The 63716-nt window shown below is 33.8% G+C and overlaps 2 protein-coding genes across 2 annotated transcripts; both read left to right on the top strand.

The window, feature by feature from the left end:
- The first annotated feature begins 3115 nt into the window (after window positions 1-3115).
- Window positions 3116-17782, top strand: LOC119606551. The gene is given in 9 exon segments (XM_037960096.1): window positions 3116-3366; window positions 3369-3446; window positions 10131-10354; window positions 10413-10606; window positions 10739-11206; window positions 11285-11404; window positions 11490-11600; window positions 16156-16386; window positions 16729-17782. Coding segments are annotated over 9 exon segments (2400 nt in total). The 5' UTR covers window positions 3116-3149; the 3' UTR covers window positions 17486-17782.
- Window positions 17783-29031: 11249 nt separating this feature from the next.
- Window positions 29032-38763, top strand: LOC119606549 (F-box/LRR-repeat protein 14). The gene has a single exon (XM_037960093.1). It carries the CDS (start codon window positions 29505-29507, stop codon window positions 31086-31088), a length of 1584 nt encoding a protein of 527 aa, XP_037816021.1. The 5' UTR covers window positions 29032-29504; the 3' UTR covers window positions 31089-38763.
- The last annotated feature ends 24953 nt before the right edge of the window (window positions 38764-63716 follow it).

Raw genomic sequence — 63716 nt, 5'->3', positions numbered from 1 at the left:
AGATTGATAGTCCGACGTTCAGAAACTCAGTTTCTCGGACGTATTTCCTAAGAATTTTTCACTCTATATTCGTAAGATATTGTGTCTAAATCCGAAGCCTGGCAATGACGAAGAAAGTGCTCCATAGTTTCACTGTCCTCTTCACATGATCTACATTCGTCTGAATCTGCAATTCCAATTTTCTATTTATAATCATGTGGATCCATCATACTAATGTAGGACTTGCTTGATCGGTGAGTAGACCCACCGTATCATTATTTCAAGTTACCTTATAGGATTCTTATAGGATTCTTAGCTTATAGTTGATCGAGTTACAGAGCGCCCGGCATGAAACTGGTCTAAGGATTAGTATGTACCTAATTGATGGTGCCTTCAATGTCAATGCATACCTCCAGTACATATAGTTTGCTATCGAAGGATTTTCCTATATAGTGGACAACTATATTTAATACGGTTTGTTTCGATCTAGGACTTTGTCTGGTATTCTGCTTTTAATCTTCCTTCTATCTATCCTTTATAAGATTTTATGTAGGAAGGACGTGAGTATTATCAGTCGATAATACTTTGGTATTTCATAACTAGGCTTTCCAAATTTAGGAATGAATAATACCCTTACATCCTGCCATTTTATTGGGAATATAGTGAATATCTTTGACAAATAAGTCGAAACTAGTTCCGCTAGTTCTTTAAAAATCCGTTCTTTAAAATAACATCCGATTCTGCAGTGTTATTTGGTGCAAAAACTTCTTAGCCATGCCAGTTGTATCTATGTTAGCCTCTACTTATCTCATTATCGGTTTCTTTATGGTGCTTAGTATACCTGGTGAGAAATGAGAGTGCATTAGAGTTACACTCTAGTAACTCTTCCCAATATGTCGGAATCTGCACTGGTTAGCCATGTTTTCTCCTGATCATCTTCGCCCCGTAAATAATCATATATTTGTATTAAAGGAATCCTTACGCTTGTCCAAGGCGATGTTTAAGCTACCCCCCAAGCTACATGGTGGGCTTGTATCACACCTAATTATGTTTTCCATAATTTTTTTTTGCGGCTCTTCAACCAATTTCATTATAACCGACATTGTGTCGGAGAGAAAGGCGCAAGGTGCAAGGTTTGCAACGCTCTGTTTCAGAACCAAGTTTCTGGATTAAGGCTATATACATCTTGTCTATTTGTCCTTAGAAGCGAGTACGATTGTTAACCAGTGCTCTACCTTCTTGTGCTGTTTTATTGGTATTTTGCAAGTCGAATTCCGGCATCGTATACTGCATAGCAGAGAACGTTCCTGTGTTTTCTCTTGGCAGTTTTGGCGTTAGATTGCTGCTCTTTTTCTTTTCACTATCTAACTTCTTCTTCCAAGTTTTTATGGGCATTTTTTTTGAGACACCCTTACCCTTGAGTGTAGGACACTGATAAGGATCGAACCAAATCGAGTTGTATCTCGGACATATAGTTTATCTGTGTGGTTGGTTATATATCCAGGGGTATAGAGATACTTCTAGTCCTTCGGAACTATAAACTGGTAAATTCATTTAACTTGTGGTCTGACCAGAGATCTTAACATATCTGGTTTCAACTGGTATCGGTGATGTTTAACATGATGCACTGACAGCTAAGCTACCTTACTAACGATAGGATTATTAGCAGTTCTCCAGGTATCAGAGCTGTTCTTAAGCTGTGCAACAGACGCTTGGCGTTGTCTTACTCGCCGCAGATTTCTATAAAAAGAGCATTATTGATTGATAGATTAAGGGGTCACCAATCACTACGATGCAATTTAAGATCTTTTGTGCAGCCCTTTTGCTTCACCATTGGAGATTTAGTTCACGTATGAATCTTAAGGTTCTAGACGGTGAGAGATTGAATATTTCATTAGGCGAAAGAAAAGCGCCTCCTAGAATACTCACTCTGAGAGGCCATAATGGCTGACAGTCGCTGACAGTACATGTTCTGCGGTTTCATCATGCATTTCGCAGAATCTGTATAGCCTCGTCACATTGTTACCAAGAATGTGCTGGTGGTATCTTAGGTCACTCTTAGTGAGTGATAGAAACTTTTGTGATTTACCTTTTGTTAGCATTATGAAGCTTTTTGCCTGTCTGAGTCCTGATATTGACTCTCAGTGGCGGAGAAATTGAAAACGAATCGTATTTTTCCCTAATGTATCTTTTAGGGAAACTAAAGAATGGTTCTGATCCAATAAATGTCTGTCAGTCATTGGTCCCTTTGCGGTATAAGAACCTCAAAGTCTCTGTGTACTGTCAGTACTATTGAACTACAGTCAGGAATCCATATATATGTTTAAGTCATAAATGTATTTATAATACTCATGTGTCCCACCAAGTTACCCGCTTTTAAACTGATTATTCTGGTAGGTGAAGTGCAGATTTGCGCGCCTTATCCTTTATGAGGATGTATAATGGTGGGATGTGCAGAATAGCACAAGAGCATGTATGGGACAACTTCTCATGGCCCCTGTTATGGAGACACAAATGAGACAATAGATTTTGTCCAACGAAGCTCTTATCATCATAGCCTGATCTAATGTTATTTTTTAATGACAGTTAAATTCAAAATCTTTATTTTAAAAAATTTTCAATTGCAGCCACTCTAATAATAAGATAAATAACCAATTTATTCAATTTCAAGATACATTCAATATGTACGTACGTGTGCAAGTTTGCTGGAACAAGTATTTAATTGTTATGTCCACAAGTTAAATGTGGTGCAAGATTTCATACTTCCAGTGGACACTCTACAAAAGTCAGTCTGAGTAACAACAATCGAAATATAATCAGACACTTTGTTATTATTATATAAATATAACTTTAAGCAAACGCCAACGGTCACGTCTATTAACGCTAATAGTTTCGCGCTAAACTGCACTTCCACTGCAGCTCCAAATTGTTTGGTATGTGTGTGTGTGTTGTCTACTGGATAAAAATCAACAATTACAACTGCAAGCTTTCGAAACCCTTTTCGCTACTCTAATTCACATTCCAACTGATACTAACTACTCTATTGGAAAAACTATTTTCATTTTCAAAATACATTTTCATTTTCATAGACAACGCTGTTTGTTTGGCTGGCATTCAGTTGGTTTTTGTGCTTTAAGTTGAAAACAACCGTTAACGTGTTGCAATCGGAAATGTGGTGCGAAATAAATCGCGTTGCACGAGCTGTTGCGGTGGCATTATGCGTTTTTGTAGTAAATACTTTAGCAGTGGCGATGTCTCCGACGCCATCGCCGCCACAGCAATTGGAACTTGATAACGAAAGTGTGTTACGAACGGAGACGTTGGCCGGGGTTCAACAACTGGTTGAGCATAATTTCCTTGTTGGTATAGCCAGTTTGGGCGCATTTTATGAAATCATACTCAGTGTGGCCAAGAACTTGAAATAATGTTAAATGCAATGGCCAAACATGAAGTTTGGGGATTAAAAGGTGTGTTTGAGTGTCTGTTAGTGTGTTGTAAATGAATGAATATTGTGTTTCGCATGAATGAAATGTACTTGATTTCATGATCAAGTGTAAATAAACAAAATTTGTACTATTTCGATGTTTTACATGAATTAAGGGTATTCAGTTAAAATATTAAATTGCTATAAATTTTTATGAATAAATCAAATGATTTGTGGAAAATTTGTGAAACCCTATATAAAAGTGTACATTTACTTATATATATCCAGCAAGCAAAAAAAAACTATATACTCAAATTTTGTAAAAAAAAGTGAAATCCAGTAACAAGTAACACAAGTTTGTCAATATAAAACAAAAATGAAGTTTGTCCATTCAGCAATCTTTTCCAATGATAATTGCAAAGTGTTTTAGTGTACAACTGTGTCATCGAAAGAAAGCCAGTTTAATTTTAACTTGGTGCTAAATTGACGTCTTTAAAAATGTTGTTACAAAGAAAACAAATATGATTTGTTTTAATTTTTTTTTATAAAATGCTGATTTAGGAAATGTGGTGCGAATGTAACACTTCGAATTATTGGTCGTTTACCCGCAAAAATATTTATTTTGTCTGCCTGTTTATTTGTTTTCGGCATTCAGAAATTACAACAGTTCCATATAAGGTCTTAATTAGAATAAATATAACAGCTAAGAGTAAATTATAGAGTTAAGTGTTTGTTAAACTTAACGCTAATTTTATCAGCATCTAAGTGGAAATTCGCACTTCTCTAATACAATGTTATATTTAAACTTACCCAGCAAAATATCAATAACGAAGTAATTTCAAATTACCATCACTTCAAAAGTGTCAGTAAGTGAAATTATTAAGTCCTGCGGAAGTAGGGCTGAAACGGCTTCCCAAAACAGTAATTATAGTGGACGTAATTCTTTAGAATTTCCAATCAGTGTTCCATGAAGGATGTAATATTGGGAATGACATCGCTTCAAGACATTAGTGATTGATTTCGACAAAAGCATGACAATGACAAAGTGTTTCAGAGTTTCGTTATTCTCTTTTCATAATCTATATTCGTCTGAATCCGACTCAGAATACGTAACCTCGGACTTACTCAGTCTGATGAAGCCTCTCATTCTGCTCTCTTTTGATCACCCCATTAGATCTTGTAGTTCTACCCACCCTTTCATTATTTCGAGATTCTAGTATTGGGGTTCTCTGTCCTATGTTTTTAAATCATCCCTCTTTAGTTCAATTTTTTATCAATCATTTAAATTCCGTCTCAAGTATGCAATTGGATGCGTCCAATATTTGTGTTTAGCCTGCCAATGTGCCCAATAATGTACATTGATAAGTGTCCTATAATCGGCTTTGGTCATTTTAGCCTAAAATTTATAGCAATGATTCTAAACCAGAACAGAAAAGTTGACGTAGTGCTCATGAAACAAATTCTGAGTTACACAGAAAATCAATGAAATGTGTTTATTTTTATACCCATTATCGTTTGTAACATATCGAAATATTGTTCGTAGACCCACAAATTAAAAATTATATCTATTTTGGGATTTTATTAAATTCTAAGACGATCTAGACATGTCCGTCCGTCTGTCTGATGATCTGTTTGTCTGTTGAAAGCACGATAGAGGCCACACGGGAAAAGCTAGAGGATTGAAATTTTGCACAGTTATTATCTTAGGGAGCAATATCGGTCCACAATACACAATACGCCGTAATACAGATTTAAGAATCATAAATAAGTTATTTATGAACCAATCGTTACAAAATTTCTCACAAGTTTGTTTTATGCGCCCAGAAATTGTACTATGATGAATGGCGGACATCGGATCATAAGGCCCCTTTCCTCTCCCACATAAGACCTCATCACATTTACGCTCATAACTGGGTTAGTAATACCTATATAGAAACGTATAAAACGACATAAAAAAGTTTTACCAAATCCGCCATATTAGGACCCCTTCAGAAAATTATTTTAAAGCTCATAACTAGATTACAAATACCCGCATAGCTACGAAATTTGATAAAAATTCATAATAGATCCTACCTCCTATATAAGGTTATCCTCAGATAATGACTTTAACACTCATAACTGACTTAATAATAACAGTATAACGACGGTATTGAAATTAACGTGATTTGTAGGAACATAAATTACTCCATAAAATTTTTTGAGGATCGGGTCCATAATGACTTAAAACAAGTTTTATAGAAATTAAAATATCTTTACGAAGTTCTATACGGCCCTATTAAATTTCTAAGATTTAAGTTCATATATAGGACCACCTTCGTAATTAACTTTAATTTACAACAAGCAATCGTCCTACTGGCTGTGTTAGATAGATCCTTTTTATAGTAGGTCTGGAAACTACTTTCAGCTCAAATTGTATAAAAACAATAAAAAATTTTATATTTTTTTTAAATTTGTATGACAAGCAATATAACAATAATAAATATGTACATATGTATGTATGTGTGACATACAAGTTATTTTTTGCACTAATCTATATTTTTAATAATTGTGCGTTATTTGACATATCAATATCAATATGAATGGTGGAGTTTTCAAGCAAGTTTTCATTTCTGAAAACTCGTAAATTTGTTCAATGTGAATGTACCATAAAAAACTACACAATTATAATTTTGGGTTGGTAAATTGTAAATGTTTATTTTTTTTTTTCAAAATTGGATCACTATACATTTGATATATAATTTAACACATTAGGAGTATAACTTTTGAAATGTTTGCGAATTGTAAATGACTTACACAGAAACGACTATTACGGTTTTTATATGAAACAAGTGTTTAATAAACCATTGATAATTTTAATAATCGTGTTTGGATAGGGCCTTTAAACTATATAACTATACATATATGAAAGTAGTTAGTTGTTATCCGACCTTCAGGATAGTTGAAAATGTATTGCCTATGCTATGTCTATAACTATAACTATATTTCGAATACTGACTCCAGTAAATTAAGCCTTTTAGGTATCCCTCGATTACGCAGTTTGATTTAATCGAAAAAAATGCACTTACATAAATCGAAAACCCTTAAAATGAGATTAAATATAAAATTGTATTCCTAAGACCGCCTACCTAAAAAAACAATATTAACAGAATGATACATTTTTAAATTAAATTTGTTATGGTGATCTACTTCTGTTCCAGTATTTATTTCCAGTATTTATATTGATTTCATATCTATTATTGTCAAAATAACTACTATAGGTATGGCTATAATGCTAACAACTTATATCAGTTATATGTCAGATGCGACAGCCTAGGATAGACTTTTAAAGTGTTTTAAGAATTCCGTAACGAGTTACTGAACTAAAATTGACTACTTTTTTTAAATAAATTTAAAATATTTCCATTTTTTTCTTTCTAGTAAAAATCTATTGATGTTTTACATAAATAGAAGTTTGGGCCTCGATTTATGGGGTGGGTTTGTACTGATATTTGTAATACACAAACATATTTGTCCTATATCTCAAAGTATAGAATCATTTTCTGAGTTAAATAAACCATGTCCGTCTGGATGTCCTTGTACAGGTAAATATCGGTCCATAAGTTCCCTTAGTCCCCATACAACGAGAACCCTTGGAATTATGTTTAATATGTTTAAAATGGTATCTCTACCAAAATCGGTAGAACTAAATCTTAATATAAGCCTGATTCTGTCGACTTTTGTAATGATCGGCATTCAGTTCCCACACAAAGTCCTCCTCAGGAAATGTCTTGAATGACCTTATTTTCCTTAGAACACGTCGATTTTTGTCTGTATGTCTGGAAGGAACAATTTACTTTAAAATTTCAAGTGGGCGAGGTCATATACATACAAAATAAATATTAAAAGTTGTATATCTCAGAAACTGCAACCGATAGTGGTAAAGTTTGTATGGACAACATTGACATTCATATCTGGCAATAAAATGGGTATCAACATGAACATTAAAGGAAATATTTTATAAAAGGTTTATAAAACAAAATTTCCACACAAAATCTAATTTATAAACCGTTTATAAAATAAAAATTTTGTTTGTGAATAAGGGGGAAAAACTCGTATATTTGGGAAACTATTAGAACTAGAATCTTAAAATTTTGCATGTGAACATTTAGCGAAGAAATGGGAGGACTAGCAACAGGAGCGTGATACCTCCCATATTCATTAAATACAGAAATTTGTATATCTGAGAAACTTTAGAAGCTTCAAAAATCTTAAAATAGGTTTTTTTTTCTATTGTTTTTAGTGTAGTTTTATAAATGCCTCCATCAAATGTTATTTGGAAAGCCTCTTTCAGAATATCAGTTTTATGTCAACAAATTGCTTAAGTACATTTGCATTAAGGCTTTATAAAAAATAGCTCGCATTTTAAATTTACTCATAACTGGAATACGGTATCAAATGGTCGTCCATGCCCGACTATACTTGCCTACTTCTTTTTGAACGCGTTGGTGGCGTATCATAATGCCCATGGTCGGTATTCGAAATACCCCAGAGTTCAAGTCCCTGATTCAGGCCGGCTATCTAGGACTCTTTTTAAAAGAAATCCAAAATGCTACATACACTTCTTTCCGGATAATTCTAAACAAATTTTCTAATACATTTCTGTTACAATGTCCATCAACATTATAACATTTAAAAAAAGTCTCGCTTTATTGTAGGTCATAAGGTCTATGTACATTATGACACACCGCCGAAAAAATTATTTTATTGTTTAACCGTGTAAATCGAGGGTTTTTCATGGACTTTATGTCACTTTCCTCATGGACATTGTGTGCCATAACGTCCATGGACACAATGACACATATTTTTGGTATGTCGTAACGTCCATGGACATTATTTGTTACAGAAGTTGATTAATTACAATTGTTATCCGAATTTGTCTTTAAACCTAGTAATAGTACCCAATGTGCAAGTTATATCTTCATTTTCAAATAATATTAATTAAAATTATGTCATTTTCTACTTGTGCAACCAATTCATGTAAAGTTAAACACGAATATGTTAAAGTATTTTGTGAAGTGAAAAACAAGGAAGAATTTATAGTTGGGCATGGCTGACCATATGATACCCTACTACAAAATTTAATTATTTTTTTTAATAATGAAGTATTTAATTTAATTTTTACCTTAATTCAGAAATATTTTAACAATTTGTTGACAAAAAAGGAATTTTCTAAAAGAGAGGTTATATGGGGGCAGGGGGTTAATGTGGCCCTATCCTTATATATTTTGGTAGAAGGATTTACGTCTACATCAGTTATTTATGCAGAATATCATCGGGACATTAGCGTTTATAAGTGAATTTTGACCATCAAGTCATTTTCTGAAGGGGACTTTGTATGGGGGATAGGATCAAATGAGGCCCGATCATTACAAAATCAGTAGTATTATTAAGACTCATAAAAAACTAAGTGTTGCCGATAAGTGATACAAAAGCATTTAGTATATTTGTGAGCTCAAAAGCCCTATTCGGGGAGAACGGTTGTATGTAAGCTACATATATGAAATAATGGACCGATTTTAACCATTTTCAATAGGCTTGGGTCAAAAGAAGAGAAAATGCTAAATCATTTATCAAATTATCTTGAAAATTGCAATCTGTAGAGTGCGCACAAGGTTTACATGGACACACAGACGGATGGATATAGCTAAATCGACTCAGAAAGTGATTCCAATATATTTGGGTGAGAAAGTTAATCTCTATGTATTTAATTATAATTATTAGTTGAAGCCCAAAAATATTAAATGTTTGAAGCCCAAAATATTAAAATTGTTCAATAAGAACGTACTGTATAAAATCTTGTTTAAAAGAAATATTTCTAATTGGAAAATTTGAAAATTTCTCATTTGTTAAAATTCTTATTGTCATTTTAGTGGATTTCCGTTAAATATGTAGGTAAAAGAAAACAATTAGGGGTTTCGTTCAAAAGTCTCACAAACTGTGCACTTTGTCACAAATTGTTTGCGATTTTACTTCCACAATACCGATACACTTGATCGCCTATTTGAACAGATCATTATAACCTACACCACTATAGTATTATGCGTTTGTGGTGATGTTTGTAACATCCAAAAATATTGATACTACACCCACCTTAAAGTATACTAATCGGCCCAGTATCACTTTCTGAGTCGATTTAGCTATGTCCGTCCGTCTGTCTGTCCGTCCGTCTGTGTGTCCATGTAAACCTTGTGCGCACGCTACAGGTCGCAATTTTCAAGATAATTTGATGAAATTTGGCACATACTCTTCTTTTGATTTAAGTTTATTGAAAATGGTTAAAATCGGTCCATTATTTCACATAGCCCCCATACAACCGTACCCCCAAATATGGCTTTTGAGCTCATAAATATGTTAAATGTTCGTTTTTCACTCCAAAAATCGGCAAAACATAGTTTTATATAAGTCTTAATGATACTGCTGATTTTGGTAATGATCGGCCCTCATTTGACCCTATCCCCCACATAAAGTCCCCTTCATAAAATAACTTGATGGTCAAAATTCACTTAAAAACACTACGATATTCTGGATAAATAACTTTAGTGTACACATAAATCCTTCTACCAACATTATTAAGGTTAGGCCCATATTAACCCCCTACCCCCATTTAACCCCTATTTTAGAAAATCCCCTTTATCTTTAGTTACCTTTAAATTAGCTTTAAATTAAAAAATGGATTACTTTCTTACAGTTTTGGACTCTTTTGGTTCAGCCCCAAAAACATTTACTTGGGGAAACTATTTTTGGTTTGGTACACCCGATTTATGCGCTGATCTTAATGATCCATTCACCATCAGCTTATCGCATTCACAGCCACCAATTTTCAATGCCACCAGTCCGTTTCCAGTGCAATTCTTTGTGGTGTATTTAAATTTTACCACACCCTATTATATCGATATTAAATTACCGTTCGAGGTGAGCAGTAATTCTTCGTTAAAAATGCTTATTAAGAACTAATTTCATTTCTTTTCAGAATCTTATTCATCTGGGTTTATGTTTGCCAAAAAGTTGTAGTGTCTCGAAAATCAGTTTCTACACTGATATTTATTTTCAAAAGGAAACTTTTCAAATGCAACGTAATTTTAAGTTGAAAATGAAAGCTTTAGATGCAAAAGCTGCTCATTTTAGTTGGAAGTATATTATTCAAACTGGCAGTATTTTATTTATGTAAGTATGTGTTGAAATTTTTATGCACAGTGGGATATGATTGTGGAAATCTACTGCTTTTTCAACCCTACCCCATTTATTCCCCTTTTGGCAGGCAACACTTTTAATAAAACTTTTTTTATTATCTTCCAGTACAATACTCATAACAACCACTCTGTTGACAATATTCGCCGAAGTTCTTTATAATTCCAAAAATAAAATAAAGTTTCAACAAACATCGCACATGAAAAGCCAACAGAAATCACCAATCCACGGCATACCCACCACCACCAACAACAACAACCGCAATCATGAAGTACCAGTAAATCAATATGACTTAAGCGAAAGTTCCATATGGGAAGAGCTTTTGATGTGCTTTCGTTTTTCACTTAATTATAAAACCGTTATGAGTTTAGAGAATTCAAATTCGAATTCTAAATTTTTAACTGCAATGACGGGTTTTCGCACCATCATCTGTTTGTGGATAACAGTATTTCATGTCTACTACTATTCCCTGTTTGCCATATCGAATACCCCCTTTATCTTTGCCAAACTGGAGGCTTTTACTTTGCAGCCTGTTTTGCAGGCCTGTTTCTATGTGGATGTTTTCTTTATAATGAGGTTTTTGAATGAATGAAAAATAAAACTTAAAGATTTGGCTGTAATTTTCAGAAAAATATAAAAATAATTATTTTCTAGTTCTTTTCTTTTAGTTAATAATTTCCTATCAAATGTCAAACTATTACAACAGATAAGGCGGCAATCCTGTTGGGGAAATTTAAAACTTTTTACTCGTTCTTTGTTGCAACGTTATATGCGGTAAGTTGTATGAGATTTTTGAAACAAATATAATTCTGATAAATATTTAGTTACATTCATAACTCTTTATTAACTTTTTTTACAGTTTAACTCCTGTAATGATTGTTACAATGCTGTTGAGTACCATGACTTTGGATTTTCTTAATATGTATTCACCCTTTCGTTTAAGCGAAAATAGTGGTTTCTATTGTAAAACGTAAGTAATTATTCGAGTGATATTTTTATTATAGAAATTTATACGGGTAGCATGTAAATTACATTACAATCAGTGTAATTGAATCTTTTTATCGAAATATTCTATTTGTATTTTTTAAAATGCGACAGACATATGTAAAACATGATCAATTAGTGATCAGAATCTATTTTGTTTATTTAAATGAGATTAATTGACGAACAATAAGCACTATTTTTCTAAATTGTTTATGATGGTTTGACAACGAAAAATTTTATTCATAAAAAAAGAATAACAGTAATATACTTGCATATTAGGGTGTCAAGTGGACCATTCTTTTCTAGGTATAGCTCTCAAACGATAAGTATTAATGTACTGAAGACATTAAGCTAAAAATTAAGGAATTTTTGAGACCCAATTCGAACAGATTCCAGAAAAATTTTATTTTACATATTGTACTGAGATCAAGATTTTTCAAGTTTTAAATTTGTCCGAAAGATGTCGTCGATGTTTTAATTTTTAATCAGTTAGACCCATACTGACTATTTTCGAATTTAAGAGGTACATATATGTATAGATCTTTCCGTATAGAGTCCGCATGTCCAATCAAGGTCCTGCAACGCACCAGTAGTAAACAATAAAGAAAAACATTCGATCTTACGTAGTACATAGTATGATATGGTAGCAATGGCATGTAGCATGGGATTAATCTCAATGCAAAGCCAATAGAAGGGGCGGCCCCAACTCCAGTTAAAATCAATCTTCCGGTAAACCGGAAGGTGACCACCCTTTAGATGTCATGAAAGATACCATTGTTTAAAATGATATCCCCATCAACTAATAGCCCATTCCAGTGCATTCCTTAACCTCTCAAAGCCCGCGCAACCACACTACTGAGACGTATTTGGTAGTCTGAAATATCCAGCCAATAAATCAGGTTCCCTCTGTATGTCAGATAATGTGACAAAGTACGTAGGAATTTCCAAAGCCAATTCGAACCCAATATTTGCACCGACAAGTTGGGTGGTGGACCACAAAAATAAGTCGCGTAGCCTGAAACAATATGCATCCTGCTGAGATGGCAACAGCACCAAGAACTTCCCTAAAGTAACAGGTCTACTAAATCAGTACTAGTCTCCTGTAAGACAGAGGAGTCTTTCTTCTGGTTCGATCACCAACTCACATACATCAGTTCCATTCTCATATCATAAAGAACGATCTACGGAATGACAGGCAACTACAAAGTGTCAACCTGAAAATTTCTCAACCTATACTGGCGCACTACTACGCGAAGAGTAAGATATACTCAATGGGTTCAAGAATCCAGCATAAGTTGCTCTGTGACATTACCCAGCGACATCTGTTGAGATGGCAACACCACCGGAGAAAGAGTCCAGACATATATGGCATAAGATATATCAGTCCTTAAACCAGCATTCTCTCCCCGCAAATTTGGGTTTAAACCACAGCAACTATGTAGAAACCGAAGACACCTCAACCAACTGACCAGCCAGGAAAAGTCCTGCGGGCAACTGGCTACCCGTACTGCTCATGTCAAATAATTACAAGGAAACACCGAGGATACATTTGATCATCACCAGTTTATAGTCCCGCCAGACTAGAGGTATTGGTAGCACCTCTTTTCCCCTGGATATTGCAATAACACCAAGACGGAAATTTCACCAAGGTAACATGCCTCCGGGACATATATCTGGAATCAGTATTTCCGACATATTTTGTGTCTGTTATCCGATCGAGCACGTCCGATGATTGTGTATAGCCTTTAAATGAGTGCCCTACAACCGCCATTGGTCTGTTAGCCTAAAGTTAAGAGTCGTTCGTTTATGTTTCAATAGGAGGATGATCTAGGCACTTTTGCAGACTTATACCCAATTAGCATGTACGCTGAACTCCATGTTGTGATTTTTCCATAAAATTGTTTGTCCTTCAGATTATAAGTTAAAACTGGCCTTATCATCGCTTTTATGAAGCCAGTGTGTCGTAGTAGGATTTACCACTTCATGTAAATAGTTTTCCTACATTAGCACCTAGTACCGATTTGCCTTATTGTTCCTATCCTTTATGTGATGTCTCCATTAAAATTTCCGATCAAGAATTACTCGGTAACCGATATAGAATATCTTTTTCGTCCTTTAAAGTTGGATCCAAAAAAAAAAAAAAAAATATCTTAATATCTAATTTTTTATAAAAAATAACGACCGCCTCTGGGAATGCATTTTCAAGCTCAATCTTCCGCCGGTGTTTTAATGTAAGGTATTTAATGCAAATTATACATTTTTGAAAGATTGAGAAGCAGTAATAAATTACATCAGGATTTCCAGATATCGCTTCAGATAAGCTTCTCCTGAAGCTTAAAAAACACCGTTTCTACATTTCGAAGAAGAATTTATAACAGTAGTTAAACCCTTCTCTTAAAGTCGACAGACGGGACATTGAGGTCCAATCAGATTTTAATAATAAATTTATCTGTTATAGCGTCCCATATATGGTAATAATGTGGAATGCTTTATGTTTTTAATTATGGGACCAGATTCGGATTCTGCGTTGCTTAATCCTTGAGAAAAAGTATACTTTGGTTTCTGGGTTTCTACTTATTTAAAATTTTGCCTACCTTTATGCCCTTTGTCCCTTTACTCTGGGCAAGCACGATAAATAGTATCCTAATGACCATAACCGAGAAAGGACTTAGACATGTCTGCTACCGAGAAAAGACTTACCCCCATATTTATAAACGCATAATAAAGTTGTTGATGGTTTATTGTAGGAATTTTGTATGGAAAATGTGTGTAATAAACCTAAAATAAACGATTAATATCTTTATGAATACGGGGGTTAGACATGTCTGCTATGCAGACGATGTCGTTATATTTCTAAGGGGAAAGGATTCAAATTACTTGTGTAGAAGGACTGAAGAAGCTCTCACGGCCTTGAGCTAGGCTCAATCTAGATGCCTCAATGTTAACCCGGCGAAGACGGGTTAAGTACTTAGGTGTAATGACCGGAAATTAAGATGGAAGTACCACATAGAGCAAAGATTTCACAAGGTACATAGGTAGTGGGAGCTATGTAGAAGAATCATAGGTATGAAATGGGGCCTTAGTCCTACTATGACACATTGGCTTTATAAAAGACTAATTAGACCAATTCTAAGCTATGATTCAATAATCTGGTTCAACGTACATGCTGTTTGAGTATAGTTGGGTATAAGCCATGAGCACTACGTCAACCAAGACTCTGGAAACAATGCTAGATATTCCACTTTTTAATACATATCTTTTATATATACAAGATATGAGGTGGCACTTACAGCCAAACGACGGCTCATAACATTAGGCGAACTGGCCAAAAGCGGTTATAGGACATGTCATCAAGTTATACTGGACATATTGGAAGGCTATACACAATCATCAGAAGTGTCCGGTCGCATACTAGAGACAAATTATGTCGGAAAGTTTGAAACGCTGATCCCAGATATAATGTCCTGATCTTTAGAGCAAATACCAGTAGGTATCCGTTGCTACACGGATGACGCTAAATTGGGAGACAAAGTGGGCCTGGGGTTTTATATTGAAGATCCAGAAATAGAAAAATCACAACACTAGCTTCCAGGCAGAAGTCCGAGCAATAACTGAATGCGTAAATTGGATTAGAATAAATAGAATCATAAGGCAATTAAGGCGAAATCAGATGATAAAGTTAAATCTAAGATCCTATTGCATTGTAAAAAAAGTTCTAACCGAATATTCTCCCAGAGGTAAGGTTCATATCATATGGGTACCAGGCCACTCGGGAGAAGTCGGGAAGGGAGCTCGAAGTAGTTAACCTGACGAATGGAAAACCATTGACGCAAAGAGGGCAGAATTAAAATTGTGGGTGAGAGAAACCCAAAAGGTCTTCTGGAATAATGAAACCGATCCTATGGGGTGACCCTAACGAGGGCGATTGTATAGTATGGTGGTACGTATTCTGAGTGGTCACATAGGATTACGAGCATACCTAAGTATACAATATTGGACGTGCGGATTCAAACGAATGTAGATGTTTCCATCGAAAATGAAAGTTTACTTCAAGATAACGCGCCTTAAAAAATTTTTGGTGGGGTCAATATTTGGTGAGATGGATTATAGGTCCCTTATATAGTTTTTCTATTTTTTCATATTTCAAGCAAATGAATGACATGAAATCTAGATATCACGTAAGACATCTTAAAGAGACACACAATTTTTGAACATCAGAGACGGTGAAATTCGGGTTTGATTTGTTATGTTTCAATGAAAAAATTAATGCATTTGAGCAAAAGAAAATGACTGGTTGTTAACTTATTTTTTCGTGACATTATGGTTCATCCATTTCTTGGTAACTGAAAAAAAAAACTTTGCGTTTAATCACCTTAAAACGTTATCTATGGCGAGTTTAATTTAACTAGAAATTCATTCCAAATTATCTACTTACTACACTCCTTCCAAAAACAAATTGCACAATTTATTGAATTACTTATTAAATTGATATAGTTTTCTACTTATTTAACAGACTTTATTTTGTGAAATTTTCCTTATAGCAACTGGTGGTATAATCTCCTTTACATACACAATTTGCTGGACATGAATGATATTTGTTGCTCGTGGACCTGGTATTTAGCATGTGAAATGCAATATTTTATTTTATTCACTGGATTGTTGTTTGTGTATGTTAAAAAGCCAATTGCAGCCAAAATAGTATTTGTCACATTAGCACTGGGATTTGTGGTCATCGGTTGGATGTGTAATTTTGGCAATGGAATAACATTTGAGTAAGTAGTAATGACCAGTAGCAAATGATACTGTTTCACATATTGATGTTGGAAACGCAACAAATTGTTGTTATTAGATTATAACGTTTGTATGTATGTTGTAATATGCTTGGCAAAAAAGGTATAAATTGTCAACTCCTTCAAACTATTTAGTTTAACTTTAAGTCCATTTTATGACCATAAACATAAAACTAACCAAACTAAAGAGTCCATCCCCCATTAAAGCCCTCAATCCGCAACCAGTAAACCAAACAACTAAACAAACAAATAAAACATCAATCTGGGGAAACCTTTCTAACCAACATTTTCATTTATTCATTCATTCAACATTTACTTTGACAGAATCGATGTCATCTACAGTACACTCAATCAGTTGTATGTCAAGCCGTGGGTTCGCATACCACCTTATTTAGGTGGTGCAACAATGGGTTGGTTAATGCACACACTGCAACAGAAACGCCATCAACAACAACAACAACCACACCAACATCATCACCAAAAAGAACAACTGCAACAAACAGAGCATCAAGTCGAACAACAACAGCAACAACATGTCAGTGTAATGGCAGAGACTCATCATCCACAGCTCCATCACCAGCATCTGCATCATCGTCATCATCACCATGCAAATCAGCATGAACATAAAGAACATGTTCGCACATTCGGTCGTAAAGCATTTTGGCTTTTTTGCATTGTCCTCTATGTGACAACGAATTTTATGAGTTACTGGCGCTCTACGCCCTCTTGGGTGGTGGCGACAATTATGTCCATGGGTAAATTGCTTTTCGCACTTTGCATCGGTGGTGTCATCATCATGTGCGCTTGTGGTCGCGGTGGCTGTCTCAATGTATTGCTGAGTGCGCGACCGTTTTTATTTTTGAATAAATTCTGTTTCAGCATTTATATGCTGGCTCCCGTCGTTGTTGTGGCCATGTTTGGTTTACGCAACGAACCCACCAACTTTACCGAAGTCGGTTCGGGAGCCGATTTTTTCACCGTCATCGTTTTGTCCATAATGTCAGCATTTTTAATGTTGATTTTAATTGAGTTGCCAACGCAAAGAATTGCAAATCGTCTACTTAAACAAAAGAATTCGTAAATGGAGGGAGAAATCAATTTCTTTATAAATTTAATAGGGGGGATTTAATCATCAAAATAAGTGCATGTGTGCATGTGTGTCGTCTCTGCAGTAAATGGCCAAAAAAATAAGATTTTCTAATGATTGAGGAACATTTTTATATAAAGTGTTATTTTAATTTTATGGCAATGGGGAATTTATATTGAAATTTACAAAATTGTGTAAATGTTTCTTAGAAATGGATGAACCATGTTACACATTTAGCGTTTTTTTATGTATTTAATGTTTTTGATATGTATTTTTAATAAATATTTGTTTGAGAAATTAATGATTAATAAACTCCATCCTTTTTTATTTTTATAAAATTTTCCAACGTTTTCTTATTTAATCGATAAACTGGGAGTTTAAATCAAATAATTTTCAGCTGTGCTACAATGGTTCTGAAAACCCCAAGTAAAAATTTTTTGCTGCCTTGCCCCATATATAAGGAGGTTCCCAGCTTATTTATGAATATGGGAGAGTTGCGCGGTACTTCGGGTTATTTTGGTAAAGGAATTTAGCTTGGAAGGTTGAAGAGCTGAATAAGTATATAAGCGGAAAGGATATCTTAGCTTGACGATGGCTTAGCGGTAACCATAGCCACCTTGTTCATTAATTATTGAAAAGTTATTGATGATTTATAATTATTTAATCTATCAATTAGAGTTATGCCTACTTACCGGCTAACCAGGTGACTAGCTATTCCCTGTCCTTCAAGGAAGTTAATCTTCACTTTATAAATTACAATGAGACAAACAGAAAGCTAGTATAAATGTTTCAATTTATGGCAATGATCCTTTTCGCTTAATTTCATTTTTAAAATGACTAAAGAAAATACTTTCTTCACTCTCGTCTACAAAGAGTACATTCGTGATGAAAAACGAATAAGATCCAACCAGGTGGTTAGACGTTAGTTAGTGGAATTTACGTTACTCTTTATCCACGTAGTAGCTGTGGTTTAAACCCAAAATTACGGGGAGAGAATGTTGGTTTAAAGACTAATATATCCAAATTCCGTATATGCCTTTCCGGTGTTGTTGCCATCCAAACAGATGTCACTGGGTGATGTGACAGAGCAACTTATGTTGAATTCCTGAACCCGTTGAGTATCTCTTACTCTTCGCGTAGTAGGGCGCAAAATAGGTTGCGAAATTTTCAGGTTGACACTCGGTAGTTACATGTCCGTAGATTATTCTTTATGGTCTAAGAATGGAACTGATGTAAGTTGGTGAAAGATTGATAAGGGCCCACCTATCATCTTGTCGGGAAAATTATTGGGTTTGATTGACTTTGGAAATTCCTACATCCTTTGTCACATTATCTCAACGTACAGAGGGATCCCGATTTATTAGCTGGGTATTTCGGAGTACCAAATATGTCTCTAGGTGCTGTTGCCGAAGCAATAGAGCCTTGTGATGTGGCTGTGAGACTGAGGGAAGAGAAATCTGCCTGAGCGGATCGTTAAAGAATGGGGAAGCTACAACATCGCTCATGACAACGCTTATACCTGATGGTCCATCTCGGCGGTACATCGAGATTCAAACGGGTATTGTTGTTGCAATGTCCGAAGTAAGTGTTTCATAAATTTATTATTTGGCCAGATCCAGTGTTTCGTCTGTCACAGATGTGCTGAATAACCAAATTTAGAAAAATATAGCTTATTCAATAATGTATGTTAGTGGCATATATGGTGGTACATCTTTCTACATAAAATTTTTGAATTATGAATTATGACAGTCATGTCTTTCTTCTTCGCAATGTCAACAATTGTCAAAAAATGCTTCATTAAAGATATCGAGGAAATATAAATCTAAAATTTCCAAAAATACTTTAAATGTATTAAATTTATCACATAATTTATCACCAAGTTCATACTAGATTCTATCTAAAAACTATACATTCCCTTTATAAAAACTATTGGAATATCACGTCTATTTAAATCAAAGTATTTCAATTGACAACAAAGTGTGTCATCTCGTACAATTCCAAAAAAAACTATCAAGCAGATAAAATATAAAAATTTATTGCGTTGGCATTTCATGTTAAAAATTTCGCCCACTAATTTCAAATACTGATCGATAGCAATTGTGTGCAATCTGAAGCCAAGTGTCTCTACTGTTGCACCTTTGTGTTCGTTAATATTTCATGGTAACACAGCAACTTTAGCACAAACAACAATAAAGTCACGAAAAAAACACAAAAAGATAAAGTAAATGGGAAAAAAAACTTTGTTCATCGTTATGATCATCATCGTCATGATCTTTTTCATACGCATCCATTATCAGCGCAAATCATGGGTTTAACACATACGTACACACTTACTTTTACTCACACGCAATATTTGCTACGAGATGCATTTTGTATTGTTGTTGCAAGTTGTAGTTGTTATACAACAACGCCATCGATTATCATACTTCGTCTTCTTTGAAATGATTACGATCTTATTTTACTCTTCTTGTTTTTATTTGGAATCTATAATATGAAATGAAAAAATTTCAAAAATCTTTAAAATCAGGAAAAACCTGTTTGTGGCAGGTAGATTTCTAAAGATTTTTTTCTTTCCTTTACGACAAGGGTCATAAAACGAAACGTAGATGCGTATAACTAAAATGATCACTTTCAAACACACACACACATACACAGAATCATATTAGTCTTAAAAAAGGATCAGGGATTAAAATAGAATCTATTGTATTTTCATTTCGGAGGGTTAGTTTTAAGGATAGACTATCGGAAAAATAAATCCCTTGAAAAGGCATAACATATGTATGTACGGACAGACAAACGGATGGTTGCAAAGGAATTTATTTTGTGGAACAGGTAGAATTTCATTTAAGGCATTTTTGTTCTTAAAATAATAAAATAGATGATGATGTTAAAAAGGAAATTGTAGTGATTTTAAATTTTGTTGCATTTGTATGTGTGAAGGGAATCGACGATGCAGAGTACAAAGTTGATGCAGTTTAAAGCGTCAATCTGCCGCCCTCTTGATCTCATATGTCATGACTGTTAAAAATAAGGTCTAGAACATCAAAAACTTTTGATTCCCTAATATAAATGAAACAAATAGATTTATCTAGTATTTGAATCTTAAAATAGAATGCGGATTCTTGTGAGTATTGAAATTAGCTTTATTAGTAAGGTTTTTGAATCCCATGGCGTCCATAAACCTCATCAATTGAATCAATAATTTGAAATGTTGCCTTATTTCACTAACAGGAGTGCCACACTGAATGTTTGAACTGATTTAGAGAAACAGATAACGAAATTTCTCGTTTGATGAGATCCAATCTTCCACAATTACTTTGTACAACCTCTAAGAAAGCTAATTGTTACGATAAATGTGTTCCTTGTCCTACACCGTCGAAATCTTTGCGAATTTCTAATAACAACACTTTACTTTTAACAAAACAAAGACATTAGTAGAATGCATACAGTCGAAGTCCAGATAGAGTCCAGCAATAATATATAATTTAACTACAAATCCGAATTCCAATTAATTTTCCAAGACTTTGATGGTTTTATCTAATGAATGGCCTTTAGCCGTAAGGGTCCCAATTATTTCTGAAATTAGGGAGAATCCAAGAATCCAACCCAAGCAAAATGTCCATAATCATGGATCTGTAACGTTGGAGTTGTTGAGATCGATGATTTTGGATGAAGTTGATATTCACTAGCAATCAAGTCTCCAGTATTTTGTCACTTTGGAAACAACTTTCCAACGTTGTTCAACGGAGTTATAATTCAGTGCATTGAGGAAGTTAACCTGACAAACATTGAACTGTTCGACGCAATATGAGCATAGACCACAGAATCACACAAAAAATTCTGAAACGATGGATACCACCACAAAGATCGTATGGAGTGACTTAAATGGGAAGGTTTGTCTGTATCATTAAATGTTATCGGAGAGGACTGGGAAACGCTAGAACATATTCTTTGCCATTGTCAGGCATTCGTCGAATTCAATTCAAATATCTAGGGAGAGATGTTGTAACTGTTATCCCTCAAAACCACTGATTGGAAAATTCTTAAGAATTACGTCCAGGAATGTGAGATGCTAAACATCGGATGTTTTCTACCAATCTTTTCCATGTAAAATAGCGTACAACAGGTCCAATAACGATAAGTAAATAGGAATGATTTTCAAATAATTCAATCAAATTCGGATCAGTAAATCATACTCTTTCTTGCAAGAAATCGGTATTGAGAAACTATGATTCTTCATTGCTGGTAGAAACTTCTACTTTCTGCTTATTTCTCCAACTTCCGAATACTTCCTCACTGTAAGTGATTGGCATTTTGGAGTTTAACGAATATTTTTATTTTATCATGATAATATTCTTTTCGGAATGGTCGGCATTATTGCAAAATATAACAATGTCCAGAAAAGTTAAACGATATAATGCGGAAATTCGAATGTTACTAAGTCGGGAAAATTAAACCTAATCCAACAAAGACAAAAACTTATGTTTGTTTTTTAAGTGCTCACTCTCTCGCATACAAGGAGGACACTAAAGTAACTATTACCTTCACCCTCGTTTGCAAAGAATACATCCATGACATAAGAAGAATTAGAGCCAACCAGGTTGTTAGACGTTATTGGAAATCATGCCTTTTTCGGATGCATTGTCTCTTTGTCGAACTGCTGGGAAATTACAAAGAAATTCCAACTACTAATCAAAAATTTCATATACATTAATACTCTGAAACGATATATTTTCAAAAAATTCACTACGGTTTCCCAGATTTCTCAAGTATCGGCGATATTATACATTAAACGATCGACAATGGACCTCTGACTTTAAAGTGCAAACCTTCTAACTTACGCACAGAAAGTTTTTCATCACACATTTACATACATATGTATGCGTCAGAGTCTAAATGTCTGTTTGTATGTGTGTTTAAATTCCTTTAGCCTGTTTAAATTCCTTGTATTCGTTTCAAAATTTAAGAAAGAGTGTCTGTGTGTATACGATTTTTATATGTTTACTTTACTGTACATACCCCCAAAAAATGAAAATAAAACAAAAAAAGAAGCAGAAGCAGGAGGAGAGGAAAGGAAAGAAAAGAGAAGATTTCAAATCATTTCACATCCTCGTCAACATTGGTTTATTCTCAATGCCTGTTTGAATGTTGAAATAAATTTACGGATGGTGTATGTTTACATTAGACTAGTACACAATAATGAGTTTCTGTTTTATATACATAAAATGGAGTCTTTGTCCAACTATTGCACATTGGCTTCATAGAAGCATAATAAGATTTTAATTTATGCTTCTACAATCTGGTGGAATGTGAAATACTTAATACCACTACGAGGAGTTCAGCGTACATGCTGTTTAAGTGTGAGGCTATATGCAATAACGAGAGCCGATAACTCTCATTTCTACGAGAATTGATAAAAACCGGTGACACTAATTAATCTATACTGAGCATTTTGAACTGTTGTAATAGAAATAGCCGGGACTCGTGAGACATAGGTTGATCAAATTTTAGGGATCATTGAAAATTTGTTGGTACTTGGATGCCTCTAAACTGAAACGGGTCTAGGATCCACAGTTTTCTCAATCACAACCGTATCATATAGCCGAAAGTCCATGTTAATCGATTGCCAGATAGGCAATTAGGACGATATCGCTGATAAGGTTAACTCTAAGACCGTATTGTACTGTATGAAAGCAATAACACAGGCAATCAATTTTAAACCCAGAGACTTTATAAGGATTGAGCTGATTCCGAATCAGGTCTCGAATACACCCCAGATTCTAGATGTTGTGTCCTGAAGTTTGAAAAGATTAATATTTTGCTCCTTTTGAGGCATTGTAACAGTGCTAAGTCATCTTCGGATTCAGCACGGCTCAATCCTTTAGAAAAGTATAATTTGGTCTTAGGGTTTTTTTTCAGATTTTGTCGACCTGTTTAGCCAATCGGTCTTACAGTGTTAAGCTCTGCAGTCTATTAGTACTGGGCCATTCAGGGATAATTTCCAATGAAATATAGTTAACTTGACGAATACAAAATAGTTAAAAGTAAATAAGTCCGAAGTCAGTAAAATGTTGTGTATTCTTACGAATACAACTATAGGACGAATTGGAATGGATTTAGACGCATATAGAATTTCAGAAGAAAACAGAGACACACAGGAACACTTTCTCTGTTAATGCCAGACTTTCGCCGAAATTAGATTCTAGATATTACATCTCTCAGGAACGCTAATTAGAAAATCCTTAGGAACTATATCCAGGAAACTGAGTTTCTAAACATTGGACGATCTTTAATAGATCATCATATGAGAAGTATTTTCAACCAAAATTTTTCACGAAAAGGTGATAACAATAGATCTGATAGCGGTTTAGGTAATATTATTCAGAACTTATATAATATACATCATCCTATGAATAAAAACTTATCCGAAAATAACAATTAATTTTCGCAACTTTTTAATTTTTTAGGAATTCGTTTTTAAACGATTCTCATATGTTTTATAGATAGAAAACTTAATGTTAGAATCGGAATTAGGATTGGCAAAATATGTTAATTGAGAATCAGGGTTCTTTACTCTAATTAGAAACTTTCATTAATTATATAGATATTAGGATGGACTATCTAGCATTTTCTATTCCCTTTCCAAAACTTTCTGAAACCATCCGAGGACATGGAAATATGGCCTACTTTAAGCACTTTATCTGCGGAAGATTATAACGGATTCAGATTTTTCAATTGCGGTCATTGGCGAATCGGGCTCAGCTGGTAGGTATATAGTTTCTAGCGTCATAATATTTCGGTGTGTTCTTCACAGACTTAATTTAAATTATTGGATCCGTCGTTGAAACTTGCAAAGGAATACTATTCAGCCCTTGGTGTTTCGGTTGGTACAGGTGTCGCTGAGTTAACAATATTTGGTGGTGTATGAAACGGGTCGTTCCGGGCCGCAGAGCAAATGGTCTTGGGAATGCTCTGCTGTGGATCGCATCAGCTTAATAGCTGATGCCGATTTATTTTCATTTTTCGATTCTATACTATACGTTGAATGCGATATAGCTTGAAGATCATTTTAAAAAATTGTCACACTTAATTTTAGTATCATCCTAATATTACATACTACTTTAGTTTTTGTATTTTATTACATACATCTGTATGTGTGTGTATTTATTTCTTGTGTGCATACATATATTTATGTACATAAGCCCTAGTGTCGGGCCTTTTGTGTTGTTGTTTTTAGATTTTTTGTTGTGTGTAGTTTCTTTTCTTTTTTCTACATATTTTTCCTTGGTTTTTAGGTTTTTATTGTGTTGTTTTTGTGTTTCATTTTTTTTAAAGAATTCTCAGAATTTTTAAGTTTCTACTAAAAGATCACAGACTTTGCCAGGGTACCGTTTAAGTTTAAACAAACACATGCACACACACACACATGCAGCTTCATGTTGAAATTAATGTTAAGGTTAATTTACGTCTAGATTCTCCATAAGGATCTTTACGCATGCATATATAAAAACATAGATGATTTTATGCTGAGGATTTTATTTAGGGACAGTTGGATTTTTTATTTTAGCTGAATTTGAAAAAAAAACATATTTATTTTGAAATATTTAGTTTCTTGGTTTGTACCTGTTATTATAAGGTGTTAGTTTAATATTGTTCTGATATCAGATCAATTTATTTATGGTCTGAGTTCATATAAAATATAATATGTATGCCCTTTTTAAATTATGTTTACGCCTACAAAAATAGAAAAACGTAACTTGCATTTTGGAAGTATAAATTATAAATTTTTCTTCGGTGACCTATTATTTATGTACGTTCTAAGAACCCTAAAAGTTCAAAGATGTTAAATTAAAAATATTGAAAATATAAATACTAACCAATATTTTTTATTCAGCACCCAATGTATCGAATGGTTTTGCGCTCGTCAGGCTAACTATCTCGATCTCCCTAGTACATTCGCTTTTTCTTTGCCGACTGCTCCCGAGTGGCCTGATACCCATATAATGTAAACTTTACCACTGCGAAAGTATTCGGTTGAAGCTTTCTTACAGTCCCATACGGTCTTACATTTAACTTTATCAGCTGATAATGCGCCAATTGCCTTCTGGCTACCATTAAATATGTATGATAACCTCCAGAGTTATACATTGTACACTGATTTTCGAAAAATATCGTGAACTTTTAGTTGATTTCCTAGATCAATCAGCTAAAAAATACTTCACTTTATCAGTTCTTCTTAGTTGGTAATGTTGCAGTCTGTCAATTCGGAGGACGTGCGTTCAATTCTCACTAGAAAATCAGGTAAAGGAGCGCTTACTGAAGAGATTGAACTTACTTATCGGAACCGGTATGGTATCCGACTCTAGTGATCTTCTTTAGCATCGTGGCAATAAACTTTTTTTCCTTCGAATAAACTTTTTCTTTAACGCATAAGTAATTGTAACTTTCAAAATGTTACAAACATTTTTCGTGGTAAAAAGTTTAATATTCAAATTAGATCAACCTCGAAGTCGAACGCCTCAGTTGTTAAAAAGTTGTCTTTCTTTTCAAGTGAACTTTTTAAAGTTTACAATTCCAATACAATATTATCAAAAGATCTGATCCGATTTTCATTAAAAACTTACACAATGTAGAGTTGGGTGTGGAAATACAATAAGGTGATTTTTGCAAATCTTGAGATACGAAGAGTAAGAGTGTTACTTTTGACTCTTCTGAATCTATACCCTTGTTATATCGATGTTAATATGGACAACAAGGTAATTTTTTATGGATCTAAAAAGACAGACGTATGAACAAGACTACATCGTCTTAGAATCTAATAAGGACCAAGAATATTTAAACTTTTGTGGCTCATAAGTCGAAGTGTTTTACGTGAACACCTACCGCGTTGGCCCAACCTCGAAGTCGAACGTCTCAGCTCCGACCATGTGCAATTTCGTTATGACGTTTGCAAATCTGACAAATCTGCGGCAATAATTAAAAAGTTGTCTTTCTTTTCAAGAGAACTATTTTAAAGTTTACAATTCCAATACAAAATTGCAATATTATTAAAAGATGTGATCCGATTTTCATTAAAAGTTTACACATTGTAGAGTTGGGTGTGGAAATACAATAACGTGATTTTTGCATAACTTGAGATACGAAGAGTAAGAGTGTTACTTTCGACTCTTCTGAATCTATACCCTTGTTATACATACATATATTGTTAATATATTGTTAATATGGACAACAAGGTGATTTTTTATGGATCTAAACAGACAGATATATGGACAAGACTACATCGTCTTGGAATTTAATAAGGAATATTTCCACTTTTGTGGGTCATAAGTCGAAGTGTTTTACGTGAACACCAGCCCCGTTGGCCTTATTTCACGGTGGTACTTTTACAACCACATGTTAGATAACTCCGCTAACCACCGCCTCTTTGTGCTTCTTACATGGGTCGGTCCATGTATAAGTACATTGCTCAAGTAATTGAGCTATCTAAACTTCCTAGAAGCACTTCCGTTTACAACCTCGCATATGGAAAGATTGTAGGCCGAAATACTAATCCTTCTAATAAGACGAGGACTTGTTCCTACTCACAGAGAACACACTGTGGTAAATCTGGTATGAACAGAGAAGGCACTGAACGTACCGAAAAAATAAAGGAAATTTCAATGATATTACGGTCATACCCCTACATCCATCCTGTATCATGCATATACACTTGGGACAAAATCATTTCCAACGCATAGTTATACAGTCCATTCTCTGTTGGGTATCTGTCGGCAACAGTACCGAACTCATCCTGATTTATAGACTTTACAGTGTATCATCACCCTTTTAACTAACATTCTCTTTCCGTGAATTTCGTTTTAAACTACAGCACGCGCACCTCAGACACCGGAACCAGACAAAGTCCGAAACTCTGCCTAGCGGGCTTCCGGTTCCCGTGGATTATAAGGCTCCCTCGTGCGACCTCAGGTCAAATGATTCCAAGCAAAGGTGGAAGATACATCTGACACCATCAGTTTATAAATCCGGCAGACTAGAGATATTAGTAGCACCTCTTTTCCCCTGGATTGCCATAACACCAAGATGGGGAAGAACATCAAGGTAACATGTGCAGGGGGAAACTTTTGTGGGTTAATATTTTGATTACAAACGGAGTTACAAAATCAATATACTTCCATATTTTATGATGTTGGGTCTAAAATCTAGAATACTCGACAACGTTCAAGAGATTTCATTGCAACTCTTTAAAATGAGGTCCCAACTAAGTTCTATTTCATAAAAGTAGAAGTTGTTTAGTTGTTTTATAATTTTCAATATAATTTTTGTTCCTATTCCTAAAATATTTCTCAATATCCAAAGCAATTTCTTAAAAAAAATGTATTAAAAGTCCTCGCCATTAAACGAATTTCGTGTGCTGTAGCTTTTTTAACAGTTTTTGTAAAGTATATTTTACTGAGATGTTGATAAGATCGAACATATAGGGTGTTCTTATCAAAAAACACTGCTATTGATATGAAAATGTGTCAACTTCATCAAACGCATGATAGCGAAAATTTTAATTTAATTTTAAAATAAAAGTATATGTAGAATGAATATGAAAAAAGTCGCTAATTTAGAATCAATTTTAACGCTTCATGGTCCATTGTTAAGCATTGAAAACCTTTGTTTTCATCCAATATAAAATACTCATATCATATTAATTTTTACTTTCAATTAATACTTATTTTTGTCTTAACTGAAGTGCCTTTGAATCTCTCCTATACTTCTACTCTATGAACTTCCTTATTGCAATTCTAATATAAAGTGTCAAATCTTAAGAGTCAAACTTGATTTCTAACATCTACTTGAAAATCCTTTTTGATTTTTTAGTGTCTATATGAAATAGTTTAAAGTATTAACTAGAATTTAACAATTCAAACAGTTTAAATTAGTTTTAAATCTATGCTGTACTTTTAAATACAAATACAGATTTAATATTTTTTGAAACCAAATTCAAAAAAATATCTTTTAGTTAGTGTTTCGAAAACAAAAAAAGTTGGAAATGATACGAAGAAACGAAAACTAAATTTGAAATCAAATTTCTTTAAGAAGCATAGAATAGAATATTTTGTATTGTCTTGTATACGGACGAGTAGTAGTGTATCTTGGGCCACACAAAAATACACACATATACCAACGCTTTAAAGACATAAACAACAAAAACACATAGATACACCCATACACAGATGAAACCTTAAGAATTTCTGTTTATTTTTTTCTTTCTACCTAAACGAACCACTACAACGACACTAGTAGACACACAGATACAAATACGATAGCAGTGAAGAGTATATAGAGAAAAAAAGTACCTGGTATCTCTTAGATTGTATTCTGGGAAATGGCTGAATTGTGCAGAGATTAAAAGGAAACTGTTCTCTTTTTGTTAGTTTCCTCTGCTCTGTGCTCTTTACCTGCTGCCCAAGTGTGTGTGTGAGCAATTGGGTAAAGTCGTATTTTGTAGTTTCAGTTATAAACTCAAACATTCGACCAGGGAGTTTAGTTTGTGATACGTTGTTATACAGTGCGGTATTGTGCGCGGTCCTATTCTAAAACACAAACCGATAAATACAAATTTTAATTCTGATACAATAATTGTAAACAGACGGCAAAAATATTAAACTAAAGTTTCTAAATTGCTAATTTAAATTGTAAAATACCACCATAAGAAGCATTAATCTACATAAAATTTGTAATAGAAAAAATATTCTTAAATAAAAGAAAATTTATAAAACAAAAAAAATATTATGAGAATTATACATTAACAAAGTGTCATATTAGTTACAAAGAAATTTGCAAGTGTTTAGAGAGCAGAAATATTTTATAACATAAAAATATTTAAAGTGTTTTTAAACAATTGAGTAAAACAAAAAATATTAAATAATAAAAAATTATAAAAATAACGCTTTAAAGCGTTCTGATTAAGTGAATCCCCGAAGATAAATAAACATTAAAGTAGAAAAAAATAATAACACAGAATATGGCCACTAACACCGAAATACTACCCTTCCATCATCAAACTAGTTTGTCACTACAAACAGCCGCAGCTCTGACCAACTACCATGGTGGCGGTGGTGGTGGAGGCAGTAGTATTCATACAGCCACACAGTTGGCTGCAGCAGCTTGGAGCATGGAAGACCATCTTTATCAACAGACTGAATTACCCGGCCTCACACGCAGTGCTCATCATCTGCTACGTTTTACCCCCTATGCACTGCATCATCGCCCCCAGCTGCAAACTCTACCACCCGCGTTGTATCTTCAACATGCAGCTGCAGCAGCAGCTGCGGCGGCAGCGGCAGCAGCACATGCGCAACATCATCATCACCATCATCATCTGCAACAAAGACCTGCTTCTCCCGACAGTCCTCCACCCGCAGAGGGCCTACATATTACTAATCTATTTCCCGAAGTTTTGGAAATGATTTTCGATAAACTGTCGGTCAAGGATTTGGGACGTGCAGCTCAAGTGTGTACCACCTGGCGTGATGTGGCCTATTCCAAGAGCATTTGGAAGGGTGTCGAAGCGAAACTACACCTGAAACGTTCCAGCCCTAGTCTATTTAATTGTCTAGTTAAACGTGGCATTAAAAAGGTACAGATCTTGTCATTGAGAAGGTCTCTGAAGGATTTAGTTCATGGAGTACCAGCTCTAACCTCCTTAAATCTCAGTGGTTGCTTTAATGTGGCCGATGTCAATTTGGGTCATGCTTTCTCCGTGGATTTACCCAATCTCAAAGTACTCGATCTCTCACTATGCAAACAAATTACCGATACTAGTCTTGGCCGCATAGCCCAACATCTTAAAAACCTAGAGACTCTGGAGTTGGGCGGTTGCTGTAATATCACCAACACCGGTCTGCTTTTGATAGCGTGGGGTCTCAAGAAACTGAAAAACCTCAATTTACGTTCCTGCTGGCATATAAGTGATCAGGGCATTGGTCATTTGGCTGGCCTCAACAAAGCCACCGCCGAGGGTAATCTTGAACTCGAATATTTGGGTCTTCAAGATTGCCAACGTCTAAGCGATGAAGCTTTGGGTCACATAGCACAAGGTTTAACGTCACTAAAGTCCATCAACTTGAGTTTCTGCGTGTCCATTACCGACAGCGGCTTAAAGCATCTGGCCCGTATGCCCAAGCTAGAGCAACTCAATTTACGTTCCTGCGACAACATATCCGACATAGGCATGGCCTATCTGACCGAAGGCGGTAGTGGTATAACCTCACTCGATGTCAGTTTCTGCGACAAGATCAGCGATCAAGCTTTAACGCATATTGCTCAAGGACTCTATCGCCTGCGTTCGCTCTCTCTCAATCAATGCCAAATCACCGATCAGGGTATGCTCAAAATAGCCAAAGCTTTACCCGATCTAGAGCATTTGAATATCGGTCAATGTTCCCGCATTACCGACAAGGGTCTCCAAACATTGGCCGAGGAATTGGCCAACCTTAAGACGATCGATTTATATGGCTGCACGCAGTTGTCTTCCAAGGGTATTGATGTCATCATGAAGTTGCCGAAATTAGTGAAACTTAATCTCGGCTTATGGCTCGTAAGATGATGTGCTAAAAGGCAAAACCGAAACAATACACCAAAGCAGAGGCAGGAAGACAAACTACTTCAAGCCATTGTTAAGGATAAATTTCGGCCTAGGAGTGACGATCGTAAGCAAGAGATGAAGAACGCCAACATACAACCAACAAACAAATCAACATTAGCACCAGATGCAGTTGCAGCTTCATCATCATCATCTTCTTCTTTAGCGCCAACGTACCATAGGGACAACACTATAGACGATGCTTTCCTGCAAGCAGAACATCTTCAAGACAAGAGTCCAGTGTACTCAACACAATCCTAGAACTACAGATGGTGGTCGGTCTGTCGGTCGGTCGGTTGGTCAGTCGCTTTTAAGTTGTGCGTAAAAGTATTATCCTTCGCCCAGCAACACACATACAATCAACAACAACAAGAACAACATCAACTACTACTCCCTTAAGAAAGAAGGAAGACTTGCAGTGGATACAGGATTTCATGTGGTATTTTTTATAAAAAATTAACTACAAAAATTATGGGCGTAAATTATTATTCTAGCCAAAAAAAAAATTATAAAAAAATTTATTAAAAAAGTTACAGTCAAAGAAAAAAAAACACACACACATAGTTGTAAAACTAATACATTCACATATGAAGAAAAAAATATATGAAAACAACAACAACAAAATCTTACAATCCGTATACGAAACAATACAAGTTTTTATTTCGTTGTTCGCTTTTTTCTGTTTTTTTTTTTTTTTTTTTTTGAGGGCATTAGCATTTTTGTGTTGCTTACGAAACGTACACTAACACATACACGTACTTTGATGCACACAGATACACACACACGTATAGAGAGCGCAACTGACTTTCCACAATCGAGTGAAACAAACCTGACAACTGAATAAAACCAAAACAACAACAACTCGTACTTGCATGCGTGCGTGCAACCTTACCTTATTATTACAACTTCTACTATTTGTTGTTGTTGTTGTTAATATTGTTGTAATTTTGCCTTTTTGTTGTTGCTGCTTCGAACGGAAAGCAAACAGACCCTGAAACGAATGAGTAGAAGCGAAAAATAAAACAACAACGACAATAGCAACTGCAACAACAACAACTGCACGAGAAAAAAAGAAATGTAATGAAATAACAACAACTACAATGTAAGAAAACAGAAAAAAAATTTTAAAAAATAATAAAAATAACAGTCATGGCAACATGTAAAATGTCAACATAAAATCTATTTCGTTTTTTTTTTTTTGCTTAGACTTTTCTAAATTTTTCAGAACAAGTGCAGTTTCTGATTCCTTTTGTATATTGCAAATTGTTTGATCAATTTGAACTAAATTTTCTATAACATTTTGAAGTAGTTTATGATATAGTGCATACATACATATGTATGTTAGATTTAGGCGAATCCTTTCTCTTTCGAAAAGCTGTGTTGGTCCAAATATAAGGGACCTCGGCTAAAACATTTTTCGGTTTGTTTGATTTCAAAGCAGAAAGGTTAATCTTTCAATTTAAAAAATTTCTTATTTCCTGGAAACATGTTTATGAAGCTTTTGGGTCAGAAAGGATGAGGCCTTCTGATATTCTCCTCAGCAGAATTAAGACATGCATAATAATACTTCTTTATAGTTAATCTATAAGGAAGATTTACAAAAAAAAAATCGATACAAAAGTTCAACCATCGAATCTTAAAACGTTTATCATAATGTCAACTTTGAGGACTTCTAATTTTAACCTTTTTAGCTTAAAGAGTTCCAAATTTGAAACCCAAACATTTTCCTCTAGTCATGACTTGTTTTTTTTAATCGAACAGACTAACAATTCAGAAATTACAGAAGGTATTAGTATAACAAATATTCGATCTTTTCAGATTTTTTCTAAACAAAAAGTCTTTATATATATGTATGTATATGTAAACTAGATGCTCAGATTTACGCACACAACTATACAAAATCGGGCGAACGGACTCAGGCGAATATAGGGCTGCTATTGATAGGCATTCGACGAAATGAAGATCTAAATATCTTGGGAGAGATTTGATTCCAGTTATTATATTCCTCACGAACACTGATTGGAAAATTCTAAGGATCCATGTTTAGGAAACTGAGTTTCTGAAGATAAGACTATATTTTCTTTGAAAGATCGCTATATAAGGTTTTTCTAGTAATAGTTTTTAATGAAAAGGAGCTTATAATAGTATTTTTTTAAGCTGATATATATTCTGATATCTTATCGATCGATTTTGTTCTAAAAATTACTTTATGAAATACTGAAGAGTCTGATCCATAATTGATCTAATTTTTCTGGAGGACTTTCTTTTGAAAATCATCTAATGTTTATAAATCTTGTATTAATATTGGTATTGTGATAAATTTCGATAAAAATATGTTTTGTGAAACATTCATGATCCAGATTTCACATGAGACCTGCTTCCGAAATTTAATTTAAGACTCAAAAATCTCTTTTAAATATTGATATACATTACAATCTCGATAAGGTAGTTGGATGAGGATGTTAGTTAGTTTGAAAGAGGATGTATATGTATACATCTAGCGGGACTGTTATGAGCTCCTTTACCAGTGCCTCAGGTGGGAATTGAACCCACGAACTTCGGTTGAGCAGACCAGAACACTTACCTACAGGAGGCCACAATGGTTTGACAATTTGACAGCTATATTATAAATAGTTAACTTTAAAAAAATCTGAATAATTGTCTCAAGCTTTTATGATTTTTATGGATGACCGATCCAAAATCGTATGGAACATTTGTGGCGATCCCCATTACCAATAGAAAAATTTGCTAAAAATGTTTTTAATTTTTACTTAAAAAAACTTAAATATTTAATTTATTTTGGGAACATTTAAGTTCCTTCCATAACCTGTTACTATCTCAAATAGAACTTCCTTTTAGCATTTGTGTCCACCATGAGTATAAAATGTTGCAAAGCAGGGAATTCGTAACAAAGACCAGGTTTAGGAAGGGGAAACATCAAACAAAATAAAGACAAAGACACACATACAACCACATTCATAAGTAAAATCTTTTATGTAACCTGCAGTACGGGGTAACACTCCGTATCGCTCCTAATTATACATACATATGTGTGAGCCCTAGAAGGATGTCAATTACCGATGTTCAGTTCAGTCTGCTTTCTAAAATACGAGTTTAGAGTTTTAAGTAACTCCTCTCTAGATTACTTGGAGACATTAAAGTAATTTCTTTCTATAGTTGAAACAAAAAGTCGATTCTTCGAAAGTCGGTATAGAGTATAGAACCCTACTTCGTATCTCCAAAACAAAGAAAGAAAGTGCCAAGAATTGAAATCTTTAAAGAAAATATTGCCCGATAGGGGAATACATTGATTTCTTAAAAAACTGCTGGGATGATTTTATAAAGATACGAGTATAAATTTTTGTTGTTTTAAATTAAACAGAAAACTTCATAGCTTTCGTTTGCTATAACAAAAAAAAACAGCAACACACATCGTGCTTAAAAAGTAAAACTAAATATAAAAAACAGCAAGCAATAACAAAGAATATAAGTAAAAAGCAAAACAGAAAACAGTTACTGGGAAACATGCGAAGAACACAAGACGAGAAACACAACAGAAAAAAAAATATATATATAAAAAAAAGATACACATACTAAGATATAGATATGAACATACATAGATATAAACAACATACATACATACATACATATGTATGTTTGTATAGCTAAAAGCTGAAATGCAAGCAACTCGTAAGACATACAGCCATTTAGTCACATTGGCTTACTGTCAGTTAGACAGAAAAATGTTATAGACAGACAGACGGACAGACAGACAGTGTAAGCCAGAAGACCAGACCAGAGTTTGTATGTATGTATTTGACTATAGAAAATACTATAAGCAATACCCGACCGAGGATTGTAAGCGACTGTAAAGTATTTTTTTTTTCATCCAATATTTGTATATATATTTTTTTTATTTTTACTTTTCGCTGGAGAACTGGTACTCATTATAAGTTACTGAGACACTCACAGATACCCCACTCAAATGTATACAGTGTGTCATTAAAGTTGAGAGACATGTTAAATTAAGAATTTGGAGAACAACTATGTTCAGGTTTTTGCATAAGGCGGGTGATCCGCTTCGCCTAAGAACATAGCTTAAATATCAAACGGAAATATTACTCAATTTACTCTAAAGATTTTTGATAACCCTATTCGTAATTTTTAATATCATACAGTAAAGTACGGCGAAAACTAGACTTTCTCAGAACTTGTTCCAAGCCTACTAGCTTCCACAGAACTAACGATCTATAATCGTTTACACATTTTGCAATGTTATTCTAAAATATATCTGAAGGAATCAATTCTGTAAAAGGTACATTGTTTTATAAACTACACCGAGTTCTGGATTCTTCAGTCTACAAAGTATTTTGGAAATTGTTGTAAATTAAATTTAAATACTTACATTTTATAATATCTTTAATGGTTCCACTGATTTACTATATAGTTTTAAGCTTTCTTATGCTATATAATGTCGGTATTAACTTTCAAAATCATGTACGATACGATCCTTTACTTGATGGAAATTAAAAAGCCTATATTAGAGAGAGAATATATAGTACTTCTTGCCAGTAGACAGATAGTACGCTCAATCTGCCCAATTTTCAGTCTAGAGTTCTGAAACTATTTCTAGCCCATAGGTCTACGTTTTAAATGTATAAGAAAATATTTTCCTGAACGATTTCTTTCAGTTAGAGGGATTTAGTCAAGACACTTTGTTAAACATTTTTCCAGTTGGACAACAACGTTTTCGATCCACTTAGAGCATAGTCTATGCCTATAGCAAGACCCATAGATACATTTGTCGATCCACGATCAATATTTTGATGTGTATAAAACGGAATAGCATAATCGGATCCATTTAAATCAACTTCGGAAGATTTAGATTCCAAACTTTTCTCAGACAAAGTAAAATTTATTAAGTAATATAATAAATAATGTAATATAGAGTATCCTATTATTAGGTCCTGATCTATTGAATCAAAAAAAGTACGGAGCACTTGTCTGGATGGAGGGCACACGATCTGAGAAACAAGAACTTAGAATATGTTGATACATTTGTGCACCCACGAACAATATATCTATGTGTAATAAATTGAATGATCGTGACAAATTTTGCAAGATATTGAGTCCCAACTTTTCTCCGACAACATAAAATTAATTTAGAATGTGACAGAATCTGCAACAGATCCATCTATAATATAGAAATTCATATTATTAGGTCTTGATCCGAAGTGAGTCAGTTTTTGCATTTCCAGATCTCAGATCTTGATCTATTAGATCAAATGGAATGACATTTAAATCAACTTTGGATACAGTTTTGTCAAATGATTGGTACAAATTTTCGAAGATAATGTCTATATATAGAGCATCTTATATACTATACTATACACTATAATATATAGCATTTCCAGATTTTATATCTTGATCTACACAGAGGGAAAAAGAAATATCCACGCCTGATGCCAAATTGACACGAAACTGTTTATAATTTTTCAATACCATCCGTTGTCAAAGTATATACATAAATACGTACGACAACAATCCGTTGCCAATAGTGAGCTTACCACATTTGTTAACATAAACGGATGTGTATAAAATATCGATTTTGACAACGAATTGTTGCAATGTTGACAACATAGTGTTGTCGTACGTATGTATATGCTTTGACAACGGATGTTATTGAAAAATTATAAACTCTTTGGTGTCAATTTGGTACCAGGTGTGTATATTTTCTTTTCTAATACACAGATTAGATCAAATGGCATGGCATTTATATCAACTTTGGATACAGTTTTGTCTAATCAGTGGAACAAATTTTCGAAGAAATTGACTCCCAACTTTTCTCCAACACTGTACAATTTTACATAATGCATGTGTATAAGTAAGCGAGTGTGTTTGTGTGTATGTATATTAGTGGCAGTTATGTAGACGTGGTTGATGTACTTAATGCATTGATGGGGGACGAAGACCAAAAGGCAATCGATAAAAAAAAAATAGAAAACAACAAATAACAAACAACTGACTGCTTAAACGAACGAGAATGTCTGTCTAACAAACTGACTGTTTGACTGGGCAAAAAGACAAAATAACAGACATTAACGCTGGCTGAGTGAGTAGTGGCCGACAACGACGGCGACGATAGACTGGTCGTTTTTAAAATGCCAGTAAGTTGCATATAAAATGCCTGCTTTAAAGCCAGTTTTTGCTTTTTTTTTTCTCAGTTTTTTTTTGTTAAAATTTTCATACAATATTTTTTTTTATAAATTTTGTTTAATTTATACTGACTTGTACGGGTATGTTTCTCCATCTGTTTAATTTTATGCGTGTGTATAAAGTACAATATAATATAAGTTTGTCTGTATGTTGGTTTTCAAAATTTAAAGCGAAATAAAATGTTTTTTTTAAATTTTAGTAAAAAAATTGTTTCTTGGAATTGTAATTTTATTTTTTGAAATTTTACTTTTTGGAAAACTGTTAACCATTTATTGTTTCTTTAAAAAATTTAGTTGTTGAAAATATATTTTAAATTGAAACTTGAGTTTTTTAAACAATTATAATTACTAAATCATTTATAGTCAATTTTTAATTAAAAAAATGTAACGAGAGATACTCGCTAATTCTTAAAAGAGAATTTTTGTAAATATTTAAAATAATTAAAACAAAACAAATTTTCTATTATTTAACAAAACCATTAAATTAAGTTTAAGTTAAGCACAAAGCAATAGCAAGAAATAACCAACAAAATAAAAAAATATTTACTTGCCTTAACAAAAGTTAGTTGCTGCAAATAAAACTAAAAACCTATTTAGTTGCCAGTAACTAAACTATAATATGTTTTCTTTGTGTGTGTTTAATTTTTTAGGTTTTATAATTATTTGTATAATGTTTTTAGTTGATTTTATTTAATTATTATAAAATTTATATAAAATACAAAACAACAAATTGAAATCCCAAAAAGAAATCTAAAAATTCTTTTTTCTATTGTGATATAAAATTATTATTAAACAAAACAACAAACAAATATTGTAAACTTAGTTTTAATTTAGTTTATAAACTGTGTATAATAACATAAATAAATAAAATTTAAAACTTAAAAAAAAAACCATCCCTAAATAAATTTAAAAAATATTCCAGTCCAGCGTACATATTCTTTTAGCACTGCACTGTTTGGCCAAAGTGCAGGCCGTAAAATAGTTTCAATTCAATACATTTTGTTTTCTTATTTTAGAGACCATTGTTTTGCCTTATTTAAATCGTTATTCCAATTGTTTTTATTTTAATTTATTTTAAATAAAATTATTTATAAATTTTTGAAATATTTTAAGTCAAATTAATTATTCATATTGAATTTAGTTTTCAATTAATTTAATATTAACAAAAAACAAAAAAGAAATATTTTATTAATTTTTTCTTGAGATTTTCAGGTTTTTCATATTTAGTTTGTATAAATATTAAATAATTAAGTTTGTTATTTAGCTTAAATCTTATATTGTATAAGTTTAATATTAAAAATAAAAGAAAACTGATAAAACTCAATTTCAACATATTGGAGGAAAGAATGATGGAAAAAGAGTAAAACAAAATTATGTTGTTTTTCAAAATAAAAACGAAACCAAATGAACTTTAACAAAAAAATTATAAATTTCATGTTTTTTATTTCGAGTGTTTTTGGGAATGGGTGATATTCGAGAGTAATCGATATTTTTGCCATTTTCTGAAGGGGGCTTTATATGGTTTCAATTATAGAGCGATTTTGTAGAAAGATTTTGAATCCTATGAAAGTAATTATTGTGGTGCAAATCCTTAAGCATCCTAAAGATGTGAACTAAGAACTACCCTACCCCATACTTCACAGCGTCTGTACTCTATGTTAAGATCGGCTGTGGGGTAAATGACCATCTTTGGTCGCCTAGCGATCACGTAGCTATCAAATGCCGCCTTTTCCCCCGTCGTTTTTCTTTTCAAAGTCGGTCCGGAACTGTGGTTTGGGTTACCTAGGCAACATAACCGTACCTCTTTAGCGTCTGTTCCCTATGGTAAGGGCGGCTGGAAGGTACAATCTGGTTCTGTCAGTCCGAATATTATTGGTTGAAACAAAATCCAGGGTGCGTCTGACTCATATTGAGCAGCATCCTGGCCTGCGTCTGACACCAGAGGAGCGGCAGTATCTTTTTCATGCCTGTCAAATAACAAAGACGGCCCTATGTCCTTGGTCGAGGATGCTAAAATCTCCAAGGGCAACGTGAGTACTCAGGTGGAAGCCTGAGTGCCACTGGAGCTACTGTGAATGCGACGAAACAGACAAGTACTCCGGGTCTGGTAGACGAAGATGCTACTGAGGTAGACAAAATGGACAAGTTTATGATCATACAGGACAGAGTGACGACAAACTCTAAGGTCTGAAAGATTTAAACCTTTATGAGACTGATGAGGAGGACGTGTGCATGGTGTCCTCTGCGCCGCAAAACGCGGAAGAAAACGGACAGAATACGGAGGCCAATGACCCTGTAAAAGGAGACCCTGTTGAGGGAGACCAAAAACAGACAAACAAAAAACAGGACACGGAACAGGCTGAACGGAAAAGGTTGGCGGGTTACAAACGCTCTGTCCAGTATGTCAGATCGCTTGACTCTCAGGATCCTGCGACTCTGACCACCCGGGAAAAGCGTTTGCGGCGAAAATATTCCTACCACATATAGAAGTATGAAGCCATGCTAAATACTACGGTTGTGGAGGTCAGACCAGCCACGACTAAGACGGAATCAAGTCAGAGCAGGCATGTGATCACATATAAACATGTGCCCCATGCCAGCACAGGCATGGGGCAACTAGCTTAACATCAGCACCTGAGCTACAAGTAGCCATCATAGACCGTAGTCAACCCGATATCACTACTTGTAAAATATCGATACTGCTTTGGCCCACTCTGACAACAGATAGGACTAGGACTCTCTTGTCTCTTAGTAAGAACTCGATTAGGCTTCTAACTGATATAATTACTGAGCATTGTATGATGAGAGATATGTCGGAACGTATGGGCTACTCACGTTATAGCTACTGTAGAAGCTGCTTGGAAGAAGATGAAGTGGAATCGGTATAACACCTTCTATGTGATTGCCCAGCATTACAAGAGCACAGACTACTCTATCTTGGTAGAGTTATTTTCCATGATCTAGACTGTCTCAGAGATGTGATCAGTAAACATGATCGGTTTTATTAGAACATCGGCTGGTTTTCACGGAGATAGAACAAACCAAGTAGCCAACGAAATTAGGGAGGGAAACCATTCTCTCAATATTATGGAACGGCAATTCTAAGGGTATCACAATGGGCCACAAAGCCTCCGAGTGAACTCGCTCACTAGCGAGCAACCCACGTAACCTAACCTTCGTCGCTAAACTTGTACGAGTCCTTATATAGGAGGTTTGGCTCAATTATGGTCCGATGTCTGCCATATATTTCAATATAATTTCTGGTTGATTAAAACAGGTTTTTGCAAATTTTATCACTTAATTATGGCTCTTTTAACTACATATATTCCAAGGAGTACAAGTCGCTCCTCGGTCGATGTGTTACAAACGGTATTACAAAATCATATAACCTCCATCGTTTTAGATGATGGGTATAAATACTGGTAAAATATAAAGTTGTACTGACATAAAATCTACAATTATAGCACTCTACACGACATCCATAATGGTTCTTTAATAATAAATGTCGGTTAATGAAGTAGCTCAATATTCGAACCTGGAGTTGCTCTGGATGCTGAAACAATCTTTAACGGCAATATGGATATATTAGTCGAAATCCTGCTCTCATATCTTTGGAATAACTAAGGTCCACTTGTTCGATACATCTTGGTCCTTACTTCCTGTAACGTCTAATAATGGTTGTGGGATGTGAAATCATTTTCTGATTCCATTTAACAATGTCTGTCCGTCAGTCAACTTAAACGGATGATATCTCAGCAAGAAAAATAGATTTTTAAATAATTTAAAAAGTATTTTCAAATATTCAAATCACTTTCTGAAGGGCAATTTATATGGGGGCTAAATGAAGTCCGATCATTTTGAAATTCGGCAAGGTAATCAAGACTTCTATAAAACTTAGTTGTGCGACCTTTTATAGAGATACAATTATATTTTACATAATTATGAGCTTAAAATCCTATACAATCGTTCGTGACTATAAGTACGCATACAGAGTGGTATAGATTTCGTATAAATAGGAGTACTTGAAAAAAAGTCATTCTGTCATTCTAATGATATGAGGTTTATAATGTAATAATTTCAATTAATTACATTAAGTAATTCTATGTATAAATTTTAAAAATCTAAAAATTTTCTGAAAAATTACAACATTTGTAATAATTTAGGAGTCGTATAAAAATTTTGTTATGTCATTGAAATCGTCTCTCAAAGCCCTTTAATATGAAACCAAATTTGCATATGGTTTATTTGCAAGAAATATGATAAAAAAAGTAAATAAAAACCTTAAAAAAGTACCAGCTCACCAAATATTGACGTCATGACAAAAATTTTGAGTATTGGTATTTTAGAATGAACTAAATTTTCATTTTCGGTGGGAACATCAGCAACTTTATTTTGGGGCCACCCTAATATATATATTAGTAAATATATGTATATACAAACATTTAAAGAAATAAAATGATGTAAGAAAGTGCAGTTGGACATCTTAGATCTGTCAATTTTTGAAGGTATACATATATACTACCATAATTAGCATAATTATAAGCTACAAAGCGCTATTTACGGGTCCGTTTGTATGGCAGCTAGGAGTAACAATAGGCCGATTTTAAAAATATTCAATTTGCATCCTTTTATTGAATTATCTTTAAAATGCAAAAGTTTTAAGCGTTTTATTTTTTCAGTGGTGGTTTACCTTTGCGTATGATTAATAAATTATGATTATATGAAGTATACTCATGCTAAGCATGGAAATAGAATTTACATTTTGCAAAAATAATACTTTTTAAAAATACTTAAAGAATTGTCGACAGTTTAGTCTATAGACTTTAAACTGGCCAACTGTAAACTAATCTATGTCCTAGTCTATGGACTAGTCTATCGACTAGTATAACTACGTGTCTATCTATGACAAGTGTATTTTCCATTAGATTGGCTATTGTAGTCTAGTCTTTGACTTTTATACGATTAGTCTATTGAAGAATGTATGGACTAGTTTCTTAACTAGTCTATTGACAAGCCTGTAGATCTATTAACGAGTCTACTCATTAGTCTATTTATTGTTTCTTGAAATCGTAATACTAAAAGATCTTGAAAGTATAAGCATCAACTGCGTACAGCATGAGTCCACAGTGTGAAGTTAAAGGTAAAATGCACGAATACAAACATAATTCTGTCATCTTCATATACACATACATATACATATATATATGTATGTGTAAGTGGTCAAATTGCATTTCGGCAGTGCCTAGATTTGTCGTAAAAAATTTCAAAAAATATCTAGTAAATAAACTACTTGAATTCAAGTTCTAAAACTACAGGGTAATATCTAAAGTGTATGTATGAATGAATTTGTTAGTATGAGTGTTCATGTGTAGGAACCCAGCAGTACGGTAAAAAGTCGGATGCATTGATAGTTAGTCCTACTAACGTCTAACCATCTGATTGGCTTTAATTCATCTCTTGCCACGAGTGTACTGTTTGTAAGCGTGATTGAAAACAGACCTTGATTTGTAGGCGAGAGCGAAGACAATCGTCACTTCACTGCCCTCCCTGGGCATGTTTCCTTGATAATAGATCCGCATCTTGGTGTATTACAATCCGAGGGAAAAGAGGTGTTACCGATACCTTTAGTCTGCCGGGACTATAAACTGGTGATGTCACTTCACTCCTCGGCTAGTCATTGGTATGATTTGACATGAGGTCTATCCAGAGAACCACATAATCTGGTGGCCAGTTGCCCGCAGGACTATGTTCTGGCTAATTAGTTGGTTGAGGTTCCTTTGGGATCCACGTAGTGGCTGTGGTTTAAACCCAAATTCGCGGGGAGAGTAAGTGGCGGTTAAAGGATTGATGTAAGGTAAAGTCAATATTTCGGGATAAGTTCGGTGCTGTTGCCGAGATACTGACTGTGGGACTAAGTGTTGGAAATGAGTTGGTGTTAATTGTATATGGTATGGGATGAATGTGGGGTATGTGGGCCTCACCCACCCGTTTACCTAGAATAAGTGTGTCGTATGTTTTTCTCTTACGAGTGTGTCGGATGAATGAGAAGTGTGCTGGGTTGAACGATGATGGGTGAAAGGTATCATATACAAATGATACCATTGAATTTTTCTTCCTTGTCCAGATGTGTTCAGAGTAAACTCTGTTCATATCAGAACTACCACAGTGTGTCACTGTGAGTTAGAACAAAGTCTCGGCAAATTTGATGGATTCGTACTTCGGTCAACCGGTTACGTCTCTAGGTGCTGTTGCCGAGTCAACAGAGGGCATCTCATCTGCGTGGTTATAAACGGAAGTGATGTTTTACATCTCGGAAGTTAAGCAAAGAGGTAGCAATGGTCAGAGATTATATAGCTCCAGTACTTGAGCAAAGTGCGCGTATATTGGACCGGCATCCATATACGTTAATTGCCACCTGCGTGTAACAAACACAATGGGGCGGTGGTGAGTCGTTACAAAACTCACCCAGTGGTCGAAAAATAATACCGTGAGATAGGCCAACACTGCAGGAACTCACGTAAAGCACTTCGACATTCGTCACTTCACTGTCCCCAAAGTAATCTAGAGAGGTTTATTTACTTCCCTAGCCAGTGGCTAGGCGTAACCCTAAGTGGTAAGTTAATTAGCTAGTTCGTGACTGTCCCCCCGAATTGCAGGGATTGTGTATACTGAGTAAGTGTGAGTATTTTCGAATGAATTTACTATTTATTGCTTAAATTTATCTAAAATTTAAGTTGAAAAATTTTCAACATCATTCAGAACGGATGTAAAAATGCCATTGTGTTTGAATATATTTTGAACAGATGAGTAAAAGAGTTTTATAATTTTGGAATATTACGCTATATTTAATCAACAAATCAATAGTTTTTTTGAGCTATAAAGGATTTTCAGTGATCGGTGGAAATTGAAAAGGCTTTTTTGGGAAACAAAAAAGTATAAACATTGTAAGTTTCCGTTATATTATCTACGGAATGAAATCGGAACTTATGCTTTGGTTTATCATCCCAAAGAAGAAATCCAATTGTGGACATTACTACCGAAGTGATTTACGTGAGTACCTTCCGTGTTGGCCTATCTCACGGTGATCTTTTTCAACCACTGGGTGAACTTTGTGACGACTCACCACCGCCCCTTCAATCTTCAATGAAGGTGGCAATTTTTGTACATGGCTAAGCCGGTTCATGTACAAGCATTTTACTCGAGTACTTGAGCTATCTAATCTCTGACCGTTGCTGTCCCGTTGCTTAACTTCCGAGATGTAAAACATCACTTCCGCTTACAACCATGCAGATGGGATGGCCTTTGTTGATTCGGCAATAGCACCTAGAGACGTAACCGGTAGACCGAAGTACGAATCCATCAAATAAGCCGAGACTTTGTTCTTACGCACAGTGACACACTGTGGTAGTTCTGATATGAACAGAGTTTACTCTGAACATATCTGGACAAGGAAGGAAAATTCAATCCTTTCATCCATCATCATTCAACCCAGCACACTTCTCGAGAATTCATAAGAGAAGAACATACGACACACTTATTCTAGGTAAACGGGTGGGTGAGGCCCGCATATCCCACATTCATCCCGTGCCATATACAATTAACACCAACTCATTTCCAACGCTTAGGCAAACAGTCACTCCTCTGTGGGGTATCTGTTGGCTCGGCAACAGTACCGAACTTATCCCGAAATATTGACTTTACCTTACATCAGTTCTTTAACCGCCACTTACTCTCCCCGAGAATTTGGGTTTAAACCACAGCCACTACGTGGATATCCAAGGAACCTCAACCAACTGACCAGCCAGGATATAGTCCTGCGGGCAACTGGCCACCCGTAGTATCAGATTATGTGGTTGTCTGGTTAGACCCCACGTCAAATCATACCAAGGACTAGCCTAGGAGTGAAGTGACATCGCCATTTTATAGTCCCGGCAGACTAGAGGTACTGGTAGCACCTCTATACCCCGGGATTGCAATACACCATGATGGAATCTATCATCATGGAAACACCCCACTGTTGTCGATGAGTACTTTAGCATTCTCCCATACGCGGTAGATTTGGCCGCAAAAAAAGATTTAAAGATAAGATGGAGTGAAGTATTTCTTAAACCATTTTCAAAAACTAATATTCGACTGCTTCTTTCGATACTTTAAAGATTTCTTAAGTCCAGCGGACATCGCCTATATTGAAGCGCCTTAAAAATTAAATGATTCTGATTGAAATTGTATTAATTACGATTAGGGAAGACATTTTTATAGGAGCTACATATATAAAATCGTAGATTGATTTTATAATTTAATAGGTTTCCTCCTTGGCCCAAAATGTTCCGGTACTTTGACTACAACATTTATATGGAAATAATGACGATCATGAACATAATCAATATGTGTTTCTGAGTTAATCGGTATACTTTAAAGAGGATGATGAAAGTCCATAATGTTATAGATGGTCTGAAAGAATTCAATTACAATTTCAAATTCAAATTGAATTAATTCTTTTAAATAACTGCTCATTGTGTTTTGCAATTGTGTGTGAGTTTAAAATTATATTCTATAGGACATTGGGGATATTTAATATTATGCAATGATGATGGCAGTTCTCGTGATGCAATATTTTATGCACGCATATATTTTAGTGTAAATTTATTTTATATAATGTGGTCGGACAGACGCATGGACGGACAGTGGGCCTCAATTGGCATTCATCTATGAATATTTTGTGCGTGTGAGTATACATATATAAATATATATACATATGTATATATGTATGTAAGTAAATGTTTAATACAATACATACACACATATAAAAACACACACTTACATATACTTATAAAATTGTGATTGTGGAACATCGCTGCCAGAAAAACTAAAGGTCGTTGTATTGTTAAAAAAAAATATTTTACTTCTTAATTAAATTTCTATTGTATATTATTGGACAATTGGTCAGATACTTTTTCATTTTGTATAACGATATGCAGTATATAGTATTTAGTGAGTATATATATAAGTATTAAATATAAGTATATTTAAGTGTATGTGTATGTGCATAGTAACTGTTTGAATTTACGTTAAATTTTGTACACAGACACATGCATGCATGCATGAACACTTACTTACATTCACATGTAATGTTAAATATTATGAAAATTTAAATAAAAGGATGTAACTATATACCGATATGTACTTACGTATATATGTATGTACGTACGAATGTATGTATTAAAATATTGCATGTATTAGACGTTGGTCGATTATTCGGTTTCATTAAAAAAATAGAAGAAGAAATAAAATTAAAATCGATTGCGGAAATTTCTTATTAACAAAGATTGCATATACAGGAAAGGAAATTTAATGAAACATGTCAAAGATTTTCTCAACCCCCAAGTTAATAGGACTGAAACAATATATGTGTATATTATAAGAAAAAAGGTATTTTTTTACATTTTATTTAGGTTTTGGAAATCAATTCTCTGAAATAAATACCCAGCCAAAACTCGGTAATAACCGAGTGAAGTTGTAACTTCTTACCTATTAACTACTACTACATATCGTCCTGATTACATATAATTATTTGATAACGTGTTATTAATAATTTGTTATATAAATACAAATCTATTAGTCATCTTCTCCGTGAAGCTATAAAAGCTGTATATGTTTTACATATTATTTACATGGACAACTTTTTCTAATTACTTGTAAGCGTTTGTGGTAATTACTTGCCACCAATGGCATCACCATGTTAAAATAATGACTTAAAATGCTATTGTGTGAGTAAATTTTAGCATTTCAATCCTTACATGGTAATGTACCTATAATCTCTTTATTGTCTTAATAGGTATTCTGCGTGTCATTCAATATCAAGAAGACAAAATTAGAAGATTTTTTTTTACAAATATTGACTTTAAAAACTAACTATAAAATGACTATTCGTTATGAAAATGAAAAGATTATTTCTGGTACAATAACCTTACCATCTTCTAATGCTTTATCACAGCTAATCCTTTAATAAGAAACAATAATCTTCAAGTTGTAGTATTGGGCATTTCCGGAAATCTATCTCTGTCTGATAAGCTAATGTACCTTTTCGATCGGCTTTGTGGAAATTGAATGTAGGTATTCATCCAATTTTATTGAAATCGGAAATGTAGATTCAATTTAATACCATACAGCTGGCTTTTAACCAACCTTTAGGTTCTATAGCAAAACAGTAACGACCTGGACTGTCAACTAAAGAAGCTTTAGTTATTTGTCCGATTGCATGCTTGTCTTGAAAGATTAAGAATACTCTTTACCGATCTTCAAATATCGGCGGCGGCTAAATTGTCGGCTCAATTTAACTTTTTATTCAGAAATTAACCTTATAAGCGTTTATTATATTGAAGAATCTCTGTATAATAGTCTGTTATATAGAAACCTGCCTCTATATAAGTTTTTTCTGCAGAAAATGGACATTATTATAGTAGTTATCACTATTTCAATATTAGCACAATATAGTGTGGCAACACTTTTCAATTTGCCATAAAAATTTAAAATAGTGGCAAATCCGTTCAAATTGGTAAAATTATTTTCTGAAATACATGTGCGATTCCAATCTTTATCAGCGTTTAAGCCGGATCTGCTTTTGAGCCGAAAGAAGTTGGCGGCGGCGCGGTTTGCAAAATATTACCGGCGGCCAGCCGCCTCCGATTTTAGCCGTCTCGGCTTATATCTCTGCCTAAATAACATCGATCGATTTTCTTTTATTAACTTTAGGCTTCTTTTTTCGTATTTACATACATCTTGCGCGATGTTGAAATTTGGTTGGTTTGAGCAGCTTAAACAGCTTTGTAATCTAATCTTATATTTGAGGTAAGAGTGTTAGGTGTTGTTTCCAGTAACGTATTTATCTCATCTATACCTCCATAGAGTTAGAAACGAATACACCAGATCCATTTTTTAATATTAAGAGAAATACATTGCATCGCGTCATAGAACCCTTTGATGAATTCGGTATTTTAATATTTCTAGGCCCTAGCAAATTTTTAAGAACAACAGTCATATAGTTTGGTAAAACTTTGGATTTATATGCATAGCTCTGAAAATAGTGGTCCTACAGATCGACAAATAGTTTAAGAGTATGAGTCCAAAAACTTGCGTATACCTAAGAAATCTTGTTTTTGGAATCTAAAAGGAGAAAAATGTATTAACCATTATTGTTTGGACACTAATGCATTCGAAGAACTTAATTGTATTTATCATTAATACACGCATACATACATACATCCATATGTATGTATATAATCGTATGTTAGTATATATAAAATAATACATTTTAAATACATACATATATATGTATGTATGTATGTAAGTACCTACAATTTTTTGTATGTCGATTTATATGATTGTACTTTTGCACTCGCATGCAAGTAAAAAGTTTATACTAAATAACAGATAATACTCCTAATGTTGGTCCAGGGAAGAATTTCAGTATAAAATTATATTAGATATATATACATATATGTATATGTACATAGCTATCATCATTTGGTTCCAAATAGCTACATAGAACATAGTGTACTTAGATGATAATCTCAAGTAGTGGTGATGTAAACTGCTCGATTTGATACCGTTAGGGATCTATGTGAATAAGTCGTAAACAACAGCTGCTCTCGAATGCAACATAACCCATTGGTCATTGGTCAAATTCAACCCAAATTTATGTGCTAGAATCAATGCGAATTTTCTGCGTATATTTGCACGCTGTTGTCTAAAGTTCTTCTAAACAAATAAGTAAAAATTTCGGTGATATCTCAAACATAATTTGATTTATTTAAGTTTATAGATAAAAGGATCTTAATGAAAGATCCCTTATATTCCATTAATCACAGTTGTCAACAATAAGTACGCCAATTATCTATGTTAATGTTAAATTATAAAAATCTTATAATGTTATATCAAAAAGTCGCTTTTAAAAAGTAATCACTGTTTATATGTATATAAATGCGTAGTGCGTATAAGTATATAAAATAATATATATTCCCAATACTATTTGATACGTTGAAGTTAAATATATACACAAGTATATACATTAGACCTGTCCCTTTATGTATGTATGTGATTTTGTAAAAGTAAACTCACATTGTCTAATTATGGACTGAATACGTTGTATATTGATCGACGAAATTGTTTAGCAAAAGGTTATTGAATTCGATCTACGGATCGGTGGCAGAAAATATTACCACTTGCAATTGATATGGCTTTTTCTTTCACGTTAAAGGACATTGACAATGTCGGTCTCTCAGAGGCATACATACACCCACTATATTGCATAACTGGACGCATATCAGATTCTATAATCTAACAAGATACCGAAGTACTTTACGAGAACACTTGCCGTGTCGGCTTTATTTTGGTGGTACTTTTCCAACCACCGGGTGAGCTGACTAGACGACTGACCACTGTCATTTTGTGCTTCTTACACGCAGTTGGCAATGTACAATGCACTTTGCTCAAGTACTTGAGCTATCTGATCTCTGATCATTGCTGCCCCGTTGCTTAATTTCCGAGATGCAAAAACATCACTTCAGATTACTACCACGCAGGTGGATGGCCTCTGTTGGATCGGCAACAGCACCTAGAGACGTATTCGAGATACCGAAACACATTCTTGCTCACAAAGAACACACTGTGCTAAATATGGTATGAACAATGTTTTTCCCTGAACATACTAGGACAAGGAAGGAAAATTCAATGGTATCAGTTGTAAAAGACACCTTTCATCCATCACCACTCAACCCAGCACACTCATTTTCATTCATTCGATGCATCCATAGAGAACAACATCCTACGCACTCACTCTAAGGAGCGTAAAATCCGTATACCCCTACAGTTATCCTGTGTCATATACACTGAATACCAAATCATTTCCAACGCTTAGTCCCACAGTCACTCCTCTGTGAGGTATCTGTTGACTTCGGCAACAGCACCGAACTTATCCCGAATTATAGATTTGACCTTGCATCAATCCTTTAACCGACATTCTCTTCCCGTTAACTTAAATTTAAACTACACGTGATGCTCTAGGTCGACCCCATGTCCAATTATTCTTATCAAACTTATCCCGAATCGTGCATCAGTTTTTTAACCGACATTATCTTCCCGCGAATTTGGGTTTGAACGACGTGCACCCCGAAGGGACAATAACCGGGACAAGATAAAGTCCGAAACTCTGACCTGCGAGATACCGGTTCCCGTGACATTAAATTATGTGGTTCTCTGGTTCGAACCCATGTCAAATCATTCCAAGAAAAGTTCGTGGATACATTTGATCATCGCCAGTTTATAGTCCCGGCACACTCGAGATACTGATAGCACCCCATTTTCTCTTGATTGCAATCACACCAAGATGTGGTCTTTCATAAAGGTAACATGCCCCAGGAGGATGTATAACCTAACAGTACAAGCCTCGTTTCTGATCTGTACTGTCTCAAGGATCTAAGACCGCTCAAATTAGGGAGCAGTCGTTTAATGGGCATCACAATGAATCTTTCAGTGTTCTCCTTTAAAGGAATTTATGGAAGGGCAGACCTACTAAGTATAGATGAATATGTATATACATACACATACGCACAAAAATGTAAAGTGTATGTATGTGTGTGTTTAAGTGAATGTGAAATTTTATTCTGGACGACATATCAATTGTGTGTGCGTGTACATGTGTTACACTTCCGTACGCAAATAATTCATGTGCGTATGCTGGTTAATGTGTATGTCGACATACATATGCACTTATTAATATGTGTTTGTATGTGTGTCATATATATTTTATAGTGTAAATCTGATATCAAGCAGGATGTTCAGAGGTCCTGCATCATCATCACCAACAGCTAAAGCAACAACAACAACAACAATGACAAAATCAGCATCAACATTATGCGTGCGATAATGCAACTCATTTTTCAAAAACTTTTTCCGTGCATGTATGTATGTGTTTGTGTATGAGTAGGCGTTTGTGTAAAATAAAATAAAACAAAACAACTAAGTACATACATATAAATATGTATATTTATATTATTCAAGTATGTATTTTAATACATTTACAAGTATACATACATACATTTGCATTTTTACTTGTGAATATGTGTGTGTCTTTATAATAAAAAAAATTAAATTAAAATTTAAAATTTATTTGAAAAACTTTTTCACATAAAATATGCATAATAACAGTCAGATCCATTGTTTATGGCACACGGTTGTGTGTTGATATATTTTCTATAATATTTATACATCACTATATGTATCTATGTAAGCATGTATGTATATAAGTTTGTATGTATGGATATGATTTTCTATAAAATATTTCTACTTTAATATTCACACACATTTTTACAAAATTTTTATTGATAACTAATTTAAATTTGAAGAATTTTATTATTATTTTTTAAAGAATTTTATTAAAATTTAGAGAAAATATTAAATGACTTAAAAGTCCTCTGTGAACTGATTAATATTTGCAAATTACTTTTTAACTCACATAGTTTTAAGAATTATAAAAATTTTTTGAAACAAAAATCTATATAGAACTTTTGTAATCAAAAGTTTCTGGTATAGCCAGGAACTGCTCCAGTTGGGCGGCAGTTAAACTTTGGTGGCAGTAGCCTCGTACGTGTTGTCACCGACATAAGTGATATTGATGAGTTCATATCCCGTTCTTACTGAGATATGGTGAAACAAAAATTAATGGGAGTATTCACGCACTCCTCGTCAATGAAATCAAAAGCTTGAGCTTGATGTTGTGTTACCGGTCGGGGTAAGGGCGGAGAACTGGAGAAGAGAGAGATCTTGGAAATCCTTTAGCTACCAACTCACGATTGGAAAGTGGGAGGAATTTCAGTGGCTGATGTCATGAATAAAGAGTCTTTGGAGCTGCTGAGAGAGACAAGGTGACATTTCTACTATCGTATTGGTACGATCTTTCTCCGATAATACGACAGTATCTCCAAAGGCGACACCTCTTCGAAGGTCGATCCTTTGGAAAAAGAGAATATAGTACGATCAGTCTCAGAAATAAAGAGCACCGTTTTTACTCAAAAAGATGAGGTGGTTGACGAGCTCCTGAGACTATCTCAGGAGGTCATCTACGTCAAAGTTGTAGAGTTTCAGAGGCTGATGTACATTCATGATATGTGATCGTTTCCTTTAATAAGTAATGTTTCGAGCTGTTAAAACTAAGGTTTTAAAGTTCTTTTTCCGAGTTTACCGCAGTGATTCCAAAAGCGATTCTTTTTCGAAGGTTGAAGAAGATTATGCAGTAATCGTGTAGTCTGAAGAAGGTATGGTAGCGCACTTAAGCCACCGATCCTTTCGAAAAAGAGAATACACGATCAGAGTCTAAGATGAAGAGTACCCTTTTTACTCAGAAAGTTGAGGTGTTTCATGAGGACAAGCTTCTGAACGAGTTTGTTCTTAATGAGGTGTCTGTGGAACTGCTGAGAGAGACAAAGTGAAATTTCTACTATGGTATTGGACGATCATTAACCAAGTCTACGACAGCATCTCTAAAGGCGAAAGTTAAAGAAGATGATGCATTAAGCACATTAGCCAACTTAACTTTCAGAAATGAAGAGCAAGCTCTTTACTCTGAAATATGATATTGTTGACGAGGACGAGCATCTGAACGAGCTTGTTCTTAATGAGAAGTCTATGAAACTGCTGAGGGAGACAAAGTGAAATTTTTACCATGATATTGGTACGATTTTTCTCCGAGTCTATGACAGCATCTCCAAAGGCGATCCCTCTCTGAGGATTCAAGAAGATGATGCAGTAAGTACTATAGTCGACTTAAGCCGCCGATCCTTTTGAAATAGAGAATAACCGATCAGTTTTAGATATAAAGAGCTTGTTCTTAATGAGGAGTCTATAGTGCTGCTGATTTACTTCAAAATATGTAATAATTTTCTATAATAAGTAAAGTTTAGAGCTGCTGAGAGAGACAAAGGGAAAGGTCTATTATGGTTTTGGTACGATCTTTTTCCGAATCTGCAGCAGTGATTCCAGGTGATCCCTCTCCGAAGGTTGAAAAAGATGATGCCATAAACGTGTAGTCTGAAGAAGGCACGGTAGCCAACTTTAACCGCCGACCCTTTTGAAAATGATTATACACGATCAGTCTCAGAGATGAAGAGTGTCCTCTTTACTCAGAAAGATGAGGTTGTTGACGAGGACGAGCTTGTTCTTAACGAGTCTATGGAACTGCTGAGAGAGAAAAAGTGAATGCTTTGGTTTTGGTACGATCTTTTACCGAGTCTACGACAGCATCTCCAAAGGCGATCCCTCTCTGAAGGTTCAAGAAGATGATGCAGTAAGCACTATAGTCAACTTAAGCCGCTGATCCTTTTGAAAAGGAGAATATACTATCAGTCTCAGAGATGAAAAGTACCCTAATTACTCAGTAAGATGATGTGGTTGACGAGGACGAGCTTCTGAGACTATCTCTGGAGGTCATCTACGACAAATTTGTAAAGTTTCAGATGCTGATGTTCCTTCATATGTGATAATTTTCTTTAACAAGTAATGTTTAGAGCTGCTAAGGTTTTGGTACAATCTTTTTCCGTGTCTACCGCAACGATTCCAAAAGCGATCCCTGTCCTGTGCTGTAACCGAAAGACACGGTAGTCAATTTAAACCGACGATCCTTTTGAAAAAGAGAATACACGATCATTCTCAGAGATAAAGAGTACCCTATTTACTAGGAAAGATGTGGTGGTTGACAAAGACGAGCTTCTGGGACTTTCTTAGGAGGTCGTCTACTTCAAAGTTGTAGATAGGGATGGTGAGATTGACACAAATCAATTGCCACCAATCTAAAGAAGCAACAGCTGTGTTATTCCTCCGAGTGACGCAAAGAGGGGGATAAGCAAGAATCACGGATTCAATAGGATCTGGTTTGCGAGCTACAAGCTCCTGCATGATAAAAATTAAAGTAATTTTAACTGATTTCAGTGATGAAGATACAGTTGCAGCTGCACTTGATCATGACAGTGTAAAAACATTGATGATTTCTAGCCACACGTTGTTCGACACGAAGATCGTAAGTAAAAAAGTCTGGGTTTTAAAATGTAACGGAATTTTTCCCACACATTTTTGTATTTTGAAAATGCACTTTTGGAAACTTTAAAAATTTTAAAGTTTTGCTTTAAAATTTTAAAGAAAAATTTATTTTGTTTCTAATTTTTTATAAAAATTTATACAGAAATTATGAATTCGCATAAATTTTAATGTGTAGGTTCTGTACATAAATATACACACAAATGTAGAAAAAAAAAACATTCATACATACATAAATATAAATTTAATATGTTTGCTTTTGTAGTTGCTGCTGTTGAAGGTGTGTTGTTTTTGTTTTGTTTTTCATATTTTTTTTCCTATACAGTTTTTTTAACATTTAAAATATTTCATTAAAATTTAGTTGAAATATTATTTTAGCTCTACCATAAATAAACACAATGGGTAAATAAGCAACCACTACTCTACTGCTACAACAATAATAAAAACAATAAGGAAAAACAACAACTACAATAACAGCTACTGACTGCCACTGTTGGAAAACAAACAGTAGAATAGAAGAAGCATACTTTGTGGCGTTTTAAAGCCTTAAACAAACACATTGAAATGTGTACAAAATGCACGCATGCATGTATATTTGTACACACAAACACACTGTAGGTGATTTTCCCTACAAACATTTTCTATTGCGGAAGTTACCCGTGTGAAACTTCCAAACGTGCTAAAAGCTCGCCAGCGATGTTGCGGAAGTATAAGAATTCTTGTCACCAGTCGGGAAGAACTGATGCCGAGCTGGGGAACGTCTAAGAGTAACGTGGAAGATACTTCTGGAAGACCCGCAGAAGAAACTTTTAGATGACTCTTGGAAGTAAGGTATTGCCAAAGACTCTTCTAGATGTAACTAGGAAGTCACTTCTTCAAGTGATTACTTGGTATCATCTAGAAGTGTTCCTATCTTATCTTCTAGAAGATGAATTTTCTCTTCTTCTAGAAGAAGAGTATTCTCGTCTTCTAGAAGATGAGTTTTCTCTTCTTCTAGAAGATGAGTATTCTCGTCTTTCAGAAGATGAGTTTTCTCTTCTTCTATTTGTATACTCACCAAAATAAAATCTATAAAAATAAATCTAAATAAAATGAAATTTTATAGTTTTTATTGAAATAATTAAAATTAAAATAATAGAAAAAATAATTGATTTAACAAAAAAAGTAATATATGTACATTAGACCGACTCACAAAAAATGGTGCTTCAGTTACCCCCTCAAAATATTCGCTGTTATGTAATATGATGTTACCCAAAATATTTTCGGTTAAGTGTTGTCCATTCGTGAGCTGGACGGTTTTAAAGAAAATATCGTATGGGAACACGATTCTTCATGTTAAATAATATATTTTAACACAGCTTCAAAAAATCTTTGTTATGTTTTATAATGGTTCCCAAAATATTTCTAGTCTCTCGATGGCCGTTCGTGAGCTGAACTGGTTACAAAAAAGTCCCTTTTTAGTTATTTTGTTTTAAATTATACAGTATTTCTTAAACAATATATATAGTATGTGGTATCAGTTGAAAGGTTTTTTGAAGCCAAGTCTAGTGGTGCGCAAAATTAGCAAAATTGTGCATACATTTTATTTTTCTTAGTGAAAAACCTAACAATTTTAAATATTTTGGAATATGACAATTATAAGCAGACGGTTATTTATGATTAATACATCATTGGACGCGGCTTTAAAATATCTTTTAAACGATACCCCGTATTGGATATTTTGTTTCAAAACAAACAAAAATTTAAAAAAAATAATTCCAAAATACCTTTTTTTAATTTGGTCCAGCTCACGAACGGTCATCCCTAGATTTAAAATATTTTGGGAATCATCATAAAACAAAGCAAGGAACATTTTGAGAGGGGTAACAAAAACACGTTTTTGCTTTCCATACAGAGTGAGTCGGTCTAATGTACATATGTATCAAAAATTTAGAATAATTACCTTATAATAAGATAATTTTCAGGAAATCTGTATTAATATTCCAACTGCTGACTGGTATACTTCCAAAAATTGTAAAACGTTGGACTCTAAAATATTTTTGTAATTCTTCATAAATTTTATGATCAATCCATCAAATTGTAAGAGTTATATTTTGGAACGCATTAATCCTTCAACAAAATAAATAAAAATAATGTTATAATTAATATAGAATATACATACTTTTGTATTTATTGAAATTACCTCTTATACTTTAGGAAGCAATAAAATAGGATTCTCTTATGTCCAATACATTTACCACCAAAGTTTAAACTGTCAGATCCATTTTTTACATTTTCTGCAAATAATCGACATTTTTATGGAACCGCGTGATGAAATAAGACATATATAACTTACACATACACGAAATCTAGTAGATTTCATTTAAAATCTTTTTCCAAATCTAGTCCGTTTACACTTACTATTCTTGACATTTAAGAAGATTTCATTTTTTCTAATATTTCTTGAAAAAGTGTGTGATATGAAAAATAAGAAGGAAAAATGGGATATTTATCAAAATTCCATTTAAAATAAAAAAATAGATATTTAAATATAACATTACCTTTTATTTTAGATTAACTTTTCATTCATGTTTTTCAATTTATAAAAATTTTGTCGACATTTTATTTTTTTTTGTTTGATTTGTTTTCCTCTTTTTTCTTGTGTAGTGTCGTATTTTTTAGTATTATTAGGAAAAAACAGAGTTGCATCACTAAAAACTATTAGATTTTGAGTAGATTTTAACGAAATCTAATTACGAAGTAGATTTTGTTTTGTATGGGAAATCTAGTTAAAATCAAGTAGATTTGGCTCGAAATCTCATAAGTACTAGATTTCGTGTATGTGTAAATGGGGTATAAGTCATGGATTATTTTTAAAATTATTTGCAGTCACTAACGATAGAAACACCTTAACGACCCTAAACGGGATATTGCTTTTAACACTTACTGCAATACTATTTTTTGTTCGCTCTCTTCTAATTAAGGAGTTATACACTTTCAAAAACTTAAGAATATTAATATCATATAAAGGTCATAGAAAGACCTGGTGTTAATAACTAAAAAAGTACCTATAATTAGAATAATTAAATCCAAAGCTATATGAAAATTAATAAAATTGTATTTATTTAAAAAAGGTGGGTTTAAAAATATCTGATTTCAATATTAAATATCTTATATGGGCAATTTCGTGTCGAGTGACCCAAGTCAAAAAATAATTTATGTATAAAACAGTAGTATTAATTTCAATATAATGATTCCAGATAGCGTTTGAATACTTTAAGTAAAAATTTTAATGTATTTTGTTTTTGTTACGATAATGAAATACAAATAAAATTTTAGCTCAAAGTGATCATACGTAATCTAGAAACAGGACCTAAACGCGCTAATAGTTTAAAAAATATTGAAAGATAAGATTTAACTCAAATAAATCTAAATAGGTTAAAAATGCAATGTTCATCAAATGAAAGCCGAAACGTACAACTTGAAAAAGTCTTTAAATGCTTATAACTCCTAAACCAATTAAGATATTAGACTTCGTTTAAAAATAATGGAAATGGAAGCCGTTTAGAGTTGTTAACTTATTCCTAAAATAGTATTTTAATGTAAAATATGACAACTTACTTTTTAATTTAATTTATATAATCCTTGAAGATAATTACTTTTTGGTATATATTTAATAAACTTCGCCAATTAACAAAACCTTATTAAATGTTTATTAACAGTTGACTTTTAACACAACACTGTCATATTGTTTTTTATTACTTAAGATTCACATTATATTAATTACACTATTTTTCTATGAACATTAAATTCAATAACTCATTTAAGTTTAACAATGAATAATTAAAACTAAACATGACTGGACAAAACACAAAACATCACTGAACTTAGCAAAATTTCTGCATTATTTTTTTTTATTTTTTTCGCGTTCACGCTAAAAAATGGAGTATTTATATTTTTTTGTTTTTGTACTCTTCTTACTTTCATCCGGAAGTAACCTAAAACTATACTTTCAGACGGCGAAAACTAGAAATCAATGTATTTTGTTTTTGTAAAATGTGTGCTCTCGTCTGACAATCGTCCAGAAGTGACTAAAATCCACACTTCCAGATGAATAAAATACAACATTAATGTGAACACTCTTCAAACTGTCTTCCAGAAGTGACATAAACATACAAATCAAGAAGATACAAATTAGGAAACAATGTATTTTGTTATTGTAAAATGTGTGTTCTCACCCAACTTTCATACAGAAGTCACTAAAACGTATACTTCCAGATGAAAAAAGTTCAACAGTCATGGTTTTTTGTTTAAGCAAAATGGATGCACTCTTCTAACTATCATCCGGAAGTAACTTAAAAGTGTATTTCTAGAAGACGAAAATTCGAAATCAATGTATTTTGTTTTTGTAAAATGTGCGTTCTCGTCTGACAATCGTCCAGAAGAGTTTCTGACGTGGCGTCTGGGGTGATGCGCAATAGTTTTGTCTTCTAAATGTTTGAAGGGTTCCTACATATATTCACATGTTAATGTACAGTGTGGTTCAAAAGTTTGGCCGCAAGTATACCTCGATACTTGTAAGTAAATGGATGCGGCATAAAGAGTTACCCGTAACGGAATATCCCACTCAGTTTCACACCTTAACTGAAGAAGAACATTGAAAACAAAAATTATGTTCAGTTAGTTTTGTTTAACTGGGAGTACAATTTGTTACTCTCCTTGTAAATATTTAACATGTAATTTTTATTCACTTTTTTAGTTATGTTTGACACTGTATATATATATGTTTATTAGTTAGTTTGTTTTTTATTTATATTTGTATTAAGCAAACAATGTTTATATATATGTATTTAGGTTTATGTGGTCCCTACTATTGAAAGATTCTATATAGAGGGCAGTATATAGATAGGGAGAAAATGGCAGTCATTTGTATAAAGTTTAAGAATTGTTAAGAAAATATAAAAAAGTATTTTTCAATTTAAGTTTCGCATTCACATCGGTTACGTACATCTATGTGTATGATTCAAATTATTGTGGAAATTATCTCAAATTTCTTTTTGTTTTAAATATTACTTCGAAATTTTATAAATACTTTCAGACCTTTATTGACATCATTCCTTTAAATGACAGTGGGACATATAACCGCAACAAATTTATTCTAGTTCGATCTATTACGACACATCTCAGTCGTTATGCCATACATTGGTCCAAGCGTACCAAATTTGAGTGAATGTATTTTTATATAAATCGAAGTTTGAACTGAGCGTCTCTATAGCTTCCCATTTAACATTGTGATCCAATGTCTCAAAGCACATTTAAATACCACGAATGCTATGTTAAAGGCTGAACGACATTCTGTCGACACTTCCACAATAATCCTTAACCTGTTGATGTGATCAATACATGGTCTGTTGGGTCTAAAACCAGATTTCTTTAGTCTTAACTGAAGTTCGATAATGGTAGCGCTGCGATTACTGGCTTTTATATTGGTAATTTCCCGTTTGATTTATAGACAAAATTTGTTTAATAGTCCTCCCACATCTTCATGTGTTGATTTTAGATATACATTTGTGTGTTGACCAGTTCTCCTACTTGTTCCTCAGAAGTTTTATGTTATACTAGCCAGGACTGGCTATCTCCTTAGTAGTCCTACTATTTGGGCTTATTTGGTTATAACTTATAAGCTCTTCAAACATACGCAGATCTCTTATTGCTCACATCCAACAATGATCCTCTGCTTATACTGCTCATAGCGAAGTTACTGATCTGTTTATCGGAAAGATGGTTCGAGGACAAGCATGTGTTTGAATTATTGCATAATACGACAAGTCTTTCCCCTATGTCTGGCACGTGATTGGTGCCTTGCTCACGAATTACTGTCTCCATGCGAAACGAATTGCGAATTAAAGTCGCCTATTATTATCTTAATGTCTGCATGGCTAATACTGTTAATAGCGTTCGTCTAGACATCCTTATCCCAGTTATCAGCGCATTTTGTTGGAGGATAGTTCATCCACAATTATTCTGTCCGTTTTGGTCCCATAGGCACATGTTACCTTGATGAATCTTCCTCCATCTTGATGGTATTTCAATGACAGGGAAAAGAGGTGCTACCAGTACCTCCAGTCTGTCGGGGCTATAAACTGGTGACGATCAAATGCATACTCGATCTTTCCTAGGAAAGATTTGACATGAGGTCGAACCAGAGCGCCAGATAATATGGTACTACGGTTGGCCATTCGCCCGCAGGACTTTGTCCTGGCTGGTCAGTTGATTGAGGTCCCAAAGGGATCAATGTAGTGGTTGTGGTTTATACTCAAATTCGCAGATTTTGGTTTTTCGAGATAAGTTTCTGTTATCGTTCCTAGATGCGGTACAAGCCACAGGTTAAGCTGTAGAATGTTGAGGATTAGCTGATAATACAGAGATTGAGCTTTGGAATTATGTTTGTGTTGGAAGAGATGGAAGTTTTGATGTGGATGGATGGAATGAGAAAGTTGCAGAGATGGTAAAAATTGTAGAGAGATGAATATGGGTGATGATGGAGTTTTACAGCATACTTTAGTTGATGATGGTTTTTGAGCTCTTGAGTGGCAGATGCTTCAATCTTTGTTTGTTGGAGTTTCCTCTAATCATGGTCAGCGTAAAGCAGTAGATCCTAATGGCCACTGAAATAAGCCTTTTTCAAGTTGTTATGGAGTTCGTGATTCGGTCTACCGATTTGTCCCTAGTTTTTTAAATAATGCAATATTTCATGACATCAAATGGGTGGCGACCTTCTGGCGTAAGAAATCAGAAGATTGATTTCATCTGATTTGGGGTCGCTCCTTCTATTTTATCCTTGTCGAACAAAAAGAAATCCGACATTCTCACCTAGAGTGAATGTGTCAGATGAATGAGAAATGTGCTGAGTGATGGATGAAAGATATCTTATATAAATGATACCATTGAGTTTTCCTTCCTTGTCCGGGTATGTGCAGGGTTTACTCTGTTTATAAGAGAACCGTAGTGTGTTCTTTCTGTGAGTAAGAACAAGTTCTTGGCTTATTTTATACCGATACCGAACCAATAGAGGCCATCAAATATGTATGTATGTGGTTTCCATTCAACCGCTTGATCTAGACTGATCAGTTGCTCTATCATTATACATACGTATATGTATCACTTATATTGAACCGCTATGTGAATATCTAAAAGCAGACAATGAAAATATTATGAATGAAAATATATCAATGAAAAAATTTGATACATTTATATGTACTAAATCTTTTTTTGATAGATACGACAACTAAAGCTAATATTTGGATGTGTTTGAAAGTCAAAAAACAAATTACACATTGAAATAATAAAAATTCAACAGAAGATTAACGGCTGTATTTATAAAAACTTATTTTAGGTTTATTAAACAATTTTAGGCAAAATTGAGGAAAATCGTATTTATAAACGTGAAATAGCTTAAAACACCTTCAATAAACCATTGACAATTAGAAGAATTTTATTGTAGGGTCGACCCTTCTTTAAGCCAACAATAAGTTGATTTTTAAACATTTTTTTCTCAGATAAAGATTTTTCCTGTAATTTTAGGTTGATTGCGAAAACTAATTATGGTTTCTTTTAAAATAAAATCTAAAAATTCTAATTTTAACGTTTACAAATTTGTAAATAAAATCCCAGAAAATGTTTAAACGATTATATTTTGAGGAAAAAACTCAAATCTAGGCATTATTGGATTAATGCATGAATATTTGACAATATTCCAATTGTCCAGCACTATTTTTAGGCAATTTGGAAATGCCCGTCTGTCAACCAAATGATGGAAAAAATCATTTGATTTGGCTTTTTCAAAGTTTGTTGGTTAAATATAATGCCATAAAGTAATTAACCATGTAAATTATATTGATGAGTGTTATACTAATGCAAAATATATTCGCCGGCATTAAAATTAGTCAAATATCAAAGAAATTTATCAATATTTGCAAAAATTTATCAAAAATTACAAGGAAAATAAGTAAAAATAAGAAAATGTGTCATAGTGATGTATATTTTGTCGCAAAATATCCGTTATTCGGATACTTTTAATAATAATTAGAAATTATATGTTATATTTATACATCTGAACTAAATAGACATTTATTAAAGCCATATATATTTATTTTTCTTAAAAGTTTGTTTTTATTGTCAAAAATCTATTATAAACAAAAATATGAAATTAAGAAAACCGAATCAACGAATATTTTATCCTAATTGTACGCAACACTAACACATAAAATGACAGCCATATTGTACAGTGCTGCCAACTTAAACATAAATCAGCACAATAGTTAATATACGTTTATTATTTGTTTATGAATATCACAATTTTATTAATGGTTTTTAAGGCTAAAGTGTGCTTTAACTATTGAGTGCATTAAAAGCAAAATAAGATTTTTTTATAAATACAAGCGTAAGTATCCATCAAATTCCCTCATTTACATGACATGTATTTGTAACAGAATGAAATGATGATCGTGTGTGTGCGCACAAAATATGTACAATACGTTTTTACATCTCATAGAAAGAATGTTGACATTTTATGTATATATTTATGTATTTTGAAGAGTCGAGGACAGAGTCAATGTAAAGTATATATGTATGTACTTCCGGAAATTAGCATCTTTCTAAGAAAATTCAATTTCTCCGCACTCAAAGAACAATGAAAATAATAATTTTACACTGGAATTCTTTATACATTTCCTAGTAGGGTGTATGGCAAAATTAAATTCATGATGTTTTTCTCTTTTTTTATGTAGTCAATAGACTTTTAAATCAATAATTCATGTTTTTGTTGTATACGCAGTGGTCAGTTATGTGCAGAGATATTCCGGTAGTTTTGCAAGATGTTAATGTATTCCTTAAAGTTTGATCATAATGTCTGGCAATATATACTTTAATGTCACTAAGTAATCGAAAGAGAAGTCAGTTTAATCCTTCACCCACCTGATCTATAGCAGATACAATTGTCTATTTATAATCGAAGAGAAATATGGTTCTACAGGGTGCGTAACTGCATGTATGTGAGTGTTACTTTTATGTGTATTTGTACATATTTTAATGCATTGATGAACGCGCAACAGTGCGTATGCGAAATATTTTGTAAAAAAAAGTGTGAATGTTTTTGCATGATTTTAAAGGGCTTGTTTTATAAATATTTAATTTTGGTCAACATTTTTTTAATAAATCTTTTATTTTAAAACAAAATAAAACTCTATGTTTGTCCAGATTGCATTAGATTGTTAAGCAGGTTTAAGAAGTCATGTCTAAATTTGTTAGTATT

Source organism: Lucilia sericata, unplaced genomic scaffold, assembly GCF_015586225.1.
Source record: "Lucilia sericata isolate MDLA Ls3-8-SP2 unplaced genomic scaffold, ASM1558622v1 Contig000600F_arrow, whole genome shotgun sequence".
In the NCBI taxonomy this organism is placed as follows: domain Eukaryota; kingdom Metazoa; phylum Arthropoda; class Insecta; order Diptera; family Calliphoridae; genus Lucilia; species Lucilia sericata.
The sequence above is the reverse complement of the archived record's forward strand: the minus strand, read 5'-3'. Positions and strand labels throughout refer to the sequence as shown.

Excerpts from the sequence above, each read along its gene's own strand:
- LOC119606549 (XM_037960093.1), top strand. The coding sequence starts at position 29,505 with ATGGCCACTAACACCGAAATACTACCCTTCCATCATCAAACTAGTTTG.